Source organism: Vanessa tameamea, chromosome 22 (genome assembly GCF_037043105.1).
Source record: "Vanessa tameamea isolate UH-Manoa-2023 chromosome 22, ilVanTame1 primary haplotype, whole genome shotgun sequence".
NCBI classification, from domain to species: domain Eukaryota; kingdom Metazoa; phylum Arthropoda; class Insecta; order Lepidoptera; family Nymphalidae; genus Vanessa; species Vanessa tameamea.
In genome coordinates this window covers 5,955,904-6,016,851 of record NC_087330.1, presented here as the reverse complement: position 1 = coordinate 6,016,851, position 60,948 = coordinate 5,955,904, and the positions used below count along the sequence as shown (strand labels likewise).

The window sequence follows — 60,948 nt, the reverse complement described above, 5'->3', positions numbered from 1 at the left end:
AACTCGTAAAGTTTTGATTTTTATAATTTGCAAGTTTCAGTGATAAATAAAATGTTTAAAAATTTGTAAAACCTAACCTCACACGATTTATAAATTATTTGTTAATCACTTAAATGTACTAGATTTGTGGTAGCATAGTTGAATATCGGTGACAGGATCACGTTTTCGAATTAAATCGTAATTTTATAACAATTGATGTGCCTAAGTGTAATACTCTATCGTAAATGTATATAATATAATGAGTAGTTATATTTATTTCAAGTCCTCGGACTGAATATTAGCGGATCGACGCCGTGTTAGCTATATATAATGTTTCGTGTTTATTGCATGTTGGTTCAGAAGTGTTTTAAAGACAATAACTTCTCATTTGCTCCAGTCGGTGACGTACAGTGCCAAGAGTAACCACTACAATAATTTGAACGACTATCCATCTGTATGAAACACCAAAAATATTACTAAACTAATGTGCTTCTTAAAAAGCGCTGTTTAAGTACCTGTGTTAATTTTTATTGAGATTGATAGCAATTATTATTGTTAATTTTGTCTGTCTGTAGAATGTACGCCACTGACTGTAGTCCTTGATGTGTAATTGCTTAATGCATTTGAATATAATTAAATTTTGATCTACATAAGCGTCTAAATTTTTACTGCATTGTAATTTGTAAAGAGCTACATTTTACTATATTTTTTTCGTTCGGAATTTGTCAATTTAATTTTAACACTTCAGAATATATTTGTACTGACTAGTAGTAGACTGTTTTCTATTCAAAAATATAGTCTTACTTTAACACGATAAAATTGTTGTTGACACGTAGTTTGATGTCATGACTCATGGTATGTTAGCTTAGAGTTTACCAAATTTTTATAGCACGCCACAGGATTTTTTGCATTTCCAATTATTGTACCTAGTCAGTTTTTTTGTATCGAATGTTTGAATCGTGGACGATGACGAACACGCCGTGTTTATGGTGTACGAGAGACGAGCAATTGTATTTTATCATCTATACTCGCCGTGTACACGAATATAATGGGTATCGGTAGTTATGTAGACTTGATTGTGATATCAATAAACATTTTCATACGAGCATCCAATGACTGTTTCAATCATAACCCTTTCCTTATTTTTTGCGTTCGCTGGCTCTCGACGCGCGGGCGCGGGTTGAATCCAACGCTCTACGGGTGAATGGAGTTTTATTTATTGTCTTCTCACCACATATATTTTTAGATCAAAAATTCTAATCACAATTCATTGGAATTGCTAATGGTTACATATTATTCCTTAGTGAATATATATTACAGAAGTGTTATATTATGAAGCAAAATTGTTTGGAAAATAATTTACTGTATGTATGTGTAAAAAAAATGCTTAAATACACTCCAAATTTAATATGAATATTTTTTTTTTCAAAACTAAGGTCTAGAATAGAATATAAGAAATATAATAATATTATTCTTCAGTATAAATATATTACAGAGCAAAATTGTTTAGAGAATCAATTTACTGTAAGTTTATTTTTAGTAATGTTTTTAAAGGTAATTGAGGATAGAAAAAAAACAACAAATACCGTATGAAGTAAGTTTTTTTAAAACTAATTTTAAGTTTTATACATTACACAATATAATGATATGGAACTCGATACACTATAAAACATTAATTAGACAACAGTGGCCGAATATTTACAGAATCGGGCGGGGGGTTCCCGCCGCGAGACATACATATTGAAATAAACGTGATACATATGGACATAAAACTATTCGGCTCGGACTCTCAAGCAGTTGTGCCTCTGGAGCTTTAATAATTCGCAATATATATTTCTCGTATCCCAAGGGCTCGCTGACTGTTATTTTCCGCTAAATAAATACACGTGTGCGCAATATGTACAGTGCCGCGAGTCTACCGAACAGCCAGCGGACTCGAACAGACTAAATATTCAGTCAAAATTTACACAAATCATACATTAAGAAAACTTTATATATTAACAAAAAAAATAAAAATTATATTTGATGTATTAAATTATTTCTCATTCGCTTTGATCAGCCAGGGATACAGTTTTTGTAGTTACTCAAGTTTCCTAACGTCATTTTCAGTAACTAACACTATTTTAAACAAAATATATATATAAATATATATATAATATGACAAATTGCATACAGTAAAATTATGTTCTGAGATCATATTTAATACATCACAGGTGTTAAAGAGAATATATTAAATTAAAATTATAAGAACGAAGTGCTTCCGTGTCCAAACCCTTCAAACGAATACAATCTCTTTACCTACAAAGAAGTTCGTCGCGCGACGAACGTACGACATTCGAATAGAATTTTTAAACAATAAAATTATATCAAACACTTGCGGTGTAATCTCTTGAACAGAAGCCTTCAAGGTTACAAATATTCGTCCAAAAACTACTGGTTTTCGGGCAACTATTTCTAACACATTTCAATAACAGTGGGTGTCTTAAGCAATATCGAATTTTAATATGTAATTATTTTTGTGTATAAATCAGTTAGTACATATGAATAGGCTGTATGTATGTATGTCGCGTCTGTTTCAGAGATCACACGTAAACACAATTCATAAAATCAAGAACAACGTCAAACTTTATAAACAAGTCATATTCAACCGAACACCACGTAATGATTATAAACGCGACCTGGAGCGGCACTTTAATATTCTCTTAACATCGTCCAACCGTTAATTCATTTATAATTTCATTTAGTCTAGTCAGACCCACCCAGAGTTTTCACTTTGGCAGAACGCACCGGCATTCGGATGCCGATACTAAAACATAAAACCTAGCGAATTTAATCGTAAAAATGAATGAAAATGAGTGTCTTTTAAATATTCCACCGCGACCCTTCGACCTAAACGGACGTGAATTTGTACTTTAATAAAGGGATCGCGGTCTCTATCGTAATATTGAAAAAAATTTAGAGGTCCAATCGAAACAATAATTAATTAATTAAACATAAAGATATATTCCATTAAAATAAAACAACAAAACGAATACGCTTACACTTTAAAAGTTATAGATTGAACTCTTATTCAAAACACAAATACTCAACGTTTCATTATAAACATATTCGTATCTACTTTAATATTAAATTGGCAATAATTATGTTACGGTGAGGTAACGGGACAATCTTTTGAGTATTTGTATTTCATTAAATCTAACTTGCTTCTTGATGTTTTAATGAACTTTGGTGTCTTTGCAGCCACCGCGTCGGCCGCGGAGGTTGCAAAGACAGTTTAATTTTCATTCAACGAAATACATCGAGAACTCAACCACGTTAGTGAAAATTTAATTTCCACGGGACCGTGGTGGGTTTCCCGAGGCGCTAACGATTGTGACCTTCGTTGTAAACGTTTGAATTAATGCGTGTATAAATTAGCTCCGAATATTTATATATCTTGGTACCTTAAACCGAACACTAAACCTATCTCTACGACTACTATAACTTAATTTATTTGTCAAAGAGATCATAATAAACTTATAATTAATTGTCACATAATATAAATATATTGCCCGGGACTAAATATAAAATTACTGCAAGTTGTGAAATATCAAATGTTTTTGCCTGATAAAATTGTTATTGAGCAAAATTTGAAAGAGCTTGTGATGCTTCGAGTGACATTATCGGGTCGTAGTAATATATTATTAAATCATATGCTATTATAAATGTCTGAAACTATCTTACAAATTACTTAACGTTATTATATTGTTCTTCAATGCGATTGCATCATCGACAATCAAAATAAATTAAGAGATATAAAATAAATTTGCACAATTGCCTCACAGGACCCGCGCGAATCGAACGACGCCATGATACGTGGAAAAAAATATTCAAACATGATCTGAGGTAAATCCATTATCCAACTGAAGTCCTTTGACGCGACACCCCGTCCCGCCGTCCCGCGACCTCGGCTCCCCTCGGCCGAAGTTTGTTCTATTTATGACTCTAATATTACTCCTTGTTAACATTTCCAGCGTTCGTTTCATGTGAGCTGCCATTCGACATGTTTCTTCCTGCCGCTCCTGGCGTCCGATCGTCGCGGGGCCGGCGCCCGCGGCCTAGCTGGTGCGCTTGAAGTGCGCCTGCGCGAGCCGCGCCACCTTGGGGGGGCGGATGTGCGCGCCGTGGCCGCATTCGTGCTTGTGCTTGTGCGCCGGCGATTTCTTCCCGCTGGTCGGTAGCCGCTTGCGGGGTTTCAGGAAATCTGGAAATAAAAAATATATTTATAAATCACGTTTGTCGAATATGCCTGGAATGAGTGACTTCGGTCACATGTAACGGTTTCATTTTATATTATTATTGTTGCTAAATTAAAATATATGCGGCGGGTGTGTGCAGGGTAGGGGCTTAGAAAAAAATATACATTTAAAAAACGTAAAAGTAGAACGCATGCATTACTAGTTTTTTTTAAGCAACTTATGCATTCGAAGTGCTCGTAAAATCTACCGAAGGCGGGGCAACAGCCGAGTGATTTGGGCCAAATTTTACGACCTCAAAAACTGGAGTTTCGTTAAGACCCGGATGGCTGTTCATAAGACCCTTGCAGTTGACATTTTTACGACTCCATCCGTAGGGATAGAACCGTAAAAGAGTCCCACTAGCGCACTTAATGCATCGAATTCTTTTTAAAATATATCTCGGAGCATTTCTGATTTTGAGAAGCATAACATTAATAAATATAAAAGTTTTACGATCACTTTACTGCTGATTAATCTGTATTGTAATGGCTGCGACTGTTATAGGTTACATGTAACGTCTATTTTACAGAACGTCGTGTAAATTTCAAAGTTCATGAGCGTCGAGATTAGATAATGCGTACGTTGGAAATATGCGAGACATTGAACCTTGGTCTTGGTCATCCGTGCTTATGTTTCCTAGTATTTAACAGTAATTTTTGATTACCTATTGTACTAAAAACATACATACATCTATCTCAAATAACTAAGCGTAATTCGATCGATGTTGCGTACAAAAACGGCATGGCAACATCCGATCTGCTTGCTGAAGGTCAAAAACATTGATTGCCTTCGTCTCTGCTGACCACGTGGTTGACCAACGTACTACCCTTGTTAATGTGATAAGAAATACTATGTTGAACATGTAAAGTTGTAATATTCATAATCATATAAAACGTTATAAAGTAATTATCGTCGTACGTCAGTGATCAAGGCTAATTTTATCGAATGTTTTATATTTTGATCGAAATCTTTTATGGCCAAAACTAATGTCCTTGACTAAAACAATCTCGATAAGGAAACTGTGATATTAAACTTGTACATACATAACACGTTGGAACCAGTTTATATAACGGCCGAAGAAAATATTTTCGTTGAAATCACTGCTAAAAAACTATGGGGCGTCAATTTGTGCAATCGGGAATTATATCGATGACGTCACGGCCATCAAGGCCGACTGGTGACCACGAGGTTGTTGAATAAAGATTTCCCGCCAAAATTACACAAACCGCGTGTTCGATATTCAATGAATATGTTATTAATATATTCACTGAAGTCAACCTAGTAACTTTACGGATGTTTGAAGTACATTAAACATTTAAATTATGTGATTATATAATTGAAAACGTGTTAGAGAAAAAGTAACCTCTAATTCTAAATACGCATTCGATATATATATTTTCAATTCTTTTATAATTTTGCATTCATAAAAGAGCAAACAAACTAATTAAATTCTCTTACCTGATGCAAACAACGACAAAAATACTTTCGCAAATGTTACGCAATAGTTTCCCGCCAAACGTTCAATGAAGCATTTCGCGCCATTTTCACACTAATATAATGCGACCGATTTGCAGAGCGCGCTCATGATATGAGATTAAATCTACTGTAGTTTCGTATGTGTTTCGTCGGTCTATAAATGCTTACATTGGGTTCGCGTAAACATGCGGGTGTATGCGTAAACAAAATGGCCTTGGAGATCGTGCGCGTGCGCCGAGCGTGGTCGTGTCGCGTCGCTTCTATTCAAAACTCACACAGTTATCACTGCTTTGAACATTATCAAATTTTATCATTTGCAGACTAATACAACAGCTAACGTGATCTAATTTTAAATATTATGACCATGTGTTTTAGTAATGGACGAGTTTTAATTGTTAAATTTTGTTAAGTATTTTTGGGTGTTTTTCCTTTTACTTTTGTTGAACTGTTGACTGTTTACACGTATGTCACTTACAATTGTGAAAATATATGTTAGTAGCAGTGTTTAGTTTACAAGTGACTTTAATACGACAGCTAACTCTTTATTGAATTACAGGAATACCTCGGTTATTTTGGGCGACCTAAATATCTACATGGCACGACGGGCAGCGCACGACGCGGCGACGCTTGTTAGTTATGTACTTTATAATATTTCACTACATAAAATGAATTTTTCACTTTAAGAGTAGATAATAATCGCTGTTCTTTTGTAAGCTTTTAGCACAACTCGTGATATTTAATTTAAAATTTTGTTAACTAGAGATAGGTAATTAATTTAAAATGTAATGAAAGAATAAGAGAAATATCTTCGCTTGGCAACAATTGAAGTACTGTGACTGTAGTTTTAAACAATGCATGAATGCTGCGCACGCGCATCGAAGGCCGCGTCTGCTGGAGAGACATCCGTCGTAGTCGTTCTTACCCGAGTTGAATCTTTTATGGCAAATGATAAAAAATGCATATGAAAATTTAAATATCTTTATGATATAGACACGAAACGTGCAGCGCTCGTCCTGAGAAGCATCATGTTATCTCACTGGTCACGTTTCTATCACTATCGTATCTCCGGACTTCAACGAAATAGTTTCGTATTTGTCACTTTCCCTCCATTTTTGTCGCACGTATGCAAAATATGTAAGAAGTAACACGCATTCTGCGTTTAGTGACTAAAACTTGTAACACACGGAAACGGTATTATCAACCACCAATCAATCATTTGAATTCCACCTACACGAGTGCTTTACATTTTCAACTAAATAAAATAACAAAAATTACTGCATTATATTGTGCCCTCAAAATCACTGCACCGAGGCTTTCACGCAAAATTTCGTGAGGAGGGAGAAATGTTTAGCTGCTAAATGCTGGGCCAAGCGATGTTGCTGCAGGCTCGTGGGAATGACGAATGAGCTTCTGGTCACGATTCAAAAAAAATGTTGCTGTGTAGTTGTCTTTTTGGTACGTTGAATACTTTAAAGGCTTACTCTAGACGTATGATTAGTCAGGTTCATCGCGTGTGAAAAGTTGTTTCAACAAATAGGGGATGACGTATGTGGTGTAAACGGCCGTAATAATGAATACACGTGAATAAGACGACGATAGACTGCGCCCACGCGCTCTCGTCGTCCTCAAGACTCGTGTATTTCGAAATATATTTTTTAAACGCGGGCAATTTTACAAACATTTCTAACAATCTGTGGAGCTCGATACTGGTTTAATGACGTATAGCTCCCAAACAAGTCTAAACTTGATCGTGCGCGTCCCGTGCTCGCTACACTTGCTACACGTAATCTCGTCGGTAGGTGTGTATAGTGATCGTAAGGGGGTGGGGGGGACTTATCGAAAAAAACGGGCGCGGATTTGTCAGGCGTAGGCGGCGACTGCGCACCGCAACCAAACAGGTTAGTCGCCTCGTTGCCCTAGCGCATACTGACGTTTTTTTCTACATTATGGCACAGGGTTACTATCATTGCTAATATTTCAGACCTAATTAGTTCCAAGATTTAATAACAAGTTTCAACATAATTTATAAATACAACATTCATATGAATAATGTAGTTTACAGAATACCTTGCATAACGAGTTATTAGCTTTGATAAAGTTATATACGAGAAGTATCATACGTCACACATCTAGTTTTGGCAGGAAACATAATTGTTATGGCAATGACGGCTAGATAGCGAAACGGGAATGCCACTCGCTTGCATTGTGATTACGAACCAGTTCCCAAATATCTAGGTCAAGTGAAAGGCGATTCGATGTCAAAACGCCTGCTTATTGCGGATATATTGCGTTACGCGACCGACACACCGACGACTTTTTCTTCCTTCATGACTATAACTGAATGTTTTAATCAGTTATGCTCGATGTAAAAATAAATTGATTAAAATATGCTGTTCTTATTTGTGGCAGATGAACGTGTTTTTAATCAGTGGACAGCCCTAAACAAGTAGTCTAGCACAAATGGACGTTCAAGATAAAAAGAGTTACAAAAAGCAATCGTGTGCAGCTCGAATATCCGTATATCGTCGTTGTATATATATTATATCTGGTACGCAGCTACTGGTTTTGAGACGTGGAAGCCTAAACAAACAAGCGACAGGCAGGTAGCGGGCATTGTATCCCTCTTAACATTTGTCCAATATTATCTGATATAGTTTATTTAAATTGTGGTCACTGTCATCTTTTTTATTTGTCTCGTCTTGACGAGAGGGCCTTTTGTTTTATCGCTTGGAATAAAGATAGCGAGCGTGACAAATATACTTCCTCGGCTTTCTCGAAAGATTTACTCGACGTCAAAGACATTTCGATTTATGATCTTTCGCGTACATAGTAGTTACAAAATGTCGAGAATTCGATTTAAATAAAAGCTGATGGGCGATATAATTGTTTAATTAAATTTAAATTTCCGTCAAAATAAATTATATCGTGCATAAACAAAGCTCTCGCAGGAAATACCATTGTAGTCATTATAGAGCTCGGCCAAGTGAGTCACGGGACGCGTCCAGGTTTGTTTATTAGCCCATTTACTCAACGTAGCGGTGATGTTGTTCAAACAATAGTTACCTTCTCCTTACTTTCGTTTTCGTGTGCCGTTTAAACACTTTCAGCAATATAGAATTAATTGTATCGTGTTAATTTTATCGCAAGCAATAAATGTCATTATTCTATAAAAAATACGATCTCATTTTTTTTTACTAGCTGTTGTAAAATATACTTAAAATGCATGCTATTAAATAGATCAAAATTACAACGTACAAGCTATGTGGTATTAAACAGGTAATTCAGACAAGTCTAGAAGCCTGTCTTGTTCGCTGCAATTATTCAGATTTGATCTCTTAAACAGGATGTCGTAAATTGGATGTTTCGCAGCATTGAATTCGAGTTGATACATCGAATTAGCGTTTTTGTCCGAGTGCATTTTTTGTTGCATTAGACGGGACGGTATAAAATTAGTAAGTTACCTCTCACTTCAAACGAAAATAGGTTCGAAGACCAAAATCATTTGTAACAAATAAGGACTAAAATTGTCTGCTAAGTTAGTGTTCAGTTTACACGTTGTCAATAATATCAACACCGAAGTGAAACATGTTTGCTTGGTTATTGATTTTGCTTGCACTTGACAAAACCTTTGAAATTGATTTATAGCTTGACCGAAAGACATACACGGGTTTGTGACGTATATCGTACCTATGTTTAATTTTAGGCCAGAACAGGAATTTCATGAATAGAAAGATTGTGGAATGTTGATCGACTTACGTAACAGACGTCATTGAAACTAGAAATCAGCATCATAAATATATTCGATTAAATCGATAATAAACAATCGCCGAGCGAAATATAAAAGTAATACAGTATCAATGATCGTAGTTTATTCAGAAAGCGCATAGAAACTAGAGATAAACGTCGTCGTAACTGTGAAAGTAAGTGAGAAGGAAGCCATTGTTGCGTGTCCAAGTGGTAAACACAGTGAATGGCGAATATCTAATGACGCACCGTGTAATAGCGCTGTTTATTTATCAAACTAGCAAGTTTTACAAACTTTTTTTTTGTATAATTAGACAAATGTTATATTTAGAATAGCTTTAAACCGAGTGGCTCAGTAGTTAAAACCTATGAATCTTAACCGAAGGTAGCAAGTTCAAACTTAGGCCAGCACCAGATTTTTATATGCCTAATGTTTTAGCGTTGAAAAACATATGCATGAAAATCAGCCACATATCCAACATTGGAACATCGTTATATTTTCAAAACTATTAGAGACCTTTAAACCAGCAGTGTGACATTTAAAGGTACTGAAAATAAAATTTGCAGTACTTTATTTGTAACTGAAAAGAAAAAAATATCAGGAACCGAAACCAATACATCAATAGATTGTTAAATCTTTAAATAAATTATAGATAACCAGAATTATACCGACGATTAAAAAAAAAACAAATATAAATCACTAGAACGTGATGAAATATTGCTCGACTTTCCGAGATTTTGTTTAACGATACGTAAATTAAAAAAAAAGAAAACAACTTATAATTATTTACCTGATTTCTCTAATGTTACCCTGTGGGTGTTACGGGAGGTTCAACGACCTGACTAGTTAGGTTCTAGGAGCAGGTGTTCGACTTGGACATCTCGTTTATTACATCGAATCGCTTTAGATCGAATGAAAAAGTTTTATAAGCCACTTTCGTGTATAATAGCATTTAAAATGGTTACTTCTAATCGTATTGATTTAATTTATAACGTAAGGTCCGGGGATTCGTATTATAACGTCCCCAATAGTAATAGATTTTTATGACCCAAGACGACCGTAACCATTTTAATAAATTGTTTTTTATAAGATCTTAATTATAGTCGAATAGCGTTTTAGAATTAATGAGATGATATGCCCATAATATAATGTATAAATGTTTGTTAGTTGAAACAGTAAAAGGTATTATTGCGCTAATGAAAACGTATTCAGAACATTGAACAACGTTTCCATTGAAAACAATCATTCGGAGAGTAAACGTGCACAGTAAGCGAATGAGGAGCCTTAATGAATGGCTAATAAAGAACACCCGGTGGGCGGCAAGTTCAAAGCAAGGTGGGGTACGGACACAGCAGCCGTGTATGCGCGGGCGCATCAGCCAGAGGCGATCAAAGCGCCGCCATTATCAGCCACTTGAACTATCATGGATGGTTCTCATTTTGAGGTAGCTACCGGCGTACACAGTATCTTTATAATCTATATTCGATATTCGTTTTGAGTTTACAAACGCATTCCCATGAGGGGGTGTAGGTTTTTATTGCTAGGTAAAGTGTATGGGTGGCTTTTTATGATTTGTGTAAACGTTTCTGTTAAACTTATTTTATGAAATAGAAGAACCTTTGTTTCGGATAAGTTTTAAAAATTGTGAAAAAACTTGTAGCATTTAACTTGTCATAAAATAAAATTGATTAATGCCATTTTAATTTAAGAATCAAAATCTGAATGAAATGTTTTACTATTAGATTATTTTTACTTACAAACTACTCATCAAACATCCAAAAAACTTTAACAGAATGATTATATTCGTAACGTCCAATTGTGTTTTTGACGTAATTCTAGGTAACGTTAGTAAAGACCGACCAATTTTGACAAACGAAATTACAGCTCAAATAGAAACGGTTGGAGATTAAAACGGACACGCAATCTTTATTCCCATGGTCGTTAAAATTTTAAATACTTAGAAACAGGAGCCGAAATAGCTCTATAAATCGGGAATACAATGAGATCGATAATTCCAAAGACAGGTAACGGGTAAAACGGTAGCTAAGTAACTAAAGAACAATGTCTGTATTGTATAACGCATTATTCCGAGATCTGGGTATTGTTGTCAATGGAGACAAACGGGTTGATGTCTGGACCACTTTAGATATAAACATTGGTTTATCTATGCTCAACAAGATGTAACGCATTGTGGAGATGACCTAAGGTGACTAAGTTCGACCTCTGGACCAAATTTGGGAACAGCTTCTGTTGTTCATCACACATTGTGCGATACAATGGATAGAAAAGATGGGATCAGAGAGGGGCGAAGCTGCTAAGTATTACACGAACAATAGACACAAAGACTGGTGTATGTTTACCCATGAATGTGGAATATAATGCACAATAGCCGATGCTATGCTAATAAGTTCGTACAACAGGTTCATACGACTATTCTCAAGATAAGTCTACGTGTATAACGAATTCGCGTTTCAAGTTAAATCGTGCATATTTAGGGAGGGATTGCTTGTAATCTCGTTTTTAAATGGTCTATTTAGACGTTTGCTAACTGTAATGGTGTTCTTTGTTAAGCAAATTAACTAAATTACATTCTTTTTGCTATTTTCTATTATGAATATTTCGTTGTAATGTAAAGTGGTTAATTAATTCTGTACTTCTTCACGTGAAGAGGATTTTTTACTTTCGATCCAATTTTAAAGCAGCTGATAATTGGGTAATATTGCTCATTTCGAATCCAAATGTCGACATTTGGTAGATGCAGCTATTTAAGCAATTATAATCTGTGTAGTGGTTTAGAAGTCCGGGGCGCGGCATCTGCGGGCACATCTGGTGCGAATTAGCAACTCTCTCCGCGTATTAAGTTGCATCGCGCCGCTACTCGAGTTACTAGCTCAGTTCCATCATGCTAGGTTTACGGACGTGGAATTAAAAGCGTTTAACTTAATGGTCTCTCGAGATATCCTTTAAAATGCATAAGTGCTAAAGATTACGCTTATCTTAAGTGGCGAAGGCGAAAGCTTGCAATCTTTCGAATGAGTGGCGGTGATTTTTTTCCTATTATGAACGTGTTTCGCCGCTTTGATCTCATTTAGGATTTTTTTATCCCGTCTCAAAAGAGGTTGAATTTTTAACGTGTAATTTTTTTCCGCTATCCGAGGACAGTGATTGCTTCACTAAGCTTTGGAGTCCATTAAAAAGTAATAAAAATTTGTATCCTTTTTTGTTACTAAATGCATTTTATAATATTTAGTAGTCAGGACACAGTTCATTGGAACGTCTATAAAAAAAGTTTAATCTGAGCAGATACAATCGACGTTGGCAAGGAGGGCCGCGACCACCCGGTAGGTGTGATCTATTTCCTCAAAAACCTGTCTTCGTCACGATTTTTGATTATGTTTTAAAAACGTATTGTGCCAATAATCAACACCTTTCAACGTATACCCTCGCTTTGTCTGACGATGAGAAATTAAATCGGAACCAATAAAACACGAACGGGACAATGAAATCGTAACTGTACAAAACTTTTCGTTAACTGTATAATTTTTCATAAATAATATTTTTACGACATTATTATGCACAGCGTGTAAGGTTCTTAAAATTTTTACTAACTAACATTTATGAGTTGACCACTCGTTTGGACAAATTCCACATATTAAAACGTGTGAAAGCAAAACATTGAAGGGTCGAGGTTGACACCAGTCATAAAATTACTATGCGTACGCGCAGACCGGGCGGGGTCGCATAGTAAAACGATTGGTCAAGCATTGATGGATCAAATAAAATGATTATTATTTAAGAAAAGGAATAATGAATATGGGTCAGCGACGGTCTTGGGAAAGGAAATGGTGTACTGAAGTTGTTACGAGTTTGTTAGTTACGAGTTATGAATAATCGAAAAGCAACTTGCGTAATAGGAGCTATGCAATTTGTATGCCACGATGATTTGGACACCGGATAGGATACATTTACATGTGATCGAATATATCGTTTGTCTAATAAATATTGACATTATTTATATGTAACAGGAATCTATAATGTTCGATAAACTTACTGAAACTTTCTACCATTATTGGGTGCTAATAAATAACAACACTATAAACAGAACTAATTTCATTTTGACGTGGGTTTAATAGGATCGTATAATGCAGACACAATTATCTTATAAATTTAATGTTAGATCTATAATAGAGTACTTTGAAGTAATGAACGCATTACCAGGAGAGAGCTGTTTTTACCTACAGCTAGACCTTTACAGCTCACACTCGTCCTGCACGTGTGTTGCAGTATAATCAATCTAACGGTACCAACTGGTGTAATAGTTTCGACAAGAGTTTAACAATGCAGTAGGTTAGCATCAAATCGAATACAAAATAAGAAAAATCGCGTTGAAAAATGTTTAAAACAATATTTTAATGGATGCACGTGTGATATTAGATAATTTAGATGTTTATCAAATTCGTGATGTGACCCGTGGGAATACGGGTCGCTGAAAACTGAACGGACCTGTTTGCGTATGCACATATATGCAAATATCGTGTGATTCGGATTTACACTGCTCGGATAAACTGGATCTTATCCGATTTAATATTAACTAATACTCGTTTATTGACTTTCGTTTCGTTTTAAGCAGCCTCCGCGACTTTATTTTTTTTAAATCAAATTTAAAATTAGAATTAAAATTTCAAGGTGATATTAAAATATCGTAAGAACAAAAACAACACATTCGTTGTTTTTTTAATAGTAGCCTTTCCCACAAGATTGCAGTAAATATTTTTGCATGTATTAATATTGTTAAAAGCTTACCGTTTATAAATATCAAAACAAAACGTACCAAAACATTTAAAATTTTAACACAAAACCATTCTTATAGCTTTATGTTTTAGGTTTAAATTGCTATTCACACAATTAATTTTAACATCCCGCTGTGTAACGTATAATGCAGAATAAATTCATTCCATCTCAATAATTTAGTGTAATTGCATGATTACATTAATAATTATTTTGTATCGAATTTGCATAAAACAATAGTACTTAAAGGAATAGGACGTGAGACGCCTTAAATTATTCCTGTATTATAAAAGTGTTTTGGAGTGTAGCAATTAAAGGGTTTACGACGGCTATACGGGGATATATACATTTTATTGTTTCTGTAAGTCAAATAAATTCCTTGTTTCGACAGCGCTCCTTGAGTAATTAGTATTAAATGTGTGCTATATATTTTATTGTTATCTATAACGGTCTCTTAGCCACATTGACGTTGGATTAACAGGAGTTTTGGAAATATAATCTTAGCTCTCATAAACTCTTTAAATGGAAATCAATCTAATACTTTAATCTTCAAAGTTTCTAAGTATAAAAATACAAAATTTTGGATTTTAAACCCTTTCGATTTAAATCTTCGTGATCTATCCACTGGGTTCTCATCATTATGCAAAACGTAAAGCCGTTGGTCCAGAGCGATGAGAGCGATGGGATGGAGTGTAAATGTGAACTATAATTTTTTCCGTAGATGACTACTCATTCTTTATCAGAATATCACTATGAATTGCGATGCTGCTTTTAAACGACTACTTTCGCGAAACGTACGTAAAGTTAATATTCAATAAAACTGTTAAGCTTAAATACACTAACTTATTTTTATTCAAAAAAAAAACAGTTGTTCTGATAAAAAACAATCTTTGTTTTAAGTATTACGATCGTGTCTTGTTTATGTTTAGTCGTTTACGACCTATGTCGTCCAAGGTTGCTGATAACGGTCAGTGTAACAACCGTATAATAGTTGAAATAAATTCATTTTCTACACTTATTTTTTGGACAGTACAGTTATGAAATGAAATATAACGTTAACCTTGAAATTGTGCTAACGGTAATTGACTAATTGTAAATTTTGAAAGTTATAACTTATTTTTATATGGAATTGAATGTTTGATGTACGTTTTAAATGGTGATTTACGTTTATGATGGTCTAAATGTACAGCCATTTTTTGATAATTTATTTGACTGTTCCTACGTCAATCTTAATACAAACCTGAATTGTTCCACAATAGTATCTGAAAGAATCAACGGAGATACGATTGTCTTTGTAACGAATTTTTTTCAAGTTAAAAAAGTATACATTATTGCGAAGAACATGATTGGTACATAAATTATATATTTATAACGAAACGGATGTTTGGAGTTTGTTTATCATTAATTGTTTAATGTTTTTAAATTGTAACAACAAGCAAATCATTCTAATACCTCCCCACACATGGAACTCTGTCAAAAACAAATATATGTAAAAATAAACAAAGAGCATTAATTTGTTAGCGTTTGAAATCACTGAGCGTGAGTTCCCACAAATTATGGCGCCGAAAATATTTTATTACGAGAGGGTTGCAAGTGCTTTGATTAAAATGGGCAAAATAATAGACGGTATAGTATGGGAACTGATTTCGCTTTCTATGAAATTTTGTGTTATAATTGTTGATATTTTTTATTAGATTTAAGCCGCATAGTTAACGATTAACAGAGTATATATATATATATATGTAGATATTATCATAGATAAACAGATAATGACAAAATAGTTTAGTAACTATTTTTCTATTAGTCAACCGATTTTTTGGGAAGCGTTTGACGAGACTTCAAACAATAAATGTTTTGGAAAATTTTTAATTATTTTTTTTTTAAATTATCTACAAAATAAAAATAGAGTAAGTAGAATAAAATAAATGTAGAGCATTTTTAAATGTTTATATTAAAGTTAATTTTAAAAAGTATTCGTGATGATCTCTAAATTTGACCTCAGTGTCGAACAACTCACGAGTTTAGGATTTAATTAATTTCATATGCTAACAGTTCTCATACATTTCCAATGTTTGTTGTTTCTGTGCAAACCCGTAACAATGAATTCCCGCCCACATCTCGCAGATGACAGATAACGTAAACAAATGTAAACGTTGCACACTGCGCATGCGCGAACAATATTTCTCGAGGCATGCACTCTTTTGTAAACAGCCTAATATTGCATTATGTATATAGAGTTCATTATTGAAAAGAAAAACTTATTAATTTGCAAGTTTCAACTATATTTTTTTTATTGATTATTATTTGCCAGTAGCAATCAAACAAATAAAAATCAGTTGATAAACATAATAAATAAAACATTATAGTAAGTTATCTAAAGGTCTCTTTGCCTATTTATATATAGATAATACAAAAGACTGTTCGTGATATTTTGAAAAAAAAACATCTATGCATTACACTTCTAATTTAATACATATTATATATTTCTAAATGAGCCAGACGCGCAGTCGCCTCGCTGTAAATACACAATCAGTACAGCTAATATACCTACATAATTTATGCGACGAATACTAAAAGACAATTTTATCAGTTTGACTACAAAATATATATGTAGATAATTTATGATTATCACTTGTTTTGATCGAATTATCTTGTAAAATTGCTTGTACAATTTCCTTTTGAAGTAATTTAAAATTCGAACGTCTATTTTTTTAATAACCTACAAGTTGCCATTATAATATTATCGTATTATCTTTAGACTTTCTCAAACGACAATAGTGTAGTAACAATTGAGAGTGCAAGGTACTAGGGTAACAGTAACAAAGAAGAGATCTTTGACCCTTTGGCCCGGTTCCCTACTGAATGTCATGTGGGTCTTGCGAAATGCTTTGTCAGACCTGTTAGGTACAATTTGAGCAATAAAAGTCAATTACCTTTGTTAGACTTAATGGCTGCTGCGAGTGACAATAGATGACGTACCTATATAAAAACATTTTGCGCGGGTTTTTATAACACTTTTTTTTTATACATACATTTGGAATTGATTCGAAATAAATATGATTATTTGTTTGTTATAACACTGCAAGGTCTTTTATTAAATTGAATGAAAGGTAACATACGTAAACTCACCAATAGAAACCGCTAAGTTATTTTTCAACGACGTCATCAAAAGAAAGTAAGAACAGAGTTTAGTTTGAATTTTTAAACTCAGAAATTTACTTTTTCTTTCATTACCATTCATTCGTTCATTTTAAATGATTTCAAGAGACAATGTCTTTTGTGTCTGTCGGACACGTAACGGCTCTACCGAGTGAGTTTTGTTTAAATCCCTTTCACGTGTACCGACCTTTAAAAAAACCTCAAAACATACCGCTAGTATCAATATATATATATTTTATCTTGATTACACGTCAAATAGTTACGTTTTCCCCGAATGAAAAGTACATAAAACCGTTACATTTTTAATAAGAAAATAATTGATGTCAAAACCACAGCGAGAGAAAGCGCTGTATCACTTTAATTATCGCGCCCTACTAGACCAGCGAATTCATCATCCTATCCATTATAAACTCAATTAAATCTCATTACCATAAAGCAACAGAGGGCATTTTTCTAAGACATGTCACCACCTTTGTCCCTTCGTAACCTACTCCATAGACAACTTAGGATCACAATGGCCACAGTTTGACCCTCAATGACCATGGAGAGCATGGGAGCGGGTCTTATTTGTGTATTTTGAGCCATAAACAGTGCATTTTATGATTATTTTTTTCACGAAATTTAAATTTGAATGGCTGAATGCACATTGTCCGTTGTGCGAGCTCGTGGATGCAGTGCGCAGGTACCGTAGATGCATAATCATTAGAAATTATCGAAGCAGGAATGCGTGCTATATTGCATGGGAATTGCATTTCATTTGGAGGGAGAAGTGAGATTTGGTTTTAATTTTTTTTAAAACCTTATCCAATAAATATTTTTACGTCGCGGTGTGTTTCAAACCTAATACATATTTAAAATGATTTCATTATATAGAATCGATCGTGACTATTTGAAATCCTGACATTTAATCAATTTAAATTTAACCTCTTTTATGTTTAAACAATTTAATAACTATTCGACCTATTTCCATTTCGATTCAATGAAGACGTGTCAACTCGTTGGGAACTTGAATAAGAAACAGAATTGCCTTAATCCTCGCATAATAGTCGATCACTTGGTTCCTTTAAATCTTGAACATAAAAGATTTATTTTGTATGAAAGACGTTAAGCTCAGTGTATTTAATACTGAAACTAACATACCTACATACAAAAAATATTCTAAAAACTTATTCTTTTAATATTCCTATAATATCATTTAAAGGGTAACATATACTAAGCTAAACAATAACATACGCGTCAGGATTAGACTCACGCACACACATACTTACACAATCGTACACAAGGATAACAAACAATAATACAATGATTTTCATTCCTTTTCGGTGCGTACGCGCATGCTACCCGTTGCGATCGTTATAGTGCTGTCCTGCTCACAAGGTCATTGGCCGCGCATCTCCGACAAAATTGCATCTAGTGGCCAGGCAGCTTCCCCCAGATAGAACCAATTTCTGACCAATTAAAAGATAATTTTCTAATCTTAAATGATGGTATTCGCGATATTATTTACGGTTCATCTCTGCGTTAAATTATATTTAAAATAGAAATCAATAAACAAATTTCGAACCATTCTTGCGAAATATAGATTATCTGTGACCCAGTTAGGTTAGATAAGAGAAAAAAATATAACGCAATATTACGACAAAGCGCGCACGCGATATGCCTTTATCCTAAGCGAGTGACCGTTGGATTGGGTTCAAATTACTATAAAAAATATCAACGTCCCGTAGTATTTTATTTATGGCGTAGTAGAGAATATCAAAAAAGATAAGCTTAGTCTTGAAGAGAAAAAAAAAAACCAAAACAACTTTTTCTTGCACCGAAATCTTTTACGAGCGGCCTCGAATAGTAAATGAAAGGGACGGATTATTTTCCATCCCTTTCTAACAGGAGTAACAAAACCTGATCCTTTAGCATTAATAGTTCTTTGTAGGTTTCTAGGAACATGTTGCGTTGATCTTTCATCTGTAATTCAAGTTCAAAGAAATGGACCACTTGTTTTTGATAACCATACTATTTTAACTTATAAATATTTGACCTAATTTTAAGATGTTGTGTTGTACATACGCACTATTACGATTTTATAAAGAAAAATGCTTATATATAAAGTAGGTATTGTAGAACATCGTGAGGATGTGAATACAAGCCACACATATAAAAGTTCCATAAGTGGTGGAATAATCTCCAAACCTTCTCGAGTAGAGAGCTTTAGCCCAGCAGTATATAGTATATACCAACCAAAGTAATAGTACCAACTACATATTAATATAGCTTATCTGGACTTAGGCTCGACAGATGTCAGGTAAGTACGTTTTATCGACTGAGGTATCTTGATTCTAGTTTAGTTACAATAACGTATGTATTCATCAAATAATTATTTATTAATTGCATGACGAAGACATATGTATGTATAGGATTTCATTTGAGTCGTTCTTTATTTACATTTTCGTTAGTTTTTATCGTCATGTAGTTTTATTTGTCACATCATAATCGTAATTGAAAATAGTTTTCATTTTTATGTCTTTAGTTTTTTGTTTTATTCCATGGACTTTGAAGGGGAAAGTATTTTTATATAAAACTAATGGAACGAGCAATTCTTTTTTTACGGGGCTCGCATCCACTAAAGAAATTTAAATAAAAAGCATTACTGAATACACTATAATGAAGTTTATTTAATTAAAATTGTGTAAATTTTTTTTTGTACTTAAAATAATAATTAGTTGACTTCACTGGTATATTTCTTACGACGCATATATTTAAAAGATTACCTAATTTTTAGAAAGCGCTTATCGTAGGTTATAGGTTAGTAGAACAAAAACTAAAAAAGGTCTTATAGGGCTAGCGAACTTGGAGTCAATCGATAACCCTTAAACTTAAGAAAAATATCTAAGATACAAATTGAATACAAAAAATATACATAAAAGATTTAGTTCGTTAGTAGTTTTAATGTTGATAATTTAAAAGAAACTTAAAAGTAGAAAATTTTAAAATGCATTCCAGTTAAGCAACCCTAAATAAAGGTTAGTAGGTCTAGGTCAATTCCACGGGCTAACGTGGGTAACTACGACAAAAGCACCACGCTAAGCATGTTGAAAATAACAGCAGTTTTAAAATCGGTGAAAAAAACTCAAGATAACTCTACTGGTTGTAGAATTTGCCACTTAAAGCGATGTAGTTTAAAATGCATTTATACTCAAGTGGACGCACTTGACCCAAAAGTTTCTTAAAGAGACTTATTACTGTGTCGCTTTCACACACGATAACGACACACTAATACCTTCATCAAATATTGTGGTATATTTTATTTTACTAGCAACACCAGAATATGGTGTAAGGCTATAATAGATTTACCACAGTTAAACACAAAACGTTTTAGTTAAAATTTAAATGAAATTCCTAAATTTAATTTCCTATATTCACGAACGGGTTTAAATCACTGTATTTATACAGATGGAACGATTACGAATAGTGTAACAAATTATAGATCACTATACATTTTGGTTAGACAATTTTATTCAAATTATCCTACAATTTCGTATGTTCGTAAGAAGGGTATCGGAATTTCGTCTAAGTTTATGATAATAATGCTTTAAAATTATATATTTAGTTTGTAGCTGTATACACACATCGTTAATCTCAAAAATGAGTTAAAGAAATGGATAAGTTAATATGAAATTTAGCGAGGAGGATGCCTTCCTATTATAAATATAATGTATACATATGTATATTTATAAATAACATTGCAATTAGGTGATTAATGATCGATAATGGTCAGATTTTCAATTGCAAATTATCACCATATAAAATCGATTAAAGAATACCTTTTTTATATGAAATTATTCAGGTTACGTGGTACAATTATCCTACGAAGACAAATAAACTGCTTATTAAAATAATCACAGAGTCGTATGCCCAAGACTGCTGCAATGAAGATTGAGTAGATTTCTAATACAACCGGTTATGGACATCGGATCAACATACCTACATACAACAAGACTTGACATTTGTGTATCTGTATTATTTAATCATTCGATTACAATCGAATCGAAGGCTAGAATACTTTATGTATAAAAATTTAAAAGTAGTCTGACCAGATACGCAATTATCAATCTCGTTCTATTTATATAAAAAATATAAAATAATATATTTTTATATAATATATATATTGGCTGTTTAAATTGCTACAAGTTGATTTTGGTTGTCTTTTGTGTTTTTTTTTTTAAATTACAACATTAATTTTAGCTGACAAAGACATGACCATAAATTTAGAATTGATTTATATTTAGTTTGAGAGGATTGAAACAGAATTAAAAGAAAAACGCGTTTGTAAGATTAAATATATACGATGCAAGATAGGTGTTGCCGTTTTATAATTTTTTTTCACATTTATCATCCTTTGAATACTTAATGACATGTTTTTTTAAATGGCAATCAATGTGATATTATTTTTAGTTAACTACAAGGCTGTATGCAGTTTTTATTACAACTCGAATGTAAATTATTGCATTATAAATTGTATTCTACAAAAAGAGAATTATACGTACATTATATTGAACAGCGTTTTTATCAGTGTGGACGCCATTTTAAAATTTTTATTTGTTTGTAATCAGAAAACACCATAATCAGAGCAACATCCGAACAAAGTCACGGGATATTTAAAGAAAATTTAATTACAAAGTTTCTTGGAGTAATTGCATGTAATGCAATTGCAACCTTTGGGTAAAGAAAAAACATTGTACCAATAGACTTACAATTGTCACTTATATCTATTCAAGTTTTTATTTTAAACGTTGTTTAAGGTGCGTTCGGTTAAACACAGATTTATCTCTGTCTGTCATTACAGATGTGTCATTCGAATGAAGAAGACAGCATGGTTTAATTAATCACCCTCTGAGCAACATTTATAGGTAAAGCGGTAAGTAATGACACTAACTTGACTTTATAATGTATTAGCATAAATATCTTATTTTACATTTGCAATTATGTTAAATACTTTTTATCAACAGTTTTATTTATAAAACATTTCTATTTTCTTTAAATTGTATATAAATAATAATTTATGTAATAGAGTCGAATATTATCTTGAAATAAATGTAAGTTAAACATGAAAATTTTATTGCAATTTTCACCGTAAATTGCTTAAAGTTGAATAACCTTACGATCGCCGTCCTCAGCGCATATACTGTTTTCGTCTCACTCTTTTCTACTCAACGCGATAGAGATGAAATTTTTTGTTTGTAAACTTAGTCGTAACCAAATTTAGGTATTGCAATAATATCATAAAGTTTTTTCAATATATCGATTAAAAAATCATAAATAAACACACGCGTGGTTATATTTAGATAGGTGCACTTATGTTGCTGATAAGGAGGTTTAATATGACAATGGCTTTTTCATATTTTATCTGTGCTGAGTAGCCGATAAGGGTCAAATTGATACATGTTAATGCAATTTGTTGCACTTTTATGATTAGATTTAGGTACCTAAACACTTAGAGTTCAATCACCTTTACAGCTATGTTTTGAGGATAAAACTAGCGTTCCAAATTGCTATTCTGTTTCCGGTGTGCGCGTGCGCATTTGGACAATATTGTGACTGAAATTTGCCTTAATTTTTATATCTAGGATGGGAATAGACAGCTGGGGTCTAGTCTGAAATTATAATAACTGACGTAAGTTGTTACTATTTTACCGGTGAACCGTATGTATGTTTTTAAAACAGAATCTTATAAACAACAGATGTGTATTCAGGCTGTTTATATAATATGGAATGTCGTATTGTTCTTATAGTTTATACAATATGTTCATTTTAATGAAACGACTTTATTGTGCTTTTTTAAATGTTAGGTAACAAAACATTATTTATTTACAAACAAAAAAAAAATTTTTACGTTGTCGCGGTGCGTACGCGCATTATTTAAATTTGGAATAAGGCCTCGCGAAAGGCGTTGTCATAGTACCGTTAATTGAGCTACCGTCATATTAGGTCGTAGCTACACTGACGTATCGTTTGTTGTGAATGTTGATAGTGTTGCGAAAGTTGTCACAAGTATTGTATGCAATGTTGTAATAAACTTAGTACTTATGCGTACGATCGATATTGCTGGTATTACATTGATTACGAAATGTTCAATGCAAAATTTTATTATTACTTATTTTATCATGTAGGTTATTTGTATGCAATAGGTTTTATAACTTAACAATAATAGTGCCCCTATATTCTTACAATAATCAAAGTGTTTTTGACTTTTAGGTGGATATTAATAAGTTTAAGTAAGTGACATATATACGAAATATTTGATTTTTTTTTTTATTTTCACTTTTTTTCTTTTGTCACTGGTATATGTGCTTTAGTTGCGTACGTTCAATAACACGAGCGTCGTCAGTTCGTCGACCTCATGCGCAGGCGCCGCAAAGACAGTGGTCGGCGACACTGCGAATCTAACATTAACGATTTTATTGTTATAAAGATTACTGTAAATCTTTGTTATGATTATGAAAAGAGTTAAATTTAAGACTATTTTTAAATCACGTTTTTGTCCAAATTTTTCTATTCTAAAATGGTTATACGTCCATAATAAACAGTGTATTCGTACATCATAAGTGTGAGCTTTAAACATATTGTCCATAAACATTTAGAAAAAAAATACCTCCTTTGATTCCAAATTCAAATCCCTTCACAACATCCATATATAATTTCGATAGTGGTAGATAGGACACTGGTCATTTTTATACCGTTATAAGGTTTATGGCAACCCGTAGGGCCTCTTGGTTAACGGCTCTTAGTTACACGTACATAATCTGGTTTGGCATACTCGAGCGTCTTACTTTTTTTTTAAACTAGTTATGAACAAGGAATGTTAAAAAGCAATGTCCGCATTTAGAAAGTTTTAAATTATTCTATGAAACAATTACTCATAATATAAAAGTTAAACTTTAGTTTTAATTTATTATTAAAACTCATTTGGTTAGAATAATATATTTAACGAGTAAACTTTTTAATTCGCGAACGTTTTAAGATGCACTGATACAAATACAAACGAAACAAAATTCATAAACTAAATTAAGCAATTTTCCGTAACTGTATTAAGTATAATAATATTCTCATATGGTTCGTGAGTATGTTATGGCCAATATTGAACCCTCCTGAGACGATTTGAACAGCACGATAAGATCTTAATCAATATTCATATTTATAAATGTCCGTTCACACACAATTAGCTTCATTATACATTTTTATTCACAATAATATAATATTAGTTATTCAAATGGTAACCCTATATCACTAATATTAATATCAAATAACGAAATGAAATATTATTTTTTTCTTCACAATGCTCTGTTTTTATTATCGTGGCTTCTTAGGGCTTTTGTGAAGGGTTTTGTTAAGGACACTCATAGTTTCATTTCGATGTGACCTCTAGGAATGCTTTGAAGACTTTTATCACGGAATGGAAGAGTAGGTACGAGTCAAAGGGTTTGTTAGTTTAACCTTCATTAAAGTTCCGTGTGCATTTTATGTTTACTATGGCACTTATATAGAAAATATTAATGATGCGTTTATATTTGTGAACTTTATTAACGTACGAAACGTTCCGACTGAGAGCACTGGATTCTTTGTTTGAAATGTATAGAATAAAAAACTGTTAATATTTTTGTTTAACGACCGCCTTCATAAACATCACATTCAAAGTATTCGACGAAACCATAACAATGGAAAAAGGTAAACAAATGTGTGAAAATTTAAGAGATGATTGCTATTTATTCAGATGTAGACGCACTCGCCTCGATAATTATAACATATTAACATTTCTATCAGATATTACCATAAATATCCATTCATCGGATTCCATCCGTCATCTCGGGGGAACATTTCAAGATGTCTTTGACGTTTGTGACAGTTGAATTGTCACGAAGAATGCGTTACATTGATAATAGAGAATTGTCCAAGAGGTAGAGTTCACACGTGTTATATATGTATGTGCAGGGGTGAATATGATATTATAAATGATCGGGTTGGTCAGTTTTCTTAACATTAAATTTCAAGTACCAAATTTAAATATATGTATATTTCATTATAGTATTTTATATAAGAGACGCGAGCTATAAGAGAAAGTTGTCAGGTGAACACACTCTAGAAAATTCGACAATATTTTACGTCCTACGCACTTAAGCCGTAGTTATTTGAGATCACGTACAGTTGAGTTTCTTGTATAAATAATCTAATGCAAACAATTTGACCTTTAAGGGCTTGTCGATGATGTGGACATCTGTTTACTTATTTGCCTTGGAATTAGTTCTACTACTTAAGAAAGAGACGCCGAATTTTATTTATGGTAGGATTTCCCAGGGTCATGTTAATTATCTGTTACAATTCTTACTCCATTACACTTAATTTAATGCAGCGTCGAAGTCCATCCATCACTTCATTTCATTGCATTAAATACAATAGATTTAAGGAATAACAATAAAATATACATTAGAATGTATGAATCGAAAAGGCTAATCCGACCGCGTCTCGAGTGGACGATTGTCCTTTTTCAATTGATGTGGAGATATCAGAATAAGTAATGTGTTGGAGTCGTTTGATTTATAAATATAACCCTGGACATTTGTATTGAACGTATAATGAAGGTATACATCACGGTTTTCACGCCCTTCCTTAAGTGACAACACTCAAAGACCATTTGCATAATGATGGAAATATTTTACTCGGCTCGCTTTTGTAAGAATGTGCATTAGTGATGTTTAACGTTGAAATCCAAGCGATTGGCGAGAAAGCACATGTAAATTATATCGCGATATTACAAACTGTACATGCAGAAATAGATTTGTGGTTTCCACGTCTCAATTTCTTGTTTCGAACGATATCAAACCGTATAAAATTACATCTTTCGACTGCGGTCGGTGGTGTAATAAATACGGTATGCCAATGAGGTCCTATTATATGAAACGCTTCGGTAATTTCATGTGAAGATATCATCAAGGAAGTAGGACTGTCATTAAAGGACCAAAATGCACCTTACATTCCTAGCAAAGTACTCCTTGCGGGTGCAATTATGGTATGGGTTCCCACGAATAAGTCGTTAGTGCGACTTCCGACCCCAGTTGTCACTGGACCAATAATGCATCCAGAGGAAATAATGTGGGTGTAAACTTGTAAATACAAATTGACAAGACAAGTCAACGTTAAGTCTGAAGCGGCACTAAAACAATCGGTAGTACTTTCTTTGTAAGACCAACAAAAAGTCCGAAAGTCGAACGACCGTTACATTTTAGTCTAAAACTGCACTTAACTCGACGCCCCCCCCCCCCCCGCCCCGTCATTATCTGCGCGGGCGCACTATCCGGAACGTTACCGTTTTTATTCAAATTTAAAATACAAAAACCATTTAAACAATAACCTTAGCACGTCAATATATTTTTATCGGCGTGATCGTGTGATATATTGACAATGCGGTTTTTTCTTCGTGTGTTTTATTCTCCTCGGACAGCTGTCAAGCCGAAATATAAATCCCGTGCGTTTCTAAATTAATATTGACGCGTTCCATTTAAAACAACAACGGGGCGAGCTGTAAATTGAAAATAATGAAATGTGATTGATGGAATTCGTCGAAATTTTTAAAGCACGAAAATACTTGGGTATGAATTTTAGTTTTTAAATATGTTTAATAATTCTTATTTTAAAATAATTTTTCACACAAAATTAACTAGCAACCCGTCCCGTTTGGGTAAAATTTGTACAAAGTTACCCGCTCCATTTCCCCCATTTAAGTCAAAATTTCCAAAAATCCATTCTTAGCGGATGCGCTATAAAATAAACTTATTTCACAAATTTTTAGACTCAATCCTGTGCATTGATAGTTAGGACAAAGGATCTTATAAGTATTTTATTAGTACTCGAGTGAACTTTAGTTAATGAATAATTAGGAAAATATATATTTTATTGATTGCATCAATTGGCAGATGAACTGTAAATAAAAACCTGCGAACCAAAACAATGCCCGTTAAGTAGTTCATCACACGTGCGTTCTCATTGACCGTCATGGGAAACATTTAACAAGGGTGATATATTACTGATAGCCAATTATCTACGGAAACACAATCCATTGAACCGTTATTGGTAAATTATAGATATCGTTCTAAAACGCTGTTTAAATAAAAGCAAACGGCCATGGGAAACAAGCAACTCGCCACATACCTGTTGATTATTGAGCATTTCGTTTATCATCGAATTAAATGGGAACAGTTTTAAATTGATGCTATTTGTTTTTTGTCCAACATAAATTTAACTTGTTATAACAGTTACATGGATTGTATTATATATTCATAACGTGATTATTATTTATAATGCGAATAAATAAAAGAGTAAGTATTATTCGCACAATATAAATGCAAGTTTTTGCAACATAATCTGATCGAAAGTTATCCCGTGATAATACAATGTTTCGTCGAAAGCAAAAGTCTTGGAGCACTTTCACTAGACTTCCAAACAGGAATATAACGATCCACATTTAACGGTCGGAGTAGAGATTCATAGAAAAATGTGATGAGCTGCCATCCATGACAAAAGTAGCATACTCGCTGTTTAGTAACCAAAAGTACGAAGATTTGGAAGAAAAAGTAATGGAACCAGTTTCGATCTTCGTTAAAGGATAAGTCTTATCAAAATATCAGTATTTATTTTTGTTCATTAGCGTATTTTTACTTTATCAGATCTGTGTATATTTCGTTTTTGTAATTTTGGAGGTAGAGGTGATGGCCTTTTTTTTGTTTTTTCCTCCGATTCTTAAGTCCTTAATAGAATCTTTCCTTATTTTTTCCATTAAATACTTGATATCGTTTATTCATGTTAGTTGATGTTTAACGATATAAACAAGTTTTTATTCACCAACTTATACACGACCGACTTAGACGGACATAATAAAAAGGCGTTATATATATTATATAAGACTCTGATACTAGTCTTAATACACATGTATGTATTCGGTTTGTAGTTTTTTTATCTACCTCGTAATTTGACATCGTAAGAAACGATAGCAAAATAATATTAAAAATAAAATGCATACTTTGTTTATAAAGTTTATAAAAAAAAGTCCAAATCTGTCACAAAGCTACAAATGGTTACAATAGACGTGGCGTGTGCGTGGGAAACCACTTTCATCTCATTCAAATGTTAGAAAGTGCGTCAAGTAACGCGAACAGCACACGCAAAACTGCATTCTCATTAAAATCTAAAAATTTATATCTCAATTGGATCTATTTTTAATTACAGTTCGGCGGCAGAAATGTCGTGGCTTATCGTGATTTGAAGCCTCAACATTCGGTTAAGATTGCTATTTACTGGGCCATCTTAACTTATATTGTTTATCGACATCGATTGAATTCTTGTATCCGGATCTGATCCCTGTGAAAGGTTATTTTTTATCCGAGTACGTTAGCAGTCGTTGGGTGCACTGAACCATATCTTACATTCTGTTTCCTTAGGGTTTCTACACACGTGAGCCACTCCGTGAGAACTACGCAACGTTTTCCATTAAAAATGTCATTTGCACGTGGGCAAATGCGTTTCTGCAGTAACAAGTGCAAGCAAACGACGGTTTGGGATAATTGCTCCAGTTATTTTTTATGGTTGAATATATTTGACATCCTACGATGTATCATGTATGTTTGTACGGGGAATGGGTGAAAAATGTTGAGGAATGCACGCAATTAAATAATGATGTGTTTGAAACAGAATTGCGTGCTATCCCGCATTGAAATCGATCTGTAAACAGATGATGCTTCCCTTCGGTCACCCGATGCTGAATGTATGGAGGGTGCTATAAATATGGTAACGCGCGGGGGTTGGCAGATGCCGCTTCGGCCGTTACCGTTCCCCTATCTGACGAAAAATTTTGAAATTCGAACACGTGTGTTGACAACGTTTTTCTAATCACCGACATAGTTCCGATTTCGCGAGTGTGTTTCGGTTTCAATAAATGCCGACTGAATAGCCAAATATCCATTCTGCTAACCCAGTTACCGATTATTCAAGATGATTTCAGGTCTTATAAACTGTTTTCATTTTTAATTATTTGGTTGTGTTGTGTTGATTAGTTATGATTCGATATAATAAAGAGAATAAAATTTTTAAAATTACTTATAGGAAAGTAATAATAATAATTAAATACTTTCATTACTGTCGCAGGAAATTGTAATGAGTTGCCGGGGTAGTGACAGTTAAAAAATCAATATAACCGTTAGAGTCAGTGTCCGCGAGGGTGCAATACAAAAGGGTGCGCACGCGCACGGGTCGCTTTGTGCATTACGAATCACAATGCAATAATAAGATTTACGAGTGCAACGCATTTACTTTCGCTAATAAAATTGATTGAAGCTACCACGAAATGCAATTGTACATCTGCAAAGACAAATATTTCGTACTGTACATATTATTTTTAGAAATAGATATTTTTTTTAAATAAAAATGTTACTAAGAACGAAAACAGTACGAAATGCAATTTGATAGCCACGTCAATGAATTTGAGTGGTCTCATTATACAATTGTAACATTCAATATTTAAAAATGCATAGAATTTCTGGGACCCCGCAGTTACGTCCACTTAAGTACACGTCGAAGAAAACATTGCAGTTCAACGACACTAGAAAAGGTGTAATTACGAGTAATAGAAGGGATCTTAGAAAATTGGGTGACCCGGTTATTTCTTAGACCCCCTACTTCGTCTATACGGTTGGTCAGTTTTAGACAATGCAATTTGTGACCCTTCTCTAGTTAAGAACTCTTTAAACGATTAGAATTTACATCTGCGGGTAATAACATGCTATGATTTTATAGACGTTCGATTCCAGCTGTACAATTTCAGTTGAAATGACCATACTTAAAAATAATCCTGGCAAGATACAATTTCATGCATAAAATTAATTAAAAAAATAATTAATTAAATAGTAGAATGCAAATTTATTGTACATTATTAACTACCAGAACATCGGACAATGTTACATTTTTTCGACACCGTAATTCAATAGTAGCCGCCATTTTGCAATGAAAATTGCGCATGCGTAGTAGGTGGCAAAATGACGCGTCTCACGTCTGCTTCGTATCAATGTGGGTGTGACAAGGACGGAACATACAACGTAATTCAGTAGCTATTTGAATTAATCACTTTTCATTGATTTGGATGTTTTTTGATAATCTATTGGTAAACGCCTCAAAAATATTGTTTATAACTTATATTAAAGTAAAAATTAATGAATAGATAAAGTTCTACGACGCTTATGTTAAATGTTGTGTCGATATTTGATTGTTGATTATATTTTTTATTGAAGTGGATGGTTTTTATTTTCGTAATTGTATTGTTTACATAGTAACTTTATTAATATCTCGTTTCTAGTTTGCTACACATGTGTAGTCTAAAATGGAACAAATGTGGGAGGCTCGGACTCACTGCGTAATATGTCAAAACAAATAACATGATCTAGGTCAGCGGTGTATACAACTGTAGAATGCTTCAAAAACGTTTTAACTAATCAACACCAAAAGGAAAATAAAAACAATTTAATAAGTACCTTAACATTTGCATAAAACTTCGCCCCTTAGTTTATAACGTAAAATCCTTCATTAAAAATTAACTTTTTAAGATTGTATTGAGGCCTAATTTTTAATTACGCGTTACTAAATTATTTAATAGTGCCCCGTCTTATGAACTTTTTGACACCATAGTGGACAAAAAATTGCAAATCCAAGGTCTATAGAGTACGAGGCGTTCCTTTTAGGGTTGGCAGAATAACAAGGAAGCGTATTAAAATAAAAAAAAGTTATAAGAATAGAACTTAATTATTAGTCTTACGATAATAACTAAAATATTATGTTAAGAATATGGTTTCATATTTTACGACTCCAATGTTTTTTTATTAACAAATTATGTTTGGTCTTCGAAAGATTTTGATTAATCAGTTGTTTGTGCAATATATATAATTTAAAATTGTTCCTTAAATGATTAAAAGTATAACAAAGATTATTATTATTTACTTATTTTATTTGTATGTTAAATTTTGCATGTTTTACGTAGTCAAATATTACGTAGTTAAATATTGTTTAAGTATGAAAACAGAATATAATTTTTACTAAGAATGAAAAAAAAAGAAATCATTATTTGGTTCAGAGATTTTCTGCATAACGCCAAGACATCGGTCAAAGGATTTGTCAATCAATGTAACCTTGCGTTCTGTTCTGGATAACACGTCATTGGCATCACTAATTTTTATTTATGAACTGATATTTTATCCTATACAATCGCATGAGTCACACATTATATTCGTATATACGAGGTTTTATAGAAATTTTATTAAATGTAAAATTTTACGACGATCTATCTTATCGCATGTATAAAGTTAATTATTGTTGTTAAATAGCTAGTAATATTATAGTTTGCATGAACTATTGATATCTATGTTTACAGTACTAATTAGCTTGTCAGGTTATCGTAGTCTATGCAGGGTGAAGATAGTTGTGCAATATATTCAATATTGAATCGTAAATGAAATAAATGAAGGTTATAAATAATACTGACCTGTTATTCTCTTTTGCGTTTTACTGTTCTCTGGACTCGATACTTTTGACTCCTGGGCTGGTGTTGTCGGTTTTGGTGTTGTTATTGTGATGGGGGACCTTCTTAATGCGACGGGTATAGTCGACGCTGGTACGAGCTGCCAAGCGAACCTCTGCGTACCAGGCAGAGGCTTTTCATTTGCGAAATCGAAACCCCATCTTTGGCTGTCCAGTTCCAGCTGCCTCGCCAACTCTCTCTCAACGAACCGTCTGTTCTCTTCTCTATCCGTGCAACCGAACAAGTTTCTTCGCACACCTTCTAGTGTGGTCACACCACGAACTCGTAATGATCTAGTGTCCAGCATTGTGGTGGCCTGCAGGCCGGGTGCCCTCACACTCAACGCGGACATCTTCAATCTCTAAACAGTCCACGAACGACGCACTTTGATAGCATCCGCGACGCTACCCTATAGAAGAGTACGAAATAGTTTATGAAATGTTCACTTAGTACAATATAATAACGTTTATATTATAACACACCAATAAGATTTTTAATGATTAATTTCGATTGTAAACAACTAAACAACGAAATGACGCGACGCACGCGATAGTGACGCTCTACGTCCACACGGACGACGGACAATCATCGACTGAGTGGCTGAGTGCGCTTGAGTTGCGCGTGAGCGAGCGTTCGCCTCATGAGCCGCCAGGTCGAACGCGTCGCCCCACGCGTGTAGTTCCACCACTCGATACAGTGTGGCGCTACAATCGAATTTTTACGACCTATTTTATTATTTTTAATTGATTTTGTTTGCGTGAAATTTAATTAGAGCTTTCACATATAATAACAAAAATATATTTATTCTCTATTAAGATTATTTGTTTGAAGTGCTTAGTATTGTTTTAGATGTGTTCGTTTTTATAAAATTCGTATAAATACAAAATTACCGTCGACTACTGAAAATAATATCAGAGGGAAAAATACGTAGATATAGTTTAATTGAAGAAGCTGAAGCTCGAAGCTGCTGTTAGCACACGAGTAATTTACTTTCCCAATAGAAAATTATAATTAACTATTTAGTTTTATTATAAACATTAAGTACCGGCTGTATATTTGTTTAATAAAACTTAAGAAATTAAAACTGCAGAATAATTATTTATAATTTTAATATAATTAACATATTAATTAAAAAATAATATTAGATATATTTACAATTATAAGTAAAATCTTATTGCACACAAAACACTACTACTTATTCTATAGATATTTACGTTACCACCTAATTGGAAAAAAGGTTTATTATTCATATAAGACTGCCAAGACATATAAAATGTTCCCTTTATTATTGGAATATAAAATCATAATCATGGCAACACAACAATGGAGCTTGTTTACGAAGAACGAAGACGTGTCTAGTTACGTGTGCAGCATACTTTAAAACTTCTTATCAGAAATATAGCCGTCCCTATCGCACTCGCACTCAGTTGCGTTGCGTGAAAAAAGACGGGAAATATATTAATAGCACACAACATCGCCGCCATTTTGCTTAACGAAGACTAGAATTTTAGGGTACGATTAAAAACGATGATTGTCATAAGCATTACAGATATACAAATAATTGGATAATTTGTATGAAAAATACATAATTTATAAATATTATTATAAATTACGATATATTTTTGCTAAGCGTCATTTCTGATATTATGGTGATACAGAATAAAATTGCGAAATTAAAATTAAATGGACGGATTTCATTGCAAAAGTAAGTTGTTAATGGATAAAACTATACTTATTTTTGTATATAAACATAAATATAGACTTACCTTCTTAGTTTTATATCGATAAAACACGGAAAATCGTCAATTTACCGTCGGGGTTCACTGCACTGGCGTACTATTTTTCGAGGTATGACAATGACGCGATGGCGAGAGCGCGGGCTCGCCGCTGATTGGTTAAAAATGGCGGCCATTGTTCTCATTGGCTGGACGATTTTAGGCGGCAAATTTCGGTTGGTCGAGGCGCCGGATGGCGGGAAATAAATGCGACTTTCCGGTGCGCACGAGTTTTGTTACGGAAAATTGTGTTTGGCGCGTTTTGCTTTTGCTTTGTTTACTTTTTATTTCGGTAACACTTTCAAGATCGTTTGTGTAGGTGGATAAGTACCGCTTATATATAGACTATAATTTAAACTCGTTATATTCCAACTGATTTTATAAATGTATCTTGCATATTTATTTACAAATACGTAATTTAACGCGAAAAGTATATATCAAGTGTTTTTTCCACAAAATGATTAAATTTAAAAACAAAAGACAAGATCGTTGGATGTTGTATTTAAACTTGATTTTTCAAATATTTCGCCTTGAGTTTTATTTATTTTTAGTCTTACCTAAACACTGATGGTATTTATTTATGTAATCATTTCATTTCAAATATTAAAAAATGTATACAATATTTAATACGTAGTAATTTAGTAAAATACAAATTTATGTTATTGCTTATAACATATATTTAGGTACTTTATTTCGACAAGTTTTGTAATAGATGGCGTGAATATAATTTAATTTCATTATTTATTTTGCATTGCATGAATGTTTTATAATTTATTTAAAAAGAGGTAGGATATTTTCGGGAAGGGAGGGAGGAAGGTATGTCTGAATTTAGTTTTTTTTACTGTTACTGGCCCGATGGACATCTTCGACTAGGCTTGTGACTGTAACTTAGGAGGCCGTATAATTTTATTAAATCAATCCCTAACATATAAAATTTTTGGAATGGACAAAAAGAGTTAAGGCGTTTGGTCAATTTCCAAAGTATGTGCCGGTATTGAGAATTCCTTGACAAAAGATTTTGAGAACTGTTTATAATAACTACATGGAAGTGATTGCTTACAATTATAGATTTTTTTGACTTCACTAGACTTTCAGAATTTTTCTCATTCGTTTGTTTATTTGTATCCTAAGGATACCGAAATTTCATACTCTTAAGGTTTTAAAAAAAAAACGTGACACATTTTACAATTTCTTTAGAAAAGGAAATTTTCAGAGTGTATACAATTAGACAATTGTATTTATATTATTATATATATATTTATTTAATATTTAAATAAAAAATCGATTTACAAATGTAAAATCAAACTAGAAAATGAAAACTGTAGAGGTAAGGGCGGCAAAAATTGAACAGCAATTACTCGGAAAGTGTCTGTATTTGCCACTGATCTTCGCGTAGAATTATTAAAAAAGAAAGCTTCGATATAAATCTTACCTTTCATTTTCAAAGCTACGAGCTATAGCGTCTGCTACTCAACTATTATTGAATATATTATTTAATCTATATATCCACATATATATTTTATGGCATAGGTTGGCGGACGAGCATATGGGCCATCTGATGGTAAGTAGTCACCACCGCCCGTAGACAATAGCGCTGTAACAAATATTAATCATTCCTTACATCGCCACCAACCTTGGTAACTAAGATGTTATGTCCCTTGTGCCTGTAGTTACACTGGCTCACTCACCCTTCAAACCGAAACACAAGAAAACCGAATCTCATGAATGGCTAGTACCTACCCAGACGGGCTTGCACAAAGCCCTACCACCAAGTAATATTAGTATATTGCATTATCGTGAAATAATCTTAATTTTTTTAACTGCTTATTTAGATGACTTATATATAATTATTTTACATTACTAAACAGAAAGTTAGTTAAGTTTTTATTTATACAATTTGCGGTTAATTTCACTGGCCAATTAAACTAGAGTAAAGTAAAGCTAAGACCACACTGGTCGTTTTGACTTTATTTTTTAGTAAATATAGCAATGCCCTTTTTAAATGAACCCATTACAGAATCCTTATATTAAAAGTCATCTCTACGAGTGTATTTTACTGAACTCATCCTAAGCGGTTGCACCGATGAATTTATTTGTGTGTATTTGGGTGGATCCCTGGGTGGTATAGATTGGACCCGGTAGGGGGCGCTACGGTCGGGAAGTAAATAAAATTCTTATTCATCCCGGACGAAGTCCAAGCTAAGCGAAGCAGCTAGTAGGTATACTTTAAATTGAAGTCTGATTTTAATTGGGCAAAGTTTTTTACTATATGAATTAAGCTTCTCGAAGTCTTTGAAATCGGAGTCATGTTATTATTTTCAGGTTAGTAACGTTATTTTTAGTCTTCCAAGAGCTCGCTTGAAGCTTGGTATCAGTTAGGTGGCATATAACTACGATCAGCGATTATACAGATCCTCCGTACTAAATTGTATACTGTAGTTATTACACATATGTGTAATTTTTTTTATTAAAATGTAATAATAATACTTTTTTTTTACGTATAATGAACTATTGCATATACGTTTCTTTGAATGGTCTCTTGAACTCTCATAGAAGTGTTACAAATTATTTAGACACAGCTAAGTTTGAGCTAGATTTGGCTTGCATAAATCTTGGAAAATTATAGTTGCAAGATTACCTTAACTTGCAAGATGCAAATCAACTACACACGTAAGGTGAGATGAGGTTACGAGAGGATCTTTGAAACTTTCAAACAGACTAATATATTTATGTTTATTAATATAATATATATATATTTTTTTACGTACATACAAAATTTTCATTTAAATTTTTCTAATGTTGAGTTAATGTTACTGTAATCCTTTTTTCCTGGCCCCGTCTCGTCACCATATTAGCATAAGTGTTTATCTAGATAGCATTGTATATTGCTGTATTAAATATATATCCATACTGTGGTTTAAATTGATGGTGTTTGTACGTTTGTGACATTTTGACCTACATATAACGGAAACCAACGTAAAGTTTGCGGTATACAAAAAAATGTTTCCGTTCGACGCAGATGTTAGAATAACTAAAAAAAATGCTTTCTTTGCAGGTGCATTCAAACGAGCTTGCCAGATTTTTAAACATTTTTTTACGGTTCAACTCCGTTTTCGCTTTGAAACTGATTGAGACTTTATGTTCAGGATACATGTATTAAATATAATCAACATATATATGTACATATATTCAGTAAAGCTGTATGGTGTCTTAGATATGAAATATATCTTAACACTAGCGATCCACGTCGGCTTTATATTCAATTTAATTCTGAAACATGACAACTCACTTTTATAAGGCTTTTTGAATAACGAATATTGTTTTTATTTTCTTATATTGTTATTAACCAATGAGATTTCGAAACTCGAATGAAGGAATTGTTATTATTATATAATCCAAGATTAAGCCATCTATTTCTCGCCCTGAGAAAAAATAATACAAACCTCCTATTTCACGCTTATCCCGAGGATGATTGATCTAGAACACATTTTTGCGTTACACAAAAACTCCTAACCGACACCTGGTAACAAACGTGCATTTCCGATGCAGTAAAGCTATTTTTGGAACCGAAGTTATCTCGATATTTACTTTAACTTAGCGTAATGGTTACATATATTTTTAATGTATTGTAATTTGTAATTTATGCAGATACTAAAATATATTTGTGTTAGTTTTTGGAGTACAATATAATGAATGAAGAGTTAAGCAAATTGTATTCTGTTACTCCAGGTGACCTAGATACATATGAATATTACCGTGAACACTGAAGGTACAAACCCGGACTTCTAAACTTTCATCTGATTTAATCGTGTTTATAAGCATTACAGGCTTTTTCATTTGTACATTATCCCAAAGTTAAATGTTTTCAGCGTGTTGAGGGCAATCAAGGTCGAACGAAGTCGGTTCTAGAACAAAGTTTTTATATATAATGTTTGCATCGCAAGTTATATACGACAGGGTGATGGGTTATCGCAGCTGAATGCCAGTGACTGAATAGCCGGGATACTTACTGTACGCCATAATGGGACGTCATCGATTATACCTACTTACTACCATGATTATAAAGTCCTTGACATATAGGATCGTTTTATATCTATACCTATTAATATTGTAAAGAGATAAAATTTGTTTTTGTGTATGTATTAGTTTCTTATATTAAAATTATTTCCACTGGTAGAAAAGTACATAATTGATATTGATTATATTAATATAATATAATTTTCTTAATTAATATATATGTGATATATAAAATTGTACCCGTGTAAAGTCGGGCGGGTCGTTAGTCAAAAGTATAGGTATCCTAGAATTAAAGAAGAAAACAACTTGTATATAACATGTATAGTCCACGCATAATTGATTTCAATTGATGGCACGAAAATCTTTAGTAGTAATCACCTCTCTAACAACACCAAATCAAATATCGATTGGCTATTTAATACCACGTAATTACCATCCGTAACATATCTATTTACGAGCTATAATCGCGTAACGATCTGTTCAAAGATCGAATAACTATTATTTTTTTCACGTTGGCAAATAGCTCCGAGCCAAGGTCAGCAAAAACTGCAATGCATTTGATTTTGTTTTAACTACTGAAATAACTTGAGAGCTTATTTATGTTGGTCTCGAAATCATCATTTCATTCATGGTCATTTAATTCGATGTCGCCATTAAGGTGTTAGAAATAATTTATACTTTTGTTTTAATTATTTTGTTTTGTAATTTTATGAATAGTTAAATTTGAAGTTTATATTTTGAAGTGGGGAATTTATTTCGGCTACAGCTACAAAGGAGAGACATACTTTATACACAAGTGCAGTCTTAAGTGCAGTCCCTATTCCCTCACCCTCATAACCCGATGGGAAAAAGTCTGACGCGATTTGAAAGAGTTAAGATGCAGGTCTAATGGTGTTTGCTTTTCAAGGCAAATCAATGAATTGCTATTGAGAATTTCTCTAAACAAAAAACTAAAAAACATTTTATATTGATTTTAAGCCTGAAACTGTTTGAACCCAGGTCTGTGACCTTATATGCTACTAAAACATCGAAGCAATCACAGTGCCTTACTAAATATTATTTATAAAAATACATAAAATCAATTTATCAAAGGAAATTTTAATATAATTGTTGTTTTATAATAAATACACAATCAATCAGTCTTTCGGACGATTCTCATAAGCAAAAGAATCACAAAGAATCAGTTTCGTTTTTTCAAGACCTCAATTAAAACACACGTAGATTGGTCGATGTGTGTCAAATTAAAAGCAAAGCGTGTCTGTGAGCAAGCAATCAAATATTAAAGGAACCACTGTGAGTTCGCCATGCCAAATCACCGTGTAATCGTGGGTCGAACTTTTGTACAGTCGCTCACAATTTTTTTAAGCTTTAATAAAAATATGGTCGATATCACCTATTTGAAATTTGATGTTTATTTAATCTGAAATTACTTAAAGAAGGCAAAAATTGTGTTTTGTTTCAGAAATACAAACACATAGATAAAAAAATTATTTATTTATTTTCCAAGGAAACGATTAAACTTGTAATATATCAAACGTTAATAAAGTTTTGATACTTTAGTACGATTAAAATATCTTAAGAATCTAATTAATACAATTTTAAAGTTTCTGATTGACTACAATGCACAGACAGGCAGACAAATTGAAGGGACATTATCAAATTTCATCAATTGGTAAAATAGGTGAAAGATTGTATGGAATTTCGTCATTTTTTAAGTTAGAAACACAGTAATCGGTGTTAAAGCTTTTATATAAGTAAAATACCAACGCTGCAGTGTTTTCTGATGGTGCATGGCTAGCACTCATATATATATTAGTACGTTTTAAATAAATAATATTCAAAATTTAAAATAATAAGCATGAAAATATTTATTTATGTATAATTAAAATAATCTGCATATATTATATACATACACGCTTTTATTATTATTTTTTGTCATATCTTTATAATCCTAGCCAATATCGTAAAGTGCGTATATGAATTTTATCTGTAGTTGTATGAATTTTACTCGTACGAAGTCGACGGGCGGCTTGTACGTTATATTTTGTTGTGTACCGAAAACGTATTTTTTTACATTTCAATTACAAAACTAAGTAGACAATTCAATAAAATGAAACGAGTTCTCAATTGGTGAATATCGAGTAAAAGAAACATTAACAAAAAATGAGATGAGTTGATAGCTTTTTTTAACTCGAATAATAAGACTAGATTCAATGTTTTTATTGTGAAAAGTTGATAATTCTATACAATTTGATTAATGAAAGACTTTGGCCTGTTTTTATTACGTATTTTAATGGTTGTTCGATTATTTTGTTAAACAATTTTTTACTTGTGTAACCTACCCAGGTTACTACTACCTTGGGTACACCCACATAACAGATTTTACTATAGTTTTATTCCGGTCTGAAGCATGAATAAGTCAGTGTAAAACAGGGACAAAATACATACATTCTTAGTTACCAAGCTTGGTGGCATGTTGACGATGTAGGGGATGACTAATAATTCTTAAAGGGTTTAGGCCTATTGGCGGTGGTGATCAGTCACCATCAGTTGGTCCATTCCGATTCTGCCTACCTAGAAAATAATCAAAAAATAAATTATTACTTTGAGTTGAGCTCTCTATAAAATTGCCACCTTGGTATGAATTTTAATTTTAAAGAAGCATAACTTATTTTATTACAAATGTAAATTATTATGGAAATGAACTATTACAATGGAAAAATCCAAAATTTAAATTGGCAGCTGCGTTTTTCACATTCTTCGCGAGTAAATGTTGAATTTTCGTGTAACCGATGATCCGTATAATTCGTTGTCGAATCGTATTTTCAATGATAATTTACATACAATTACATGCTTAGTTGCATCCGAAGAGATAATAATTTGATTCCGTTTTGCTATCATCGATTTAAAGCGCTAAATTTATTTGTATGGGTGAGATTCTACATACAAAGTTTTTTTTAGTAACATTTCCCTTTGAAATTTTAATAATTGATTTCTAATTATTTTTTGTTCTTTTATTGAAAACAATATATGTATCTTTTTCAATATTTTCACATGTAATGAGTCAAAATCTATTTGATCAAATTGATCGCAACTTAACAGGATAGATTAATCCCGAGCAGTGATATCGGGGTTCAAATTCAGTCAAGTACTGAGTTTCATCTTAACGTGGATAATTAATTGATCTCGTGGTTAAGATAAACACGGTACAATAACCATATCTTCCAGGTCCATACACAATCTACAGCGAAGCATCGTGATGGAATAGCAAGGAGAGATTATTACCCATCTTTGTAACATTTTCCGACTGAAACTTCCTTTAAAACCATGTATTTATACGAACATTAAAAATAATTCGTTAGCATTTTTGAATAATTAAATAAAAACTAAATAAAAAGTATTATTGTAATATTAGACAGTTTAATTTCTAAAATAAATTGTAACACTTAAACATAAAAAAAAGTCCTTTGGCCCAAAGGAGGCGTAACGGAATTCTTGGGTGTGAATGGATTGACAGATATTTGTAGTTCAATTCTGTTATTAGGACGTAAATTGAATTAATCTATCGAGTTAAATCTTAAGTTATTTGATATAATAATAATATCCGTTAGTAGTTAACAATTTTAACATTGGAGTTAAAAACGTGAATATATAGACAGCGGCACTAGACTTAGCTAGTTTAACTTACCGATAATAACCGACGATCGCGGGTTCGAACCCAAGTACCACTGAATTTTCATGTGCTTAATTAGTGTTTATATTTCATCTCGTGCTCGACGGTGAAAGAAAACATCGTGAGGAAACCTAAGCCCAACGGTGGGCATTTACAGGCTCTGTAATTTACTTTTTAACATATATTCTAAACTATTATTACTTATACGTACGAGTAAATATACTATAACTTGAAATTTGGCAGGTTCCTTATTTTATCTGTGTTTATTTCATTTTAATATTGAACATATCTATTGGTATTAAAATATGTTATATACGTCATTATTACAAGTTCATTGGTCTCATTCGTCTGCCTTGCCCTGAATTACACGGAAATGTGCAATGAGTGTATGTTACACCGGATATGGAACTCAGATACGAATGAATAATTTATGCGAACCTACTTATAAAATATAGAAAGTTTATTTATTAATACATCGATTAATTTTCACTATGTGTGGATTTGTAGGTTATTTATAATACTTTTTAAGTCATGAGAACGTCACTTAAGCTTCGCTTGGTAATATTTATGTATCAGTCAAATCTAAAAACAGTTCTACACGACTTCTTTTGACGATTGACCAACAGGTAGCCTAATTGTTCGTGAGTATTAAAATAAATTAAAAAAAATATCTGTTTTGCTTCTTCGGCACAATTACAAGTGATTTTTAATTTATTATAAAAAAAAATATATAAAAAAATCTGCATGTGGCTAATTTCAACGAAATTCTGCCACATGTGTATTCCACCAACCCGCATTGGAGCGTGGTGGAATATGCTACATACCTTCTCCTCAAACGGAGAGGAGGCCTTAGCCCAGCAGTGGGAAGTTTACAGGCTGTTAATGTATGTAAATGCAAGATAAGGTGTAAAGTTGTCTATATCGAATAACTTGACACTTCATTGGCGGTTTAGCAAGCAACTTCATCATGTAGTTTTCATTCAAGCCTCTTATAATTTTTTCTTCACGCGCCAAAATAAGTATCACTTCAAGCAGGGTATATTTGACAAAATATAACATTATATTAAAGTATAATCAAATAAAGTTATGCAGTTATATGCTAGTCAAGTGTATGTAAACAAATATTATAAAATCAATTCAAACCATTCCTGCGGTCATCAATCAATGTATATTAAGAATCTGACTTCCCATTACGCAAATATCATACATATCTATTTTATTGAACCAGGAAACATAGTAATATATACGCACGTTATATGAGGAATATATATTATTATTAGCGAGTAGTTGTAGGAAGTATAACATAATTATTAATCTTGTTAGTGACACAGTTCTTGTCCAGTTGTGAAAAAAGTCTAATCAAATAAATGAAGTCCCTCGTATCATATTATAATATGTTATTGTGACTCATATAACAAGGATGATTCAATATATATAAACGACGTGAGAGTACTTTGTCATCATTCGATTATCCTTATGTCATTTATTTGGGGTCAGTATCGTGTATTTTATTTAATTAACCTTCAGTAAAAATAATGTCGTAGACCTTTGTAGCCTGTTCGACGCTAACCCTCTCTGGGAATGTTTTTGCTGAGGAGCTATGAATTGATGGTATTGACGCGGTTAACCTAATAATCTTATAACGGTTCTTAAAAAAGTCACATGTTAAGTTGTGGCTCTACTAACTTTGAAGGTAAAAAGTAAAGAAAATGCGCCTCCTCTCCCTTTTGACGTTAAGGGTTAGAGCTTATTCCATCACACTGCTCCAATGCGAGTTGGTAAATAAATAAGTGACAGAATTTTATTCAAATTAGACGCATGCAGGTTTCCTCAATACGTTTTCCTTCGCCGCCAAGCACGAGATGAACTACAAACATAAATTAAGTACATGAAAGTTCAGTGGTACTTGTCTTGGTTTGAATGCACAATCATCGTTTAAAATGTACGCGTTCTAACCACTAGGTCATCTTGGCTTCTATATTTTTATTTCTTATTTTGAAGATACACAACAATATTGAGTATTGCTGGTTGGCGGTAGAATATGCACCTACCTCATCTGGGTAGGTTAAATACACTCATATTACGAAGCACCAAGTATTGCAGTACGTCTTCTTAACGAGCTTATGACGATTTGGGCACCCCGGTTTTTACTTACATGGACTAGATTAAAACTAGAATCCAACATTATACTAAGTAGGCCATGATACTAAGTGCGTTATTGTTATAAAAACAAAGTTGCATGGGATTATCGGTGTAGGCGCGGAACTGGTTATCTGATCTACTCGAGTTCTAAAGTCTAGTTATCAGGTCAGTTCGAACGAGTCTAAAGCAACCGTTTTGATGCAGTGTTTAAAAATAGACTAGGATTTTTTTATACATATTTCTATTTTAAACGGTAGCACCTTGTGGAACGTGAATCTTATGCTTATAACTGATTTACCAAATTCTTAATAAAATATTAAGTATCGGGTATTATTCACACAATATCTTTATAAATTATAGTCTCTGTGTTATCGTGATATATAAGCTATATTATTGTAAAGTTTCATTGAAATACATTCAGTAGGTTTTGCGTGATACATACAAACTTTCGCCTTTATAATATTTGTAAGGAGTTTCTACAACACTGTTTTCACTCCGACTGTATCTCGAGGACTCGAAAAAATGTTTACGGGGTGATCGATTTAACCCCAAAATCTCGCAGGACGAAAGTTTAGACACGCGCAAGTGCGGTCATTAGGCGCATCCTTTGTAAATGAGGGTTGCCGGCGTAAAGTTCAAAGCTATTTTAATAGTTTAGAATAGTTGAAATTCTATCGTTAGCGTTAATTATTTTATAACGCTTATCAAAACGCGTGTGTTCTGATTTCGTATTATTGACGCTAGCTGTTATTACATGGCATTAAACAAAGGACCCCGATTGCGTCCGATTATACGTTCATGGTTATCTTCAAAAGGATTAATTGATTTAAATGTACTTTTATATATATTATAATTAACGTAATTATCAGGTGTACGTCTATATATATATGTGACGAGTGGTTTTCGCGATATACGCAGTTTTTAAGACCTAGCAACACAACGATTTTCATGAATTGCTTTGCGAAATGTTTTTGCTGGTCCCGCCGAGATAAACAATTCCCTGATAATCTTAAGAGCATAAGATCCTCGTTAACACCTTTGCTTTCCTTCAGGTAATCAGTAAATTTTAGTTTGATATTTACAATTGCTACCATTGGCGTGTACTTACCACTTACTCACTGGTTGCCGCTTACTGGATATACTTTCACCAAATATAAATTCTGTATCAATGTATTCAGTTTGGATGGTGAGTGTAATTACAATCACAAAATAGGTTTTAATTGGCATTGAATTGACATGACATTACGTTTTAAAGGCAAGAGTTTAAATAATAATATTAAAGACGGTAAAAGAACAGATTAAACATTTGTTTCATTGTCACAATTTAGAAATACATATATATATTAAAATAAAACGTGTGCGTCTCGAGACGCCGACCAGAAGTGATAACTTAAACTAATCTAATTGAATATTAAAATAGAAATTTGAAGCCACATTGGCGCCGTAACGCGTTACGTAACGAAACGCCTTACCCTCCCATAAGAATTTATCACTTAAAAAAAATCAACTCAGTTTTTTTCAGACAGTAAGTTTAAATAAAGTGTGTCAACGTATTTATTGTTACTAAAACGTTTGAATATCTATTTTTGTGTCAATTTGTAAAGTGTTCATTTCCGGTTAGATATAACATTGTCACCATTCGATGAGTAATTGTAACAGGAAAATTTATTGGCTTTGATGTAACCTTAGTCATTATTTATTTACAATATTATTTATTTTATTACGATTTTATTCTTTTGTGTTGCATCAAAATAAAAATAAACTTTACTAACTGTCCGTCCGACATCGTACTTGTAAAGTGTTGCTATTCTTCGTACCGTGATATATATAATGAGCCTTGGGTTAGTTTTCAAAGATACTTTTTCGAATTTCAAGTAAAAAGAGCTATAATATATTGACCTATAAACTTTTAAAATTAAAATGTTATTTATTTAAATAACAATTAATACTTCGTGACAATTAATAAAGCTAAATTTGGCATACAAAACATAGACATAACATATGTCCTAACACGACCCGTGGCTTATATATTATATATGTCGAAAGATGAAGTCGATTCAGCGTGGTAACTTCATAAAAGGTCGAGGCTCTATGCTTAAGTACGATTTTTTTATGTACGTTGTATAAAAAATCAAGTAAACTAAACCATAGTTATAGGATTTTCACATAAATAAAATAAGCTGTTTCGTCGACCGCCATGAAATTAACTACACGAACTTTTTATTCTTGTAACAATTTCGCTTTCATTACAAAGGGCAGAAAGAAGACAAAAAATGTCTACATCACGTGTGACAAGGACGGATATATTTAATTCTTAATACACACGGTTCCCTCATAACTGACCTTACCCAATGAGTTTTTATTTATCATTCATAGACAATTACATTAAAGTCTCGGAGCGGGACTAATGGCGATTTCAAAGAAGCGAGAGTAAGATTTAATCTTAAAAATATTTTTTTATTTTTTGAACATTAAGCGCGACTCATAATGGATTTGCTCTCAGAGTATTCACTAGTACCCTTAGATAAAAACTCTTGACTATTTTTAGTCGAGTTAATAGCAATTGCAAGCGACAAAGGTAATTTTATACTTTTTATAAATAGGATGACATATTTTATATTGGAAATGTAAAACTTTTCTTGGAGTTATCAGTATTAAATTACAAATTTAAGTAAATTGATTATCTTGGCAATAATTCCTAATTTATCTCTATATGTATTTTTTATGAACTAATTAATATTAAGATAAAACAAACTATTGTTGAAAACAAAATGAAACGCGATGAAATGTATATGTCAGTTTTCTTATCTGCTGGGGCACAATGGATATGAAAATACATCTGTGGTTATGGAGTGAGCTGCGGTATTACCCGCGCGAAATTTATCCAACTTTAGCTATAGACCACAAACCCTCACCCTACATTTTACTCCCTCGAAGGGTGAATTATAAAAGTAGCCTATGTCCGTCCCTAGAATTCGAACTATCGCCATGCCAAATTTGATCTAAATCGGTTTAGTGTGAACAGAGTTACTTTTGCGTTTATTATATTAGTATATCATATGTTTCTGATTGATTAAATTACCCTACTCTTAACAAGTAATTTTATTCGTAATGTACTTTCCAAAATGTTCAAATAAGATATTTTAAAGATTTTTTGTAACTAAACTAAGTATAGTAACAATGGCAGAATATTATTTTATTTATTTCTATTATGCACTTGTACTATGAGTTTGCGAGTTTTTATATTTTAAATTGTTGTATGTTGTGTTTTGTTAAATATTTTTTTAGAATAAGATCGGTCTTTTGTACGAATTTATATATTATTTTAGAGTTGTTAATTGTTACAAAATATTCATTAAATAAATAAATAGCACATACACTCTCTCTCTCTCAAACACACAAACATACACAAACACACATGCATGGTACACAGATATTATATACAAGATTATTTCAGGTGAAAACTTTAACTTCACATTTAAATTAATTTTCAATAATAATCTTTAAAGTAAACACATTATTGATAACATTCTAAAAACATCAAAGATTCGATATAGATCCAGTTCAAAAATATCACAGGCTTAAAAATGTCAATACCAAAAAAAAAAAGAATATATTCACGTATGTAGTCTAGTATATAATCTAGTTGCAGATTTGAATACAAAATTTAAGTCAAAACAGCACTTGAACGTCGATAAGTCGAATTGTATTTTTTACAAAGCAGTAAATCGGGCGTGACGAAACAAGTGTTGTGCTATACGAGTACTGAATAGCGATCACATTTAAATCCAATTCATGTAATTGTAGTTCAAACATTTACGTTTTATACGTCAGAATAAAAAAATACGATTCGTCATGTAATCTCGAATCGTAAATTATAAAAAATCTTAACGAGTCCACTTATAAACTTTATTTTATTATAGTTACTAGTTGACGCCCGTGGTTTCGCTCTAGTTTTACGGGTTGGTCGTCAGGTATATATAAAAAAGTAGTCTATGTCCATCCTCACTGTTCAAGCTTGCTTTCATCAAATTCGGGCGAACGAGAGCAACAGTCAGAAAGACAGAGTAACTTTTAACTTGACAGAGTAATTTAATATAGACTAGCTTCTACCAGCGGCTTAACCCATGTTACAGGGGGGAGTCAGTTAAGTGGTACACTGTGCAAAACCTCTTATATTTATTATTTAATGTTTAATGACTTCAATAATAATTTTAACAAAACATTATAACTGAAATCCATATTGAGGTAAAATATTCTTGGGCGTTCTAAATGTAATACTTTCGACACAAGGATAGGCTTTTGGTTAATTAACAAAGGCGTTATCAATTACGAGTATGTCTTCTGTCAGGCCAAAAATTGATTTCATTTTACAATTATGCCGTTTGATTATTAACATATAAATAGCAAATTCCCATTCGTTCCCATTCGTTCAATCCCAACTGCACTGCAGAATGGTAATTAATCTTCAATGTGTGCTTTGAGTTAGTGGAATTGTCCTTGCTGTGGTATATGTTACGAGGCAATAATGCGATCGTGTTCGTGCAGCGTGTCGGAGGTTGACAGGTGCCAATCTTATACGTGCGCGCGCGCAGGCATGGGATGCACACGGAAGGAAAATTTAGTTCAGGATCGATATTGAATATATTTTTCTGTAACTTTAAAAAAAATTAGTCGTTATTAACCGTGCACTTTATAAACTATCATTATTTAACTGATTTAGATATTTATCTTATCATTATTTATTCGATGGTCATAATTATCTTGTTCTGTTTAATTTTAGAAATATCTTTGATTTATTAACGCTCATCATTTAGTTAAAGTATTTAAAAACCCACGAATGGTTAGTTGCCTTAAATCTAAATAGTTTAATTATATTCCAAAATTACGACTGCATAAATGAAATCCAGAGTCACTCCTAATACGAGTTGTTACAACTTCGTGGTATTTGTGTATTTAACTGACGTAATTTAAAAGTAATTTCAATGCACTAAAATACTATTATTTTAGTTTCCAAAAACTTAAATAAAAAAATAATCAAAGTATCTACATATTAGTAGTGATTACATAGTTGATAATGATTCGTAGTTGGATTGCTTCACGTAAGGCTTTGTCTGAAAATCATCACTGCACTCGTCAAACAGAACCAGGTCAAGACAGTAGTATACTTAGCCTCTGATAGTTCTTTCGTAGTTTCTTTGATTGTTTCTTTTCTACATTGTAGAAACTGAATGAGTCTTCATATAATTTAATTTAAGTATTTATTTTATCAGTTAAATCATTTTTATGGCATAAAATAAAAAATAGTAGTACTCTTTTTATTGGAGTATTCTCTAAAAATAATACCATTAAATCGCTTCGTGTGTCGCAGCTCATAAATGAGTTCACGCAACACAAACCCTAGCAGTGATTGCGGAGGATGCCGACCATTAAAGGACCCCTCGTTCCTGCTCCCGATAACTGCTAACTCGTCCAGGTATGTGAAACTTAGAATTCGTGTTAAATATTATTAGCTAATGTATATTTTATAGCCTAGAACAAAATTCTATTGAAAATATATTTTTATAGTTGCAATTTTGACCAAAAGTGGTCTGTACGTTTAGTTCAGGACTTCAGTGGTATTAATTACGAGTAGGTCATTGATACTTAAAAAGTTAAGTCTAATTATAATTTAAAAAAAGTTTTTATTATAATTATATAATCTGCGGACAGTACAGAACCTTATATTTTCACGTCATTTTAAGTATCACATAAAGAAATACATATATGCTCTAAAGGTGTCAACAGACAATTATTATATGTACCCATTGTTTTACGTTATTGTGACATGACGCATGCCTATTGATATATCATATCGAAGCTGCAGGTAATTAATAATAAATATTATTCGATTAAACTAGAGCTGGCAGATTCTAGTAGATTCTGAGATTAAAAAAAAAAAAAATTTCTTCGGCTTTGTAATACTAGTTTAGATGTTACGTACATATATATGTACATATGTATGTCTATTCTTAATTGGACTCAAGTCAATAAACTTCTAAGAATTTAAAATATAATAATATATTCCATGAAAATTAATAGATTTTTAAATTTCGAAAAAGTTCGTTTTCAATTACAAATCGCATGTAATGTTTTTTTTTATGTAAGGTTAAGACCTTCCTGTCCTTATGACTTTTACTTTTTAAACATCTTGTGACCGTAGAAAATGTATAAAAAATGTAATCAGCGTCCACAAAACGTAATATCATCCAACTTTCCCTGTCGTTAGATGAAAGGGAACACGAAAACGTATTGAATATACTTGTATTACGGTACAATTGACATTTTTAATTTGATTATATTGTGATGGAGTTAAGATCGTGTCATATATGTTGCAGTAAAACTATGGCATTTACTTAAGTTTCCCAAATAACTTTAATTAATTAATTTGGTTTGATACGAGCGAATAATAATGGCATGTCAGGTGTTTGTATTTAAAGGAAACGTCTGTTTACGAAAATGTTCGTACTCTTTACCTAATTCTCTTTGAAATTGAAAAAGTCCTTACGTTTTTTTTAAATATTGTTGAGATTTGCAAATGAATTGAATAACTCCAATTTATTGATTTGATCTTTCTTAAAAGGAAAATGAGCGTCAGTTGATTAAAAATTGAAGTAAGTCGAATGTATTATAGAGTATTTTTTAACGTTACGATGTAGGTAACGTAATTTTTTATCGCTTTTTAACAAAATCAAAATGCGGTGATAATTGTGAATACGACCACGTTCCTTACGAGATAATGTATTGCTCCAAAAAAAGGTGATGTAAAAACTTCTGAGGAAATTATATCGAGTTGTATTGGGGTGGTTTTGAGAATAAAAAAAGTATGGACACGAAATACACTCTTGACCGCACTAAATGTTAGTGTTGATGAGAAAAGGACTTCAAACCACAGCGGGATTGAATTACCGAAAATTGTATTTTGAAGGAAATCACAATGCACGTTTATAAATTTTGCGGTTGCCAGATCGGAGAAAAAATCGATAACATCAGGCCTATGTTATAATCTAAAATCAAGTTACCCGCGGCTTTGCCCGCGTAGAATATGAATATATTTACAAATTAACTTAAATGTTATGTTAATGTAATACCTCTTTGTATACCACATTGGTGTGTATTTCAGCCCTTAGGGTAGACTATCCAGAAACGTTTAAATGCGAATCAACTCATTTTTAATCGGTAGCCCAAAAATAAAATTTCGAGCTTCTAACTTCAAAAATAACGGTCTTCCAAACTATCCTATATACGAAATGTCAAACTCTATTTCTCCCCTTTGGCGTAAAATTTCCAGAAACGTCCAAATTCAAATACGTATCAAATCATTTTTAATCGGTAGCACAAAAATAAAATTTCATGCTTCTAACTTCAAAATGACGGACTTCCAGACTAAGCTGTATACGAAATGTCATTGTCTATTTCTCTCCTTAGGCGTAAAATATCCAGAAACGCTTAAATACGTATCAACTCATTTTTTATCAGTATCCCAAAAATAAAGTTTCATGTTTCTATCTTAAAAATAACGGACTTCTATACAAATTTCAATCCTTATATCACCGTAGGGGTAGAATATGCAGAACACTAAAATAAGTATCTACTCCTTTTAATCAGTATCCCAAAAATAAAGTTCCATGTTTCTAACTTAAAAAATTCCATACGAATGTTCAACCTATATTTCACCCATTTAGGGGTAGATATCCAAAATTCCATCCTGAGTGGGTGTCATGATATGTTAGTTGATAAGTGTACAGCCTAAAATATAAGTTTTATGCTTCTAAAAATTCTAAACATGACAATACTTTCATCATCATAATGATATATATATATATATATATGTATATAATGTTTAAGTATAAAAGTATTATAACGTCATTGACAATCATTTGTCAATGTGTTTTAAAGCCGATGTAAAAGTGTATTGATCTTGAAATCGATAAATTTTTACTTACCTTCCCATTATCCACTGCTTGAACAAAATAAATAAGAATCTTTAAACGTGTAATTGCATTAAACTCTACGTAAACAGTGTTTGACGTTATGCCAAACAAAATAAGAATGTTGATTAATAAAAATAAGGTCGAAAGTCCCTTGTAGAGCGTAAGAAGTTGAACTATTTAAGGGCTTAATGCGGAATAATTAGGTTTACATAAAAACAGTGAGGTTGAGATTCAATGAATTTGTTCAGTCGGCTGTTTAATTTGGTAATTGATAACCAGACTTTTTTCCCAGACGGCGCAACCAGAAGGGTTATGCATATTTGGTTGTACTAGGGTATCCTTACGTTACTACGTAGTACTGTCATGTCATATGGCATATTACTTTGGGGTAATGTTGCAGATATTTAATCTGTTTTTATTTTACAAAAGAGAGCAATCTCTAGCTCCAAGATTATAAATAGACCATTTATAATCTTGGAGCTAGAGACTCTTCGGGATGTTTTTAACAAAGTAGGAATACTGACTGTTGCGTCACAGTATATCTACAGCAATATTATGTATATTTACAGTAGAATTGATCACTTTGATAAAATCAGTGATAATCATTGTATGTGCACAAGAAGTAAGGATAAGCTTAGAACGCCAAGTTTCCGACTCCGCAAAGTCAATAAATCATTTTTGGGGCAAGGTATCCGCTTCTATAATAAAATTCCGCAGACATTTTTAACTTTGCCGTTTCATAGATTCAAGTCAATTGTAAAAAATACATTGGTAAAGAAGGCATATTATTCGATACAAGAGTATATTGATGATAAAAAAGCGTGGAGTTAATGCTTGTTGACTTCCAGGCAGGAGACATAACATACATATATAATTGTATTTAACTAACATGACTGTATTTTTAGATATTGAAAAAGAGTAACTACTGAGTTTTTTGCCGGTTCTTCTCGGTAGAATCTACATTCCGAACCGGTGGTAACTTTTCATTAAATAATTTATTAAATGACGATTCAAAAGTGCTTGTAAAAGCCTACTTGAATAAAGTATATTTTGATTTTGATTTTCTGACTGGCACATTTGATTACAATTATACTTATAATTCAAATGAAGGTTAATTTAGAAATTTAAAATAATAACTATATTATAATCATGCAAGCGAAGACTAAATCCGGTAACGATTAATGATTTCATTTGTAGAAAATACCAAAATGTATGGAAAATATATCGTGTATCGATTAATCACGTAACGAATAAATTGACGACTGTGAAGTGACGTCAACAAACGTTTTGCTACACGATTGATGATTCAAAATCGCTTCGACAATTTAAATGTCGAATGTTCTTTGGTTAGCCTCCCTTAACGTCATTGGTCTATTTATGATTATTATAACGCTCAGTTTTTTTGTAACTTATTACTATACGTATGAGGCAAAGATACGGTATTATAGTGCCAGTTAGCTTGTTTGCTTCTTACTTTATAAGACTTCGTAGTCAAATCACATATTTTCATAATGTTCTTTTTCTTCTGTTATCTTATTTTCGAACAGTTAATAAGCTTTTACGTTATTTGCACATATAATTGCTTAATTAATTAATTTGGCTTGCTTTAATTATTTCTTATGTCCTGTCCGAATCTAATGACATGTACCAGACTGCCTGAATCAAATGTCACTTTCTATAATCACTATTTTCAAAAATTTTTTCAATTATCCTAATAAATCCATTTATAAATGACTAAACAGTAACGCAGATTTGTTTTGCAAGCCATCGCAAGATATTTGCATATATTATATATGAAGAAAAAAAACAATACAACATTTTCAGTCTGGCAACAATTTTGTCGACACGAATACACCAAAACACAATTTTTAAATGTAAGCTTCAAATCAGACGAACGAACTTGAAAATCAAATTAAGAATGTTTAAATTTAATTATTCTAAAATTGCTCCTGATATACCTCTATCCTGTTGACCGCCATTGAAATTATATAAGAAAATTATACTTTTATTGTAATTAGTGTCACAAAGAGGTATAGTAGATGTCATTCGAATAACCGTGTCGTTCCCGGTCACCGGACTTTTGATACTCGCAGTAACGACTCATTGTTGTTTGAAACATGGTCGGTTGCATCGTTTGTGCATACGTCAGTAAATAATAGCTACACAAATGACTTGCATTATAAACTAACACATTAGACATTATAAAGTATAATATTAGTGCTCTACGGATTGAAATAATATCTTATATTGATGAAATTAACGTAAGGAGAATCAATCAGCATTGGAACACTAGTGAAATTAGTGAAATGTTTAAATATATAAACTTACACGTTAGAAATCATTACGGTGAGGGTTTGAATGCGTTTCATTTTAGTTATTCGTATAGTCTGGATATCGGATCGTATGTTATTTGCGGAGATTTGGTTATGGAACTAGGAATCGTGACAAAAAAGTCACCGTTTCTAGCAGATAGCGTTCAGAGTTTCAAATAGAGATGAATTGCACATACTTGCAATTTTATGCAATTGGAAATCTTTGAGTTCTTTGATTCGCTTATATTTATTAACTCTTGTTTTTTTGTTGCGTTAATTTTCCATGATTCCGAACAAAAAGCTTAAATTATTTCATAAATGCACTGTATTTTTGTGTGAGGTGATGAAGTAACCAAGTTTATCATTAACAAATAATAAAATGGATATCCCTATAATGTAATAAAAAATTGAATAAAGTTAGATCTTAGAATTTAATAATATGTTAAAGTTAAACTGTGGCATAAAACCTTCTTCAAAATTCTAAAAAAAAAAAAACACAATTGACATGCATTCTTCCAGTTTGGCTCCGGGCTACCAAAGTTAACAATGAAGATCAGACACATTATATAAATCTATATATAGTTTGTTATGTAAAGAAGAACGTGACAAACTTGAATAGGGTTAAATCAGAGGGTTAGGTATTGTTCAGTAACAAGTGCAGTCTTACAAGAGGGTCACACGGTTTGGGGTTAGAATAGGGAACTGCGTGCAGTGGAGCAAAATTGTTAACAATCAAAATATTTATAAGTTATACGGAATTTTACGGATTTTTACAGACATATAAAAGTATATATTTACTCAGGTTTTTGAAAGAATAACATTAATAAGTATTTATAAATCGATTACTGCAAAAAAAAAATGGTCCTTTTGCAGTTATGTTATAGACCATTATGGAAAATGCTTTATATAAAATAAAGTTAAACGAGTTATTTATTTTATGCTATACCACTTCATCATTTAAACTAATTATACAATATAAAATGAAATATGTATATTGACAATAAATAATTTTACGAACCGAGACAACATAAAAAAAAAAAAAAATAACGACTCCACATTGCCTTATTCTATCGTCAGCCTTGCCCTCCTCACGAAATTTAGAACTTAGAAAGGATATTAAAAAGCACAAAGATCTGGACAAAGGAAGCTTTGCACGTGTGGGTACACGTGGTGCCGGGTCAACGCACTGTCAAAAACAATATGTACTCATTAAACCGCTTGATTGCATTAGAAAAAAAAAAAGTTTGTCTATGGTTGGATGTGAATGGGCCTATATTTGGTAAATGTCTTTTGTTTTTATGCAGCTGCATCATTAGATTCTAGTGGTCAATAGACTTTTGATGATTTTTATGAAGCTGTTTATTTGTTTGTGATTTAGATTTCTCAACGGTTATAATATTGGTAACCGTTTTTGATCGGTTATTTCAAATGTATGTATGTTTTTATAATGCAGTCAGTTTATTTATTTTATCTTTAATACTATATAATATATTTATTGTGATGTAAAACGACATATTACGAATTTTTAAATTATATTTAAAAAATAGTCTTCCACTAGATTCATAGTTAGATTTTTCTTTTGAAGTTGAACTTATTTATAACTTGTCTTCGTTATACATAATATTATTATGTGTGTCATTCTCAATATAATACAATAATATATATGTGTAATATACATAGTGCCAGTGTATCTATGAAATAAATATTAAAAACCTTCGATTATCGTGATCTATTTTAAATATTATCCTAAAACACGAAATTCTTATTGGTAAGGTCAAAGGTCTTTTAAAGCGAAAGAAACTGTAAAGCAAAGCTTATATAGTAATATTACATTGTATATACTAAAACCTTCTTCGAAACGCGCTGCATTTTTTTGTATATGTTGTACATACAGTGTTTTAAAAAAAAAACACTATTCATTTATTAGTAGAGATAATATTTATTATTGCCATGACGAGTTTGATTATATGCAGACCTCTTACACAACAGAATAAAACATTCATCAACATAATATTTAAAAAAATCGTACGAAGCTTTATTTTATTGACAGTTGTTAATACCTACTTATTCACGAATATTATCTATCAAATCGCCCTTGAATTATTCACCTTATTTAACGGGTAATGAACTGAATAATATCGCGTATTACATCATCATTAATCTTTTGTTTTATTTTCTTTATAATGTTTAGTTATCATAAGAACATATTAAATATAATTAAATTCTTATCTATTTTAAATATGGAAATGCACCGATGACCTCATTTACTGTTTATTCAATCAATTATTTTATTATTTTTAACTCAAGTTTTATGTAAAGAGTGACCAAGGAGAGCAAACTTGAGGCTTTATATCGCTAAACGGCAAATAAACGATCAGATACTAGTGCTAATAGTGTTATACAATATTTCATTTAGAATTGCAATTACAGGCACAAGGGATCTCAGATCCCAATGTTGGCGACGCATTGGTGATGTAGGGTATGGTTACATTTCTTACAGCCCCAATGGGCGTTGGTGATGGAGGGGCCAATGTGTGGTTGTGTTACTCGTTTACATATGCTATATATATATAAAAATGTAGCCGTTTGTCGGATTTGAATCCATTACTGGTATAGTATATACTGTGCAATGAATCAAAACGACACATATAGTAATATTTATCATAGGGTTTGTTAATATTAGTAATCTTTGGATATTTACATGATTTTTTGATAGAAACAATTGATATGACGGCGAAGGTTAATGAAAGTCAGATAAATACACTAAACTCATTAGCAAATGATACTTATGTCGCAATTTTATTGTAATCTCTTGCAGAGGACTAAAAATACAACAACCGTTCGTAAACTAAAAAGAGTATTCTTTGTGAGGAAACCTGCAAGTATGAGTATATCCTAACACATTTTTTGTTTTACAGCTAACAAGATGAAAGCAGTCTTCAATTACGATCCGTTTTAATCCAATTGGCATATCCGTTCAAATATAATAATTTTATTAAGTATTGTAAATTAAAAAACAATCCAAAAGCAATAGTATTTACATTTTTTTTTCTTATGAATTGTTTACATAAAGTTCTTCAATAATAAATTACAGGTAGAAATCAAAAACGCTCAGGCTCACGTCACAATAGACAATCGTAATAGCGATTCAACTCAGACTGAAACAACGGGGCGACGGCATTATTCTTGACAACATTTCACGCTCTTACGACAATCTGTTTTATTTTGTTGCTATGTTCACTATTGGACCAAGAATGAGATCATCTTCGTTCTCTCGTTGAACTAAAAACTACTTAACAACAAACAACGTACAAAATAACTTTGAATGTAATTTTTAATGTTTATAAATGTTATTGTCATTTCTTAATTTTTAATCAATAAGTACAAATCACCAGAAATTTCCAAAGCTATATTATCTGATGAAGTGAGGTCACCGATATTTAATACACCTTGTGTACAGGTGTATGTATTTTTAAAGCAAACGTGTCAATAGGAATTGTAAGGTGTGATCCATGGCTATTATTAATTATAGACGATTTCCTCATTTCTGTTGTAATGACCATCTTTATAATCCTGGAAATTATTCTGTTTTCAATTTCGTATATGTATGTATCGTATATAATTATACCGTGAACTCTTCACGGTACAATTTCTGATATATTTACGAGGGATGTTATGGATATGATGTTTCGGATAATTTCGGTTACGGTTAAATTATGTTGATATTATAATTTGACTTTGTTTTGGCTATTCTTAAGTATTAAATACTCGTATAATAACAGAAGAAATTTTTTCGGTTACGGTTACGGACAGATTTTTATTTCGGATATCCGATAATTTCTCGTTCTCTTTTAGTGATCTCCATAACATCTCCGTTATTTACGTTTTGTTCGAAATCCGGTTGTATTTAAATAGTCAAAATTAGTTTTTGTTAAGTCATAATTGTAATAATTTAATTTTTATATATTTTTGGATATTAGTAGTTAGTCAAACCGGGTATCGTACCTTATCTTAAAGCTGTCCAGCAGGAACTTCCTGAAGGTCGTTCAAGTATATGTGCCGATCCCGACGAACCAACGATTTGACAAAAGTCATATACGAAGACATCGCAAAGACCATCAATAACACCATGAAAGTTATTTGATCTTTGTTAAGAAACGTCTTGGATGAAATAAACAGATGGAAAATTGCTAACCGTCATGTTAGTAATCTTCCATCTGTTATCTGTTCGATCTGTACAGGCAAAGTACTAAACGCATCTAAAATATTTATCTAGTTAATTGTATTATGTACCTAGTAGATATGAGTAGTGTTTATTCCAACTTTTATAACAAATATAATGTACATTGAACAATGTAAACGAAGTAAATCATGAAATACTACATAAAAGTTAAATGAAATATATATAAAAACAGTTTGTTTCTAATAAAGAAATTAACTAAGCGTAATTTAATGGGGTACGAGTATCAAGGTTTATAGGGAAAGGTCAACGACATTATGATAAGCAAACACCTTGAGTACAGGTTGTTTGATAAGCAACACAGAAACACCTAAGCTATAGAAATTAATTATGACTAAATCTGTTTCTGTCCTATCGAGTTTAACGATCAGAAGGGTTATTAAATTTGGATAATAGGAACTGACAATAATTATACTAATATTATAAATAGGAAAGTAACTCTGTTGGTCTGTTTGTCTGTCACGGCTAAACCATTTAACGATTTTTTGTATAGAGGAAGCATGTTGCAAGGACGAGTATAGGCTACTTTTATAAACCTAATATCTGACGACCAAACGTGAAGTTGCGGGCAACAACTAGTTTCGTATAAATATTGAAGTGGAAAAATGCCCATTAAGAATTGTGCTTTTAGATAAGTTAACTGGAAAAGAGTTTACAATGTTAATTTATGTTACGCCGATTATTAATAAAAAAATGATTCATTACATACAACTTTTAAAAGGAGTAGCAATTATTAATAATAAACAAATATACTTTATAGTTAGTAGTGCATCAAATAGGTGAAATGTATCTAAAGCTATTCGAATTCGGTAAAGTTGATCAAATCAATTTGAAAATGAATAAATCCTCCTTGATGCGTGAAGAAGAGATTATAATGTCAACATTAGAAGCTCAGTAAGTTTTAAATAGACTGAAATTGGGTCATTTATCGCTAATAGTCGTTAAATATTAGTCTTTATCATACCGGTTTGCTTTTAACAATTTTATCGTCAAATATAATAAACTGGCTGATTTGGCTCGTCATTGGGTTTTAAATTTTCGAAACATGGTATACCCTTAAAAATAAGTAGCACTTAGTAAATAAGCAAAATATTGTGAAATCAAAATCACAATATTCTTTATTCAAGATTGCTCATAAAAGCTTACAGTACAATTAAAATTATAGTATTTCAGTGTTTATTTTTTAATAATAGGCGAATTGCAAGCATTGGCATTTTTTTATTCACAAATATATATAATAATCCGATGCCTATAATGTGATTTTATTTACAATCCAATCTTGATCGACGTTAATTTGAAAGGCATTGTTGAAATCTACTGAAACCTCTCTTATTAAAGTAAATAATTTCTTAAACTACGTTCGAAACGAACGTGCTCTATAATGCGTGGTTTCTTCTTTTGATCAAAATGAGGAACTCGTGAAAAATATTCAATGATAGACAGTTTGATTTAAAGATTAATTCCATGAAACATGACTAGCCCAAGCGTTGTTTATACCTCGTATTTGTTTTTTATCACATGAATTCGGGAAGTGCATACTTTCGGATTTTCTAAAAGTTGCTAGTATTTAGGTTGGACAGAGTATTTAAAATATTTTATCTTTTATCTTTTCCGAATCATTTTAAACTCGAAATATACATAACAATAATATAGTTATTATTACAACATATATATATATATATATATATATATATACTTAAAAATTACATATGACATAATTAAAAAATATTTCATTTAGCTGCTTTAGGTTTTTGTAATTAGCAAGATCAATTTCTTGATGACATAGAAGTTACCGAAGGCTTTATGTCTGAGAATAAAATTATTACAACCCGAAGGTGTTATTAGGTGTCAATACAATCGAGCATTTTAGTGCTTCAGCCACCTGTAGGATCCAAGCAATAATTTCCAAAGAGAGTTAGCATCAGGTAGACAGTCGACCGAAGAAATTTGCCAAAATCGTTTTAAATTTGGGCATTAAGGCGCAGACGATTACGATACCTAACTTAACGAATTAAAAATCTTACTGTAACATATAGGCAAACCAATGAATTCGTGAATAATTATTTCTCGTACCGATTTAACTATGAAATATTTTGTAATAAAAGGGCATTGCCTTAGACAGGTGCCTGTGCCAGGGCCGTCCAAGTACCGATTATAGATAAAGAGGTGACTGACATTCAAATACTTGACTTTCGGATATTAGAATCTAATAATTAATTATTATAGAGACATATTATGTAATTATGAATTTTGTTCAAGGTTAACTATTCGTATATTTTGACCCTGGTATTAATTTTGGGGGATTTTTGTAAGCATGTAAAATTAAGGATACAGATGGCAATTTTTTGAATTAATTAAATTTTCTTTGTTTTTATTGTATCCTTAATTGATCATTATATGATATTTCCGATAAATTATTTCAAGGTTTTCAAAATCAAAATACCACATCAAAATTTACTAAGCTCCGAAGATTAATAAAAATATATTAAGAGATATATATTTTGATCTTTCATTACATGTTAATGTTAAATTATAATTTGTTTTTGACACGTGTGTCTTTAGATTAATTATTTGATTTGAAAAGTTCAATGACCTTAGTTTTACACCTTTTAATATAGTTAGTGTTATCTACTTAATAAGTTTATTTAGTTACATAATACTCAAACTTAAGGACAGATGTATTTTTTTTAATGTATGGAGTATGCTTTTATTATATAATAACCCAAATATGCGTACTTTTTCACTCATTTAGCCTGTACATTGAAATACATAGATCATCTTTCAGAT

The 60,948-nt window shown here is 32.2% G+C and overlaps 1 protein-coding gene across 1 annotated transcript; it reads right to left on the bottom strand.

Moving 5' to 3' along the window:
- Positions 1–1,562: 1,562 nt before the first annotated feature.
- LOC113396573 (cyclin-dependent kinase inhibitor 1-like) lies at positions 1,563–33,931 on the bottom strand. The gene is made up of 3 exons (XM_026634563.2): positions 33,796–33,931; positions 31,994–32,438; positions 1,563–4,222 (listed from the first exon to the last, which is right to left on the bottom strand). The coding sequence occupies exons 2-3, from the start codon at positions 32,379–32,381 to the stop codon at positions 4,077–4,079; spliced, it is 534 nt and encodes a 177-aa protein (XP_026490348.1). The 5' UTR covers positions 32,382–32,438; positions 33,796–33,931; the 3' UTR covers positions 1,563–4,076.
- Positions 33,932–60,948: the final 27,017 nt, after the last annotated feature.

Excerpts from the sequence above, each read along its gene's own strand:
- LOC113396573 (XM_026634563.2), bottom strand. The coding sequence starts at position 32,381 with ATGTCCGCGTTGAGTGTGAGGGCACCCGGCCTGCAGGCCACCACAATG. Across the intron at positions 4,223-31,993 it reads AACGCAAAAGAGAATAACAG|ATTTCCTGAAACCCCGCAAG; the intron begins GTCAGTATTATT and ends TTTTATTTCCAG.